This window comes from Impatiens glandulifera, chromosome 1 (genome assembly GCF_907164915.1).
Source record: "Impatiens glandulifera chromosome 1, dImpGla2.1, whole genome shotgun sequence".
Classification (NCBI taxonomy): domain Eukaryota; kingdom Viridiplantae; phylum Streptophyta; class Magnoliopsida; order Ericales; family Balsaminaceae; genus Impatiens; species Impatiens glandulifera.
Window position 1 is genome coordinate 155,790,867 of NC_061862.1, and position 72,089 is coordinate 155,862,955.

Genomic DNA, 72,089 nt, shown 5'->3' on the forward strand with positions numbered 1-72,089 from the left:
TAGAAGGAAAATTATAAATTTCTTTCTTAGTCTAATCAAAATGTTCAATTTTTTAAGTGGAATTTGAATATCGGTTAAATATTGACTCCTAAAAATTTCAAAACTAAAGGTATCATTTCGGGTAAAAAATATTATTTGTGTTAGTGGGACCAAAAATTAACCTCGCACTAATATTTTCATTGCCTTTTATATTCAAGATATAATTTAGCATATACTATAAGATTCGTTATCTTAAAATTTGAACATAACAATACCATACCACAACACATGTACATAGGATATCTTTTTATTTCAAGAGTTTTCATTTTCAACTTCTAAAATCAAACATGACAATTAATGTTGATAGATGATAGCTGATAAGCCATTATTGGTTTCATTTTAAAGATAAATCCAAATAAATAATTATTTAATTAATATTTTATTATCAATGGAAATCACTTGTAAAATTACTTTGAGTCTTCACACGAAGAAAAAAAAAAATTATAGTTTATTTTAAAATTATCTTAAATAATTCGCAATTTCGTTTTACACTCTTACTAAACAAATTATTTGATTATATATTTATACTCTTAAATTATTTTATCTAAATAACTATTTTTTTCATAATTCAAAAGTTATTTAAACAAAAAGTACTCTATATTTTTTAAATAAATATATCCCTTTAATGGTTTCTTGTATATAAATAATCTCGAATAAATCATATTTTTATAATTTAAATTGAACAAAAATATTTAAAATAATCTCAAATAATTCAAATGATTATATATATATATATACAAATATGACCTAATAAAAGAGAGAAAAGTCTGGTATAATAATTATAATAAATATAGATAAGAGAGATGGATAAGAATTCAAATTGAATTATTTGCTTATTTATGGATAGGAAGCTTCCTCAGCCCGTCTCTTCTTTCTTGACTTTTCGTCATTGCCAAATTATTAACCAACATTTGGGGCTAGTTTGGTTCATTTATAAACTTAAATAAGTTAAGATTAAATAATAAGTTGTTAGAATAGTTTTAACGAAAATATGAATAAAATCAAACAAATATGAATGTTTATCAAAAAGCTGAATAATCTAAAATAAATAAGAAAGATAAACTAAAACCATTAAGGAATCAAATACACTTAATTTAACATTTTGAATAGATTGAATATTATAATCCTATTTTAAGCTCAAATTAATACTTGATGATTGTTAATTAGTATCACACTTTAATTTTAACGAACACAATTATATAATATTTAGAATGACATATATAATCATTATCTTTGAAAAATCAAGGTATTTTTCTTTATGGTTAAGATATTCAAACTTAAAATATTTGATTTCTATATATAGTAACCCTATGTTGTAAAAAACAGTTAACTCATGAACATAAAATTTATTTTGAAGGATTTATAAAAAATAGATTAACCATATTTTTTTTAAACAGTTTCACTCAATAAACATAAAATTTATTTTAAAGGATTTTATAAAAATAGATTATTACTATAAAAAATAAATTGACTAATTGTCACGAATAATTCTATTTTTTAATTAGAAGACAATATTTTTTTACTACAATTTATAATTTTAAAATAAATTTAAACCAACAAATTTATTTTTTAAAATTTATATTCTGATGACTTATTGTACGAGATTAAAATAAATAATTAGTTTAGAACCGATACTATGGCGTATATCAAAATAATTAAACTATGGGCTATTTAAATAAAATTCAAAAGATATACATAAATAAATAGGTAAGTAAATAGATTAGATAGAATAAATGTATCTAGTATGACTGCAAATGAGTCGAACCTGAGCTGGAGCTCGACTCGGTTAAGTATTTATTATTTCGACTCGAGCTCAAACGAGTTTATAAATTTAAGCTCGAGCTCGACTCGAAAGTTTGAAAAAAAAAATCATGCTCAAACTCGAGCTCGAATTCAAAACAAAATTTATTTTTAAAATAAAATATCAAACTTTCATATATATTCAACATTCTAAACATGTTATTATAAAATAAAAATATGAAACCATCGTAACTATTCAAAATTTCAAAAATGATATATAAAAGAGTTTTTTTCCTTTTATGTCGCCGAATTTCCTTACAACAAAAAGAAATTAGAGTTATTTAAAAACAAAAATAATAGTGTCCAAGAGAATAAATACTATACTTGAATAAATTAGAGATAATAAGAAAATAAAACAATCTCTTGTGAACTAACAAAAGAAATACTGTAAGTAAGATATAATATGAAGAAATGAAGAAATTCTTATATTAATGAGTGAGAGAAATTGTGTGAATATGAGATATTATGAAAAATAAATAAACTCTTATGGATGAGTGAGAGAAATGGTAAAGAGGAAGAGTAGGGATGGCAATGGGGTGGTTCGAAATGAAGAATACATTTACCATTTACGCCCTATTTTTATTTCGGGAATTTTTTTAATATCATTCCTGCCCCATTCGATTTTAGGTAATCCCCGCGGGGCACTGTATAATATTTAAAAAAAATAAAAAATTATATAATAAAATTATATAAATGAATTTTTTTAATATAATATATATGGTAATATATTGAAATTTTAAATTTATATTATTATAAAGAAATAAACTTATAACTCTTATAAAATATAATGAATAAATAAATATATGGGTGATTTTATATATTTAATTGTATTTATAGTGTTCGGAGCATAATCGGGGTAGATGACACAAATACCATCCTCGCTTCATCCCTGCTTGGTTTCGGGGGAAAATTGTCACAAAAGGGACAATTCAATTCGGTTACCGCATGGCGGTTTCAAATTGACATCTTTAAGGAAGAATCGTGTATGATATGATAATGTTTAAGAGAATTAAGGTTTTGCTTTTTAACTTTTGGGCAATAAAATATAATAATATGGAGTATGGGCCTATATATGGATTTTGAAGAGAGTGAGTAAAAATTATTTGTTTAAAATTTTAATATTAAAAAATATATATATATATTATATATTTTATGTTCGAAAAATCTCAACAAGTTATCGAGCAAGTATTATATGAGCTCGAGCTCAACTCGAATATTAAACGAGCTGGCTCGAGCTCGATTCGAACTCGGTCAAAGTCAAATTCAAGTCGAGCTTTGACCGAATGGTTCATGAGCGGCTCACGAGCGACTTGACTCATTTACAGCTCTAATATCTAGTATTAATGTTGGTTTATTTGTTTTACAAAAATTGCAAAGAAGAAAAAAAATGTTGATTGAAAAGTGGTCGACGACATAAGTATGCGACCGCTAGACCACCGTGGACCCTTGGCCGCAGCCGGCCAAGCGAGATCCCAATTGTAGGGTCATGCCCCCGCTAAGGAAGGGTAGTCAACGTCCAAAGGAGGCCGTTAGAAGACAAGGCACGGAGCCTAGGTCCAGGCCACAAGTATCGTAGGACGTTGGCCCGCGATAAGTATTTTCTTGGGCCAAAAACGACGTTGTCTTGGGCATGCCTTCAACGCCCTAACAAAAAGGGAACAACGTCATTTCGAAGCATAGTGTGACTTTGATCTTCTACGCGGCTTCCTTCTTGCTTATAGTGGCCGATCATTTGGTTATTCAAAAAATTCAAACTTTTGATTGGAGTCACCATTTTATCCACGACCACGGGAAGATAGGGAACTCGATAGTGTCATCCCCTTGTTCGATTATGTTGAGTTATGGAATTTAGACTTATAATAAATTCTACCGAAATTAATTAGAGTTTGGGTTTGGACTTGGTCGTGACTATTTAGATTTTATTACCTGAATATTTACCTTATAAATATGTTATTATTAAGGGTTTTACTGGTGAGATATAATTTTATAGGGATAAAGTATGAGGTAAAAAACTTTGTATTCCTTCTTTTTCTTTATAGTGAAATTCATTGGTGGTTGAAAGTGGATATATCTTGTTTGAGTGAACCACTATAAATTTGTGTTTTCTTGTGTTTTTATTTTCTTGCATTTTTATTGATCGTTTCAAGTAGATCAGATTTAGAGATCCAAATTCTAACAGATTATTCACTTCACAATCCCGATTTTGACCCAAAAAGTTTGGCAACCAAAACAGGAAATCAAAATTTGACATGGTTAGCAGATTAATTGGGAAAATTTATCTCAAGGTTAGCCTATAGTGTTTAGAAGAGTTTAGAATGGGAGGTAAAAGTCGAGAAACTTGAAACAAAGTTTGAAAATGATTTTAGAAAATGTAAGCGTTTGAAGATTTTTTAGTTTTTTATTGATTGCATGGTGTCATGATTTTGTGTTTTTGATTGTTGTAACTAGTTTCTATATTGATATATTAACTATTATCTAAGTTTCATTTTGAGTATATATTTTAAAATTCGATTCTTCCATTTTTTTTGTTTTTTCTGCATTTTGCTGAAGAATGATAGATGATTGAATGTGTCTAATCTTCTCATTATAAGGGTGTGTTTGGTAACTCTAGAATTAACATTGGAATTGGAAGATCCAATTCTAATTCTTAAGTTTGGTAAACTCTTTAATATTAAGAGTCATAATTAAAATTATTATTCCAATGAAATTCAATCTAGTGTAATTTTATGGTTCTCAAATCCACTCTTTTTATGTCGGAATTATAATTCTAAATTTTATTTTATTTTATATTTTTTCAAATAAAATAACTTATTTTATCATTTAAAACAAAATTAAAATTTTTAATCGATAATATTTTTTTTGTAATTTAGGATGTTAAAATATCGAACCGTTGTCTTTTTTATTTATTTAACATTTTTGAACTAATATATTTATATATATTAATTTAAATTTAACTAATATTTTATTTTTAAATTTAGAAAGTTAAAATGTCGAACTGATATTTTTTTTAGTATATGAAGTTAACATTTTGAACCGTTTTTTTTTTTTTAATGATAATCGAAACTTAAAAAATCTTTTGAAATTTGAGTTATTCTAATTGGTTGTGTATTTTAATAAAATATATAATTTATATTAAATTTTTTTATTTTTTTTACAAACATAGAAATTAATATTAAATTGCAGTTTATAGTTTTCCTAAATATAAGAATTCAATTGTAATTCAATCTCAAATCTCAATTCTCATGCAATTTTGATTTCAATAATTTCAATGTAAATTCCAATGCAAATCCAAAGTACCCTTAACCTAATATTTGATCATTCCCGAGCATGTTTTCTGACCGAGAATATATGGTCTGGCCTGGCCTGGCCTGGCCTGGCCTGGATTTTGACTGAGAAGGCTCAGGTTCTAGCTTGGATTCTGACCAAAAGCTCTCAGCCATGCGATTGAGCTTCTCCCATTGGACTGAGCGCCTCACATTCGACCAAGGTTGGCTTCGTCTTCGAATGAGAGTGTATTTTGCGCGACTATGGCCTTCTATGTGACCGATAGACTTGTCTGGACCGAGAGTCAGCGCCCTCTTGGCCTGGCTTTCAATTGAGGTCTGTCAGCCTGCCCTACACCCATGATCCATGACCCACGACCCGACCCGACCCACTCTAAGGCATGTTTGCTTTTTATTAGTTCTCATTTTAAAAGACCAAGTTGATTTTCTAAAAAAAAAATTAAAAAAATAAGAACAATAAAACACATATAAAGTGTTTTTCTTAAGGCGGTTTGGTTCACTTACATCTTTCACTCGTTTTATTTACGCTTCATAATTTGAGTTTTAAAAATTAAAAAAATATAAAGTTAATTATTTTATACTCACAAAATAAAATTTAAGTCTATAAAATAAATTAACTTTTATTTTTTATTTTTTTAAAGGTTTTTCAAATTAATCTGCATTCCACAAGCGGTGCATTTATATTATTTTATATCTAATCTTTTCTTATTATCATATCATGGTAAATTTAAATTATGTTTATGATTTATCCTTAATTATTTTTTAATATAGGAAATAATTTAAAGGGTAAAATTTATCATGAAACTTATCCTTAGTTTCAGGATAAAGATTATGTTAAATCTTTAGACAGACTAATGTAATTGGATAATTCTAAGTAAAAGTGTAAAATTATTTATAGAGAAATGATTAGGGAAGGAAATAACTCTGAAATATCAAATAATTTCTCTATTTTCTTTCTTTCTTCAAAATTTTATTTTTTTTAAAATGAGATGATGTTACGCCTCTCTCTCATTCCCTTTTCTAAATTTTCACCATTTATCACTCATCTTACAAAGACTGTTTGTACACCCGAAATTTATTTATTTTATGAGTGATATGACTTTATACGACTAATTAATGAGAAGTTTAGACTAAAAAGGCCAATTAGTAATTAATTACACCCTTTGCCATAATTTTGAGATTCAATTTTACTATCTTTATTAATCTAAAAGGACTTGTGTCTACAAAATAAAATTGTTTATATTAACAATATTTAATCAAAGAAAGAAAGAAAAGAAAGAAATTTGTATAAACAATGTAATTTGGGTATAGTTACCCCATAAGAATCACGATATCTTTTGTAGACGAAAATGATGTTTCACTTCTGATTTTTCTAATGAAGAACATTATTGGTAAATATTCTAATGTTAAGTTCAATTTAAATTAGCAACTAAAAAATGATTAGTATGGTAAACCGGTCATCTCATGTTGAGTTTTGAGTCAAAGATAAAATTAATTGTTTTTGTAAGAACAGATGATTCCAATATTGAATTTAGTTTCAAAGTTGCTTACTATTATTCATAATAAGTTTGTCTCCCAAATGTAAAAAGTTGAAAACTTAAATTCAAAGGTCTAACTTAACATCTAGTGGTGCATACCTTGTTGTCTTGTTTAAATTCATAGATAACTAATGCATCTACTTTTATGGTAACAAGGGATTTGTCGACTTATTAATTTGTGCTAAGAGAATTACAAACGTACACAACTTTTCCAAATGGGTCAAGTAGGCATATATAGAGTTTCTTCGTTTAACAATAACGCCTGGCCGCCTTAATCAATTTTTTCGCCACTAAATTGATTTATTTTTAAATAATTTGATAAAATGCATGACTATGGATTGTGTGAGATGTGAATATGTAGAATTATTCCGAGGACTTAGGCAAAAATGGAACAACATCTTTCGTTCTCACATGTGAGTGCCTCCGAAATGGAAATGTTAACTAGTCAGCTAGTTCGCACATTTTTTAAATGAATGGAGACAAATTTAGTAGAGACCACATGGGGGTGGGATGGGAGAATGGTTGAGTAGAAGTAAGTAACAATCTCTTATCTTCCACCTAACCAAGGAAAAGTAGATTTTAATCATTTCCAATATGAAAATGGAATATTTAACCACATATACTTTACATAAAATAAAATAAAAATGAGTAAAACACATCTTTTTTGTTGGGATAGATAAAATTATTATGTATAAACAATAAAATTAAATAAAGAATGATTAAGTAAAGTTTATTAATTTTTCCTAAATAAAAATAAATACAAAACAATGAGTGAATAAGTGCAATGAGTTAAATTTGTTGATGGTCAAATCTTTATTGAATAAGGATGAGGTACTTCGAATTCCGATCTTATTTGTACAGATTGGATTATCTATTACCAATATTCCCTTGCTCCCCTGTCCCTCTCACAGAAAAGGGGCCAAAACAGTCTTTTTACAACCAAAAAAATAATTTTACCCTCTCTCACAGGAGAGTATTGGTAGTAAGTATTCAAAATGTTAATTGTAATATGAAATTATTATAAAGTACAGTTTTGAATCTGGAGATCCAAAATGGAGAATTACAAACATTTTGAAAACATTATATATATAGAAGCGTTTGAGAAAAAAAATAGATATTATGAGACTTGTGTTCTACCTAATCAAGGTCCTACTCACTAAAGGGTGGTGACACATAGTTGAGGCATTAGCGACTTTTTAAATGCTAAGAAGTTTTTGTTTAAGTATGAAATGTTCATTGTCATGTATTGAACACTTAATATAAACATTCTTTATATTATTAAAACTTAAATGGGAAAAGTAAATGCATGCTCAAATGAATCCACATGTTTTGAAACCTTATAAGATGATATACTTTTTATATATCGGTTTTATTTGTATTATTACCACTAAAACCATCCCAATTCAGGTCGGGTTCAGGTTGGTGGGTTAACGGGTTGAACAATACTAACATGAACATGTCATGTTTAATAATTTGGGTCAAAATCTATAACTTGAATCCGACCTGATTAATATGATTAAAATCGAACACAACTCGATTTAACTCAATGTAATTAATATCACATCTCTATTTCAGATTAAAATGATATGAGAAATGATATATACAGCACATTTATACAGTACCTTCATACAACACCTACCTGATTTGGTAAGAAAGAGAAAATATATATTTTAAAAATAATACAAGAAAGAGAAAAATATTTTATCTTTTTGAATCATGTAGGTGCTATATGAAAGTGTTGTATAAGGGTGTTGTATATATAATTTCTTAAAATGATATTAACACAAAATAAAAATGAAGTTAAATCACAAATCAGTTTGCACTTAAAAAAATGGTGAGTGAATAGGATAGGAAAGGACAAACACAAAACTTTAAAAAAAATTATAAGCGGTTCTATTTTGGGTCATTTAAGATCGACCCGATTTTGACCTGTTTAATAATAAGATTAAACAAGTTGATATAATTTCAACTCGAACCCAAAAATACATTACCCTAACTTGTTTTATTCATGTTCAGTTCATGTATACACAAACCTTGCGCGAATAATCATCAATGAAGGTGATAAAGTACCGACATCCACCTGGAGTTGTAGTTCTCGTCAACCCCCACAAATCTTAGTGAACATAACTGAGTGTCTTCTAAGTCACCTCAACCGGCCGCACATACTTCACCCTCGTAGCTTTACCGTATATGCAGTTCTCGCAAAACTCTAAATCATCAAGTTTCTCCTTGCCAAAATAGTCTCTCTTACTCAACTCCTTCAAACCATTCTCACTCACGTGCCCCAATCACTTATGTCATAGACTCGTGGACGATACATCTCGAGGCTCCACCATTGCTGCTATATCACCAACCAATGTGTTGCCTTGAAATACGTAAAGATTTTCTTTTGCACAGCTCTCATTACCACTAGCGACCCTTTGTGACCATCAATACGTTTTTCTCACCCTTTCATGCAAAACCAAGTTGGTCTAGTGATCCGAGAGAAATTAAATTTTTCCAAAAGTTCGGGATGTGTCGTACATCCGTCAATACCCTCTCAATTCCATCATGGATCTACAAACGCACTATTCCGACCCCCATCACCCTGTAAGACTTATTGTTACCTAACAAAACATCGTTCACAAAATTCTTCTCATAGGTCTCGAACCAACTCTTGTTAGGTGTCCTATGGAACGAACACCCGAAATCCATAATCTAATGTTTGTCGGACTGATTAGTGGAGACAACGAAAACGTCCGCACTTTTGTATTCATTCTTGACCTCTTGAACAACCGTCGCTTCTTCGCTCTTTTTCCCGTCGTTACTCAAATTTGGACAATCTCGCTTAAAGTATCCCTCCTTGTCACAATTGTAGCACTTAGTAGATTTTTCCTGGTAGACTTCGAACGCCTCTTCTTCTTGCTTTTATTGTCTCTCCTCTCGGTTCTTCCTCGAACCAAGAGTCCATCTCCACTTGCATTGCTCTCTTCATTATTCTTCTTTTGGTCCTTCAATCTCAATGCACTCATCACATCATTGAGGGTAAGCTCATCCCTCTTATGCTCGAGTATGTTTACGAACATCTCATGATTTCGGTAAAAAATTCAAAAATATTAGTGCCCTATCCTCATCATTTTATTTCTCCCCGATGTTTTCCAAATTAAAGAGAATCTTGACATAATCGTCGAGATGTGTCTACAAGTCCTTTCACTCAGTCATTCTAAATTTGAATAATCATTGTTTGATGTAGATCCGAGACGACAATGTCTTAGTCATATACGAAGACTCCAACTAAAGTCACGCCTCTGTTGTCGTCATGACACTAACAATCTCTCGCATTACCTTATCACTGAGACTAAGAATCAAGGTGTTATAGGCCCTTTCCAACACCTCCATTTTTTTATATGCGTCCATCGAGGCCGGTAATTGTGATTCCCCCTTGAGTGCTTTAACAACTCCCATGTTTTCTAAGTGATCCCTCATCCTAATCTTCCACAACCTAAAGTCCTTCGACCCATCGAACTTCTTGATGTCAACCTTAGAAGTCGACCACATCTCAAATCTTCAAAATAATTGACCGAATCAAGAAAAAAAACTCACCAAAAAAATCGAATTGCGGCTGCCTTAGCCCAATTTGGCTCTGATACTAATTTGTGATGAAAACTATCACCCTAAAATGAAAACGGAATAATAGCAATCGTAATGGAATGCAGAACAATAGCGTAAAAGTAAGAAAAAATGAAATAACGACACAATAATCTTACACAAGTTCGGACCAACAATGTCCTAAGTTCTGCTTTTGGAGAATCGATTCAATAGAGTTATAATAGGGATTACAATTTCTAACTCTCTCTTTTTGTTCAAGGTTTTAGTCTCACACTTTCTTCTCATTTACAATGTATATATATAGACTCTTATAATTCATAATTATGGTAAAGATTATGTGATATATCTTTGACATCTTACCATGATATGATCTCGTAGCGATTTAGTTGACATTTTCATAATTATATGATTTGATTGACATCTTTATAATTATATGATTTGATTGACATCTTTACCATTATGTAAGTTCATGTCTTTTTGAATCCAACAAATATTTGCACATATCTTCTTTCCCCTTTTTTTACTTAAAATTGAGGCACACCAAATTATGCCTCAAACATCCTTGGCTCAATTTTACAAATATTAAATTAAAAATAAGTAGGTAGCTTAACAAAGGATATCACATAAATTATGTGTTTGACTAAGTGTTAAACCTAAAACGCATATAATAAGGAACAAGTACATTTAAGACAAAGTTTGGAGAACTTGCTATTATGTTTTGATTTTTATTTGGAGAAAATAACAACTCCATAAACTAATATTGTAATAAAAAATTAGAAAATTTCCAAAATCATTATCTCTAGTTCAATTTAAAACATTTTTTTAAGTAAAATTAGACAATACTTTTTATCATTTCAACCATCTTAATTTTGCAAAAGAACTTTAATATAAAATAAAGGTTTTGTTACTAGTCTTCCCCTGAATCTTAAACAAGACATTTTCACTTGCAAACAAGTTGAATTATTTAAGCAATTACCAGATCCACACAACATTAAGAAACATTGTTCAAAGGTAAACAGCAGACATACAACACAACAAACAACACACTTAGACAACACAACCACACATAGATAAACGATCTAATTGCGACATTTTGACATTCTAATCTTCTTCTTCAAAGCTCGTTATTGTACCAATAAACTCCCTTCTCCTTGTTAATCTCGTCTTTTTGGACATAAAGACACTCCCTCGCTTCCCTCCACATGGCACTGAAAAACGGCTTGCTATCATACCTGTAATAGTCCCCCAATATGGGCTTAATAGCCTTAGTGGCCTCCATCGCGTTATAATGCGGCATCGTCGAGAACAAATGATGGGCCACGTGAGTGTCGGTTATATTATGGAACACCTTATTCAATATCCAGCCATAATCACGGTCAACAGTCGCCAAGGCTCCCCTCAACCAGTCCCACTCGGACATGTCGTAATGAGGCAAAGCCGGGTGAGTGTGTTGTAGGAAAGTGATCGTCACGAGAAACCCGTTAACAATCAACAATGGCACGCCGTAAATGCACGCCAACCAAACGAGTCCCTTCGCCGCGGCGACCCTGTACAGGATGAAACACGCGGAGACTATCCCCACGTCGGAGATGTATATCTGAAGCCTCTCGCGGTCGTTGTAGATCGGGGACTGAGGGTCGAAGTGGCATGCGAGGCGGTCATAGGGACGGCCCGACACGTTGAAGCACAGGTATAACGGCCATCCTAGAGTCAGGGTGATTATCAAGGTGAGGAGACGGCCAACAGGGTTGTTTAGGTATTTCGAGAACCAAGCGAGTTCAGATTTGTGTTTGGGAACGAAGACCTCGTCGCGCTCGAGGGACCCCGTGTTGGAGTGGTGGCGGCGGTGGCTATACTTCCATGAGAAGTATGGGACCAATAGGGCCGAGTGAAGGATGAGACCGACAGTGTCATCTATCCATTGGTAATCGCTAAACGCGTGATGACCGCATTCGTGAGCGATGACCCATACACCGGTTAGAACGCAGCCCTGACAAGCCCAATACATAGGCCATGCGACGAACTGTAAGTACTGTGGAAGGAGGTGTATGTAGGTGGAAGCGAGATAGTAGAAAAAGGATGCGATGGCGAGATCATAAACAACGTAAGAGAAAGACCGAATGAGGGAGCGATGAAAGCAATGGGGTGGGATGGCTTTCTTAAGATCGCTTAGAGTAAATGGAGGCTTCTCATGGGGAACTCTCTTTTGAGATGGTTGTTGGTTCGAGTTCTCGAACTTGGTTGCTGTTGTTTGGCTCGACATACGCCCACCCGCTCCCATCTTGAGTTCCCAACAAGAAGATCTGAAAACAAAACTGATAATGTCTCAATCAAATAGAACAATGATAATTTATAATCCCATCTCTGTTTTATAACCATGTACCATTAAGCAGATTGGACAAAAAAATTGATAAGAAATAGAGCATATACTCTAATAAAATGGAATCAAATTGTATTCATCCATATCTAAGCTATAAACATGATGTTGATGCAATGACAAAAAGGGGTTCATCTGAAAACACTTTTATTTCTAAATCTGAATCCATAAAGGGACATGCATTTAGTTTCACTGATCCACTCACTTAAAGAATAAACAAAGAAATCCCCTCATCTACGCGAAAAGCGAAAAGAGGTGATAATGATACTGAGAAGTTCTGAGTTCGAGCCCATCAATAAAGGATCGAAGCAAAACAAGTTCTAATGTGATTTTCCATAAGTTAAAGAACTCAAAATGACATGCATGATGAAATAGTGCAAATGCAAAGAACAAAGGGTTGAATCCAAAATCTCGAAAACTCCTCAAATCTCAATCTTAAATCCCTAGCATGTTTAGGGTTTAGGAAACTTGATTGTGAATCTCAGCATCCATGCATATCAAACAACAGGACTTGATGAATTTATATAGTCAACTAATACAGATTGAACAATACTGTAACAGATTGAAGTTGGAACAGCAAAAACATGAACAGAACTTACAAGATGATGAAAACATCAAAACAGAGGATGTTAAACAATAATAACAGCACAAAGAGAACCAGAAACTAGAAAAAAACAGCAGAAATTTCTCTCCTGGAAAACAGCAAGCAAGAAAGGAATGTGTAGCAAAGAAAGAAAGAAAGAAAGCGGATTTAACGAGGCAGATAATTAATCGGGCAAAATTGATAAAACCCTGCATATTCTTGTTGAAATCGAAGATTTGAAACAAAAGAAAGGAAAAAAAAAATGACTTTTAGATAGTGATTAGGAAATTTATCTTCAGATCCATCAACTTGAGTAATCATAGCATGACGAAATGCAGATTTGAAAGAAACAGATGATGATTTCATAAAAGGAAAATATCATACCTGAAGAGCTAAGAATCTAGCCTTCTTCCACCACCACCAGCACCAGCTGAGATCTTTAAGCTCTTTCTCTATTGAGGTGAAGTTAGGTTTACAGATGATGGAAACACCTCTTTCTCTCTATATATACAACCGCCCGCATCTTCCTTGGCCCAACACCTCTTTGGTTCTTTTGGACTTACTCTTCATGCAAGGCTGAAACGTATCTGCTCTATCTCATTGACACGTGTCACTAATTATAGGCTGGAACATTTCGATGTTACCAATATACTCACCGCACCGCTTGGATCTCACTCATAAGGTGACATCTATATAAAAAAAAAAAAAAGTGAAACATCACCCTACCCTAGTCATTTATTGATTTTTTTTCTCTTTATAGGTAGAATCAAATTAATCGTGAGAAAATGTAAAGAATAGTTTACACCCATTAAGCCGTAATCAAGGCGTTCATTTTTGGGACTCTAGGTGATCCAAGATTTGGGTCCTAAATTTGAGAGAGTAATAGAAAGAAATATAAAACCTAATTTTATTTTATAGTACTGCATAAAAAAATTTTGAGAGAGAATCCAGTAGAAATACATATAAAACATAAAAAAAATTATAATACAGCATAAAAAAAAATTTAGGCCTTCTTAATTTTTGGATCCCGGGCCGTGACCATCTTGCCCACCCTAATAGTCGGCCTAGCTGTAATCACAATACCTTTCAATTCAAAGAGAAAATCAAATATGTGACATTTTGTTCACTTGTTTAAGAATCGAACCTATAATCTAATGAAGTTTTTATTTTTCATACCTAACCACTTTAATGTGTTACTTTTTCTAAAAAAAATATTTAATAATTCTTTAATAAGAAAATTTAATTTATATTTAGCCTTTAATTTGTAAATGGATACATACTTTAAAATTACTTAAGATATTTAAGTAATTATTTTAGCTTAAAAATGTGATTCAACTTTATTTATAAGAAAATTACAAAGTAATAGAAGAAAAAGTTTATTTAGATATAATTACATCACTAATAACACTTTGATTCAAATAAAAAAATTATTTTTTATCCTAAAATTTTAAATAAAATTTATTTGGGTAGTTACACTTTTGAGGAAATAAAATTGTTAATTTTACTTAAATTTAGTTTTCACTTTCTAATTTATTAAAAAACTATAACTAGTAATTGTTTTATATTTTGTTTCACCTTTTATTTTTTTATTGATAAAAAGTTATATACTTTCGAAAAAACAAACACCATAAAATAAATAAATAAATAAATAAAAAATTAAAAAAAGCAAAATCTAACACGGAAAGTGAGTTCTAACATCCCCAATGTCATTAAAATAAAGTTCAAAACAAAACAAGTCGGTTTAGCCTTATTATAATAGAATAATAACAAGATCTTATATAGATACAAGTGTATATAAATGCCCATCTAAGAATATCACAAAATTAACTTTCAAATATTACTTAAGAAAAAGGGCAATGAATCAAATATATATTTATATCATATATGGTCTCATCAACACCAAATAACTTATAATTTTCCAACTTTATTTATTCTAAAATAAGCCTAAGTGTATATAATTTTAATTCAAAACTCAAAAATCTCACAATTTATTTACTTGTCTTTTTTTTCAAACATAAATTGTATCGAAATTTGTATTGATAAAAAAAAAAGTAATAATTATTTCTGAAAACATATGTATTTATATCCTTGACAGAAATTAAAAGTAAAACTTGATTTCTCAACCACACTTGACACTATTCCCACATGTACGGTCAATTCTGACACACTTTATGAGTTTACTATCAATCAGACATTTGTAATTAAGGAGGCTGTCATTTTACCCCCTTTTTTTATTTATTTCTTTACTAATATATATAAATAAAATATTCAAATAATATTATTGTAATCTCATAATATTGTTATAATATTATTCATATTAACAATGTGTTACTTTCTAACTTGCAGCATTTAATAATGAATTTTTTTGAAATATATGTATATTATATAAGAAGTGGATGATCTCCTTTACAAATGTATGATGTTTAAATTTTTTATTTTAATTAGTATGTGTATTGTGAAAAATTATCATTTTAACTTTTCAAAATATTAAAATAATAGTAACAAATATAATTCTTTATGTATATGTATAGAAAATATAACATTGTTTGTGTATACAATGCGCAATTTTAATATTTAACTTGGAAAAAAATATTTTAAAACCTATGTTTTTTTTCTTAATTGGTCCCAAATTTGAATGAAATTTATATGTCATGAAAAATTACAAATATTATATTTTTTAAAAAATAAAAAGATTTCTCTTTAATTTATTTATTTTTTTCTTCAAATCTCATATGTTTGTTTCAAGTCTAACCATTTTCTTTTTTGGCATTGTGTCTTGTGGTAAAAGTTTTGTTTGAGTTAATTTTTTTTAATGAGTTTTTTTTAATGTTTAATGATCATTCTATATCTATGACGAGAGGTATTAAATAAATGATATTTTGAAAAATAAAATGAGTTATGCGATAAATGAAATTGGATAAAATATTAGACTTTTTAGTAAAATCACAAAAACACCCTATATCAAAGAATTTGAAAAAACTTCCTCAATAAAATATTAGATATTACAGAAAATACTTTAATTTATTTTACTGTTTTTTTTGTATGATCTTTAGAATCATAATTCTTTTTTCTCTTATGAAAATAACTTTCTCCTAAAACAATTTCAAATAATTTTATTTGTGGAGGTCGTTTGGTATTGGGTTATGTAAAAAATCAAGTGAAAAAAAATTAATAATAGGTAATAATTTTGAAAAGGTAATAAGTTTTAAAAAGACTTAAACCAAAACCAAAGAAGCCTAAATTTTTCACAAAAAAATATTTATGACAGTCAACTTTTGTAATACCTATGACTATCATAAGTTTTTGATATGTTTAGATTGTTATGTGACAAATCAAATATGAAGCAAAAAGAAATTGCAAAAATCCTGTTGATTCATAAATTGTTAAATTTTGAAAGAGTACTAAGACTTTATCATTGCATATTTTACCTTTGCCTCTTCTTTACATGTTTCCAGACTAAGTTAGAATCCAATAAGCTAACAAACAGTGTCTTTTTTTCTTAAAAAAAGATCATCAAAACCTAACTAGACAATTGAAGGTCGTCATGACCATTGCCTGCACCTATGTTTCCTTTCTCTCGATCTTGCACGGTTACCTTGTCTCTTGGACCTGCGTCATAAAATCGGTAAGAAAAAACGGAAAATATGGCGAATTAATCAAATAACTTTTATTTACTTACCATATTCACCTTCAGATAAATCTCCAATTAGCGCAATAGCATTGATCAAGGCTTCTTCATGATCCTGTAGTTAGAAAGATTAAATTTTTACATAATTTTGTTCACAATTGAATGCATAAGAACAACTTTGGTATAGTTCATACTTTAATGGCTTTTCTTGCTTTCTCAATGTCTACTGGATTAGGTTGGGTTCCACTGAAGACCTTCTCCACCTGCAAAGAAATTCTTACTATACGAGTTGGAAAAAAAATACGAAAAAAACCTCTAAATATACTTTACCTGCTTAATAAGAGTATCTGTATGAAGCAACTCAATGTCAGTTAATGCTTTCTTCTCAAGGTTTCGCGAAGAAGGGAACTGTTTCCTTTGTATGATTTTTGTTGTCCCGGCATCCCTTTTACCCGGAATTCTGTAATCACGAGACGATGATTTCTTAGATGCATGGCCTGGCACAGTGCCACCAGATTTGCGAGAAATTCCACGACTCTCAACATCCCACGCATTGTCTTCCACCGGTATCTGATGATAAAGAAATCCATGTTAACAATTTATAACTGTAGATTGATAGAAACAGTGGGCTATGAATACAAATTCGAATATAATGATCATACTTTTCATACCAAATGCAAATAACATCAATTTCACTTTTTACTTTGGCAAGATGCATATCCAAATTGAACAGGAGGAACACGAATAGTGAAAGGATACTGTAAATTAGTAAACAATCCATGTAAACAAAAAAAGTTGATGAAAGACAATACTAGAGTAAGGGGGATATGTTCGATAAAACTGATAATAAGTTTGAATGCTTAACACTGAATTTTGAGTGCAGAATTAGTTAAATATGTGAAAATTAAATGTTGAATAACCAAGTTGACTTATAAAATGTGGAACCAAGGTCGGGAAAGTAGTTAAAGACTATTTTACCCTTATAGTTACGTAATATTATTAATTTACATGGGTTAAATTGCCTTTCGTGCAGCTCTTACTATATATGACTGAGTTAGGTCACAATTGATAGCTTACCGAATTAAACTAGCATAATCTGAGCTGAATCTAGATAATTAAGTAATTTTAGGTAACAATTCAATTCAAATACGCGAATAATTATTTAGAGTTGTGTTATCAAACAATGAGTTACTCACTGAATTCGATTTCTTTCCCCTGCCACCAGATGGTGGTATGGATTGACGGAACGTTGGTGTTGGAGCATCCTGTGGCAAACAAACTCCTGTTTGTGATGTCTTTTGTTTCTTGTGTGAACCAGAAACAGTTGGACTAGGTGCTTGGTTATGTCCAGGCTGGGTTAGTAGGCTGTTGCGAACTCCTCCACCAGTTTTCCTCCAATCCCTACAATAGTGTCAAACAATGAGCACTCCGCCACGAAAGTGAAAAACTAACTATTATCCGCATGAAAAAATATATATATATATATATTTGACCTTATCCTCCCAATGACATCATCCGCATTAACCTTGGATAAGAGACGTCTATGCTCCTCATCTGATACTCTTAATTCTTTCCTAAGTTCCGTGATTAAGCTTTCTTTCTCCTGAAAAATATCATTATATCGATTAAACATACAGCTAGATTGAATAGACAGCATCAATTGTAACTAACTTACCCAGGTAATAGCGTCAGATTGAGCTTTAAAAGCACGTAGAATTGAAATATACGCCTCTAGTTCTATAGCGTGGATCTTGTTTTCCATGTCAGCATGAGTACGTGGAAATCTACCACTTTCTTGGATTTCAGATATTGAATTGCCTGCGGCAACTCGAACTCCTCCTTGAGTAAATCTATTTCTCCGAGGTGGAGGTGGAGGTGGAGGAGGGAGGTCATCATCCGTACCTATCACATTGCCAACATGATTGTTTGAAGCAAGTACATCTTTTGTTCGAAAGGGAAAAAACTTTGTATTAATGATGAAAAGAACTTTTAATGAGATGCTGAACCGGAACGGTTCTCATTTTACATCGTAAATGTAAAGCATTGCATTTAATGATACAGATATAGATAGTATTAGTCAAGGTCCTATTTGTTTAATTGTAAGTAAACCGTTGCATTTAGAGAACATATCTCTCGCTAAGGCCTTGTTCGGTTTGGATTATTTGAATGAACAATCTTCAAATAACCCACCATCTTTTCACATATCCCCTCGTCAATCAAGGTCCTATTTGTTTAAATGTAAGTAAACCATTGCATTTAGAGAACATATATCTTGCTAAGGCCTTGTTCGGTTTGGGTTATTTGAATGAATAATCTTCAAATAACCCCTCATCTTTTCACATATCCCTCGTCAATCAAATTATCAACCAAAATATAAGCAAGCATATGTCATCTTTGATCAAAACCTAACTAATTTTCACATGAACTTTAGGATATAGTATTCATTCTTATGCTGCATTGGGGATTGAACTCTAAATTGTCAATAAGAAACATATAGTCAAATGAAAAGCATAATAGGGTTGTTGAGAATTGCAGAGAAAGAAACATCATAAGTCAAACAAATGTCTGCTATGAATGAAAGAGGGTTAAACCATTCAGATACTTACCGCTGCTATCATCATCATAATCCATGGCGTCTACTTACAAAGAGAAGATCGAGTGCTGAAAGACATAAAAACAAAGAACACATCCAGTTAAACTTCAAAGAAACGGGTAGCTTCTTGTCCAACAAGTTTTATAACATAAACACAAGCATACTTAAATCTATAACATCCGATAAGGATAAATAAAACAAATCAAGATTGCACATTTAAAACTGAATGGTAACACGCTCGGTTGAGCTCTATTAACACGATCAAATGAAGTAAAATTAGACTTGGGTTTTCATGAAAACGTCTGAATTCGTGAAAACAATGACGGAACTTACCAAATCGATTAGCAAACCCTAAGTTGGGAAAACGAAAGAGGGATGGATAGAGATTGGAGAAGATAGTTGGGGAGTCGTTCAAAACGTTATCGCGGTGGTCCTTTGCCGCCGGCGAAACGCGCGTCGGCGGAAGGAATGGAGACAAATAGAGAGTATCTCGGGACGGGAGGGAAAAGGGTTGATATGCAAAGCAGAATTTGCAGGGTTGATTCAATAATAATAATAATGTGCCTTAAACTACGTCGTTTCATCTCAAGGATACCGTACCCTAGTTTGTTCCATATTTCCTAAAATTTTCTAGTCAATTCAAAATTGGATTTCTAATTGAAAAATAAAATAACCCTATTTGAGTTATGAAAAAATTATTTTAATATAAGAAAGGGAAATATTTCCTTTTTTGGAATATTTGTTTATTTATTTTTATTTTGAATAATATATCACTTAATTTATTTATTTTTAATAAAGAAAGTTAACAAACCTCACACCCATTTAAGTTATGAATGGATTGATTTTAAATTAATAAATTCTCAAATATCAAATAATATATTATTTTTAATATATATAGTTAACAATGATAACCGTCATAATTTTCCGAAATTTTAAATGTAAATTAAACTCGTAAGTTTTAATTTCATAAGAACCGTTATACGGTTTTAGGTTTTATAATTATTCATATGCGGCACGACATATAAATCTCATCTAAATAAGAAAAATATTTAAAAAAGGTTTCAAACGATTTTTTTCCTAGTCAAATATTAGAAACTTGCTATGTATATTTAGAAATAATGATATTAGAGAAGTTAAATAATCACATGATTAACCTATTTTTAACTCTAATTAGTTAAGAATTAGTTTAGTTTAGATAATTTGTTATAGTCTCAATTAATTAAAAATTAGTTTGATTATTCTCTTTCTATATATACTCTATGAATATATGTCATAAATTAAGGTTAAGATATACAAATATAATATTTACCTTAATTAGTTAGAATTAGTTTAGTTAATCGATTACACAATCCAAGTTAATTAGAAATTAATTTAATTATTCTTTTTATGTACTCTATAAATATATGTCATAAATTACCCTATCAAGGTAGTCAAGTAATAAGAGTCGACTCAATAGACCAAAATATCACCGGTTTAATTTTATCTGGAAACGTTTTAAGTTTAAGTGGGGACCGTGATTTTGAGGTGTCATATGCTAGTTCTCTTTTAATTTAAAAAAATGTTTAAATTAGGATTAAAATATGCAAATATAATATTTAGCCGCAAAGTATCTTTTGATTAGTATTATTCTTCTTCAATACTTCATTCATATTTTCGGTTCAAATTTTGTATCAAATCAAAGGAAACTCCAACAAGAGTTAGCATAGCATAGTATTGTTGGGCACTCCAATACCTCACACTCACATGTCTCGATTTAGCATTGGCAATAAATCGAGTTTGTCAATTTATGCAAACTTCCACAACAACTCATTGGATAGATGTGAAATGAATTCTGGGATATCTACGTCATACTCCTAATTATGATCTCTTCATATGTCGCAACTCAACTTACCTTTACATCATACTATGATGCAGATTGGTTAGGTTGTCCGGTTGATCGACGATCATCAACTAGTTATTGTATTTTTTGTGACAATCTTATTTCTTGAAACTCAAATAAACATAAAGTAGTTGCTCACTCAAGTACTGGATCCAAATATCGTGCACTCGCTTATACCACTACAAAACTATGTTGGCTTCAATCACTATTTCGTGAATTGAGAGTTTTTTTTCCGACTCCTCCCACTCTTTGGTATGACAATATTAGCGCCATTTTTTATCAATAAACTTGGTGTTTCATGCTCACACAAAACACATATTAATTGATTTTTACTTTGTTCGAGAAAGAGTTGCAAACAAACTATTTTACATTAAATACATTCTTACTGAAGATTAGATTACAAACACTTTCACTAAAGGTCTTTCATTCCACAAATTCACTTTTACGAGGCAAATTCACGGTGTGTGCCTTCCCGTTTCGTTTGAATGGGAGATTAGAGAAGTTAAAATAATCACGTGATTAACCTATCTTTAACTTCAATTAATTAAGAATTAATTTAGTTAATTGGTTACCATCCCAATTAATTAGGAATTAATTTTATTATTCAATTTTTTTCCTCTATAAATATGCCATAATTAGGAATAAGATATGCAAATATATAATACCTAGTCAACAAAACTTCTTATGATCTATCTATTCTTTATAACTACTCTTCTTCAATACCTCATTAATATTTTCAGTTCATCTATACATATACATAAAGACAACTTTAGTTTCATTTGAAAATTAAATTTATTACTATTTATAATTATTTTAATATATTGAAAAATTAAAATTTATGTGAAAATGATAATTTTTCACAACATACAGATTCAAATAAATTAAATTATTTAAATATCATACATTTGTGAGATGAGATTCAATCAGTTTATTTTACTATAATCTATACAATTAAATAAATATATAAATAAGTAGACAAATTGATTTTCATACCATTAAATCACATATAAGACATACCAAAATAAAATAATCATTAATTATTTATAAAATTATAAAATCAAGAATAATAATTTTTTACATAAAAATAATATCAATCATATAGTATTATTATCTATATAAATTTAATTTAATAAACAAATAGCACTAAAGTTTTTCTTTTATTTACTTTTATGCACTTTGACATAAGTTAGTCCTATAAAATTAAAATATTAAGATCATACATTTCAAATCTAAAAAGTTTAACTAATTTATTTAATATATTCACAGTGGGAGGTGGTATATAGAAAGAAAAAAAAAGTAAAAGCATTTTTTTCCACCAAATAGAGATAGATAGGATAGCTGGAAGAAATTCTTAAGTGTTGAACAGTGGATGAAGAAGAATAACATTTTAGTTCGATATCGTCAAGAATGTTTGAGAATTGAATTGAATTAAATTGAATGGGAATGAATAGGTCAATTTTCAAAGTATTTTTTCTATTTCCTAATTTATTTTATCGAACATAATAATGTGAATCGAACTTTAATAAGTTTGAATCACGATAAGAGAAGTACATTGTTGGAACTAAGTTAGAACGTCATACTAATTTAGATTTAGGACTTCTTGCTATAGCTGAAAACGAAAGAACGGATATACCTATAAGGTTATCCGGGTTGTAACCCAAGTGACTCAAAATATTTTGTATATATAAGAGAAATGACGACGGAATTGTCATCGCTAAAAGAAAAAAGCCACATTAAACTATGTAAATTTTGTTTATTTGTTTGATATTGTTATTATTTTAGTCCAGGTAAATTTTGTGAAAAAAATTTAACCTTTATTTCAAATCAAAGATTTGTCCTTGCAAATAGAGGAATCAATCTTTATATTGATTATGACAATATTATTTTATCAATTAACAGGAAATACTCCAACACGATTAAACGAATACTTAAAATTGTGGTCATTTTATTTATATATTTTCATACATAACCAAAAAATTGAAAAGATTCTTCAAGAATCGAGACGTGCATGATTCATACCGCCAAAATCAGGACCGACCCCAAACCTAGAGTAGTTAAGTGGCGAAGCAAAACTTCATCGAGAATTTTTATGAAAGTGTTTCATTTGCTTCTATTTGATAAAAGTTTTATTTGTTGAGAGTAACATAATTTTTGGCCTAATTACTTTCTGATGATCAATTTAACTTCTGATAAAAATTGATTATATTTCATATTTTCAACAAGTTTAAGTTTAGTAACAAACATAAAGATATTGTGTTGTTTAGATGGAAAGAAAACATAATCCCAAAGACTCCTACCCAAGGACTTGGAAGGGACTGTCTTAAGAATAAAGTGTGGAATTTGAGTCAATTTTATAAGTTAAAATGGGAAATTGAAGCATTTGATAAAAATACAATTAATTAATTTCCAATTATAGAAAAAAAGTAAAACACTCAAACTCAAAGCACTATGATTTGTGGAAAGGCCAAAATAACTTTGTTTTCTATTTGTAGGCACGTCGTTTCGAGTCACGTTTGGGCCGCCTCAATTTCTATCTCTATCCCTATCCCTATCTCTATACCCATCTCCATCTCCATCTTCATCTTCCCCATCTTTCTCGTATTTGCTGTCACCTCTATCTCGCTATGGAGAGGAAACACGAAAGAAAAGGTGAAATCTTTGCCGGTGGTCGGATATCGGACCAGATGGGTGAATTTGAAGTGATTTGTGCTGATATCAGGTCAGATTTCGAAACCCACATGCCAAAATCTTCCTTTTTCTCACGCATGGATTTCGTTTGCAAGATTACACATCAATTCAATAGAAACTTATTGTAATCGGAAACAATTGCACTTGAAATGATTCCAATTTGGTATTAGGGCTGCTCTTTTTAAAAACCCATATTGTAAATTTGTAATCCCTTCTTTTGGTTCTGATTTGATAGCTTTTGATTGCAGCTCCGATGTTGAAATTGATGAAATAAGGTGCCACAACATGGTTGAGAAAGACGTGAGTGATGAAGAAATTGAAGCTGAAGACTTGGAGAGACGAATGTGGAAAGACCGTATCAAACTAAAGAGGATTAAGGAAACACAGAAACTTGCTGCTAAACAGGCTGTAGATCAACAGAAAGCTAAACCTTCTTCAGATCAAGCTCAGCGTAAGAAAATGTCAAGAGCACAAGATGGAATATTGAAATACATGTTGAAGCTGGTTGAAGTATGCAAAGCAAGAGGTTTTGTCTATGGGATAATTCCTGAGAAAGGTAAACCAGTGAGTGGTTCTTCTGATAATATTCGAGCTTGGTGGAAAGAAAAGGTGAAATTCGATAAGAATGGGCCTGCTGCGATTACCAAATACGAATCAGAATGTCAAGAAAAAGCCAAAGCTAATGGAATCCTAAATGGAAACTCACAGGCAGCAGTTCTTCAAGATTTGCAAGACGCGACTTTAGGTTCTCTTTTATCGTCGTTAATGCAACATTGCAATCCTCCTCAAAGAAAATACCCATTAGAGAAACTAACACCCCCACCATGGTGGCCAAACGGGGAAGAAGACTGGTGGCAAAAACTTGGATTACCGAAATCCCAACCCCCTCCATACAAAAAGCCACACGATTTGAAAAAGATGTGGAAAGTTGGTGTTTTAACTGCTGTTATAAAGCACATGTCACCCGATTTCGCAAAGATCACAAGGCTAATTCGACGATCCAAATGTTTACAAGATAAGATGACTGCCAAAGAGAGTTCGATTTGGTTGGCTGTTCTGAACAGAGAGGAATCCCTTATCCAAATTCAGGTCCAGCTTCAGCAGCCTAGTAGTGATAATGGTAACTCCTCAGAGCTAACTGAAACACCTCCAGGTGGCCGTGGTGAGAAAAAGAGACGACCTTCCATTAGTAGTTATAGTGATTATGATGTCCAATTGGCGGATGATGGATTCGGTTCTGTTTCTTCAAAAGACGACAGGATTGATAGGCAGCAGTTACCGCGAAAGCGAAGAGCTCGTGGGAAGTTAAGTAATAACAAACGGGCTGAAAAGGAAAAGGGTTCTGATTTACTAATAGATAACCCGGAAAGGAATTATGTTAATACCGAGTTGGTGGATAAAGATGCTGTTGATGACCATTTTACAAACCTTCCTTCTTCAGCTGGAATTAGGTTTACAGAATGTCCAACAATGTCATGTGATTTTCAGAACCAGACTCGGTTTCCTAGTTCTCAAAACCCTAGTCTTCTATTTGAACCCCAAAACATTGGTTGGAATCGTGATCATCAGCAGAATCCAGCTGTTTATGGTTCGTATAACGTTTCGTCGTCTGGTTTCACACCTGAGATGATGACAATAGCAGAACCTTGGATTGTGACGGAGAATAATAGTCATAATAATATACAGCAGCCATTGCAAAGAAATGAAAATGGTATTCTTCGCGTAGAAGAAGGCGGTGGGATGGGTAGAAGTTACATAATGAATGAGCAAGAGAAATCGATTGGTTCGCCCATGAATAGTTTATCGTTGGATTTCGGGGGATTCAACAGTCCGTTTGATCTTGGAATTGATGGTACAAGTGATATAGACTTTTTGCTGGAAGATGATTTGATTCAATGCTTTGGAGCATAGTTTGACAAATATCATTCACTTCATAATATTAGACTACTGTAAGTGTATGTATATCTTCCTAAATCTCTTGGGTTTTAACTTTGAAGAATGGATCACTTTCTTGGAAAATCATTATATATTGTTGACATATATACAAAAGATTAGTTGCATCAAATGCAGTGTTATTCAATTGATATAATAGTCCCTTAATTTAAGGGTTAACTTAGATCAGAATCTTTTTGGGAAACACTTGTTTTCTCAATTTGTATCTGCTACTGAAACCTTATGTTCAATTAATCTGTGTCAGGTTACATGTTTGTTTCTGAATGTTTTCCCACTGGATGATGAGAATATGATGGAACATTTTTTTCAAATGAATATATTTATGGGTTTCTTTTATATAGTTTGGGGATTAAGAGGCAAATTGGATGAAATTACCCTAATAATGACATCATTTTGGGAAATGATTCAGGTCCGATAAAGTTTGTAAAATGATCCTTTTGGGCGAAAATACTCATTCGCGTCATTTGACGCATCATCGTGTCACGCGAAGTGAAGTGATGACTCGATAATGTTTGTAAAAATTATCTCGCATGACGTGATAATGTTTGCAAAAATGACTTTGCGTGACGCAACGCACCCATTCACGTCATGCGATGTCATTTTGCAAACATTATCAGGTCATCTCTTCGCGTGACGTGATGATGCGGTGCGTGACGCAAATGAGTATTTTTGTCTTTATACGGACCGGAAAGGTTATTTTTGCCAACTTTATCCTGCCTGGGTCATTTCCCAAAAAACAGTGTAATTATTATAGCCATTCCGGTAAATTTTTCGATTAAGATCATCTTGCAAATATTGACACACCTTGAATCAACTTTAGATTTCTAAGCGACAAAAGTTTTTTCAGTTCGATTCTTACTAAAAATGTGGTTGAGAGATCGTGTTAGCTTCTTTACCTATTTACTCTGGTTTGAAAAAAAATATTAACCAGAACAAAAATATTGACCCACTTTGCTAATCTTAGTTAATTTTTGTGGCATTTTGGTGTCTTTTATTGCTGGGTAATTTTGGGTTTAGGCTTTATCATAATTATGCTTGTTCTCAATAATATAGTCTCCACTTCGATAAGATATTGGTGAAGTTAATTAATTTGTACATATGTTTGGATTATTAATGATGTTATTTACTTAATTTTTATGAAAATAGTATTTTGTTTGGAAAAATAGATGTTCAGTTAAGACGCTTATTTGTTACTAAATTTTGTTTTTTTAAATTAAAACTAATTATATTTGTTAAATAAATTATTTTATTTTATTCAATCATAATCTTTTCTAGAAAACAAAGTTATTTTCATTTTTGATCATTTTTAAATTAATTTTGATAAAATAATAGGTTCTAAATAAAATGCTAACTAAACTTGCATTTATTTAATAAAGTCCATATGTCATCAAATTTTATTATGAGTGATTATGAATAGGGTTAAGTATGTTTTATTGATAAATTTAATTTCAATTATACTAAGACTTTAAATTAAATTAAATTTGATATAGATATTCAATAATCTGATAATCTTGTGGATATTACTAACATAGTCATTTAATCAATTAATAAATTAATTAAACAAAATTATCTAAAAAAAACAGAAACATAGTAAAGTTTTAAAATAAATTTTAATTAAAAAAATAAAAATTAATAATTTTCACACTTTTGTACACTACTAATCTAATTTTTTTAAGCAATATCAACTCCAACCCAACCGATCTTCAAACTCAAACCTTCAAACTTCTCTCTAGATATCAAGACTTATTTGTCTTTGTCGAAAAACGAAACGCAAAGATATGATCTAAATAAATTTAGATCCTTTTTCTATTTTTAAATTTATATTTAAGTCCTTTAATTTATAAATTATATAAATATTTTATAATAATTTTAAATTTTATTATTTTTTATTTTTTTATATTTTATATTTCATTATTTATTATATAATAATTTTACAAATTGATATTTTTATAAGCATATAAATATTTTTTATAGTTTTATTTTACTTTAATATATATATATATAATTATATAATAAATATAAATATAATTATAAAAATTACAAAAACACAAAACACATTCACATCAATTTTTTTTTATAAATTTATGCCATTAAAAAATATTAAAATTATTATTAAATACTTATTACACTTTAAAATAGCATAACATACAACTAAAATAAAGTACATCATAAACTAAAATAATACACAAATACAAAAATAAAATAAAATACCCTACAAATTATGAAACAAATTATGAAATAAGCATCCAATATTTAATAACCCGGAATATTAGCGTTACTTTCTTCAATATTATTGAAATATTGACCAAATGTATTAGTTTGAAATGCATCCGAGACTTGTTAAGCTCTATTTTCTCCAAAATGCGGGTCTTTTCGGCTTCAACATATGTACGAATCTTGAGATCTTTTATAGAACTCACATTTTGAAACAAAATTCTACTTTCTTCCCTTAGTTTTTGTATTTTTAGATGAAATTGCAATTGGTCATTAGTCTTCAACTTAGCAAGAAGTTTATTGTTTTATTCTTGCATGGTGTTGATGGTTGATGATGAATCATCGATCATCTTTCTTTTCAATTTTGATTTTTTCACTCTAGTAGATCTCTCTGGTGGAGAATCACCAACAACATTATCTGAGTCGTCCAAGTTTAAAGAAAATGAAGAAATACATGGGGATGCTTATCTCACTAACTCGGGAGCTAGGTTTTCTAACTCCGATGAAGGATAGTGACCAAATAATTGTTTTTCTTGTCATTCGTATTACCATCTTTAAATTTCTCAATTTTTTTAATAATATCCCAAGCACGGTCATATCTCCATCCGGACTTGAATTTAGGATCTTGTGTAAATAATATTTTGCTCTATGCATTACAAGTTATAAGAAGATTAATCAAATTTAATATAAATAATAAAGTGAGAAACAAAAATTACATTATATAAAATGTGGACACTTACTATATCTTCATTTGAATCACCGCTTTGATGCATATTTTCAACTGCTTTTATGCATGTACGTAGCCTTTTAGATGCTTTCTCGATTGTTTGAATTCGTGCTTGCATAGATCTTTTGGTGCGAACCTCCAAATGCTCAAGGTTTTCTTCAATGAACGATTGTTTTGTACGTGGCCAAAATCGATCAAATTATTGGTACACCCCAACAATTGGGTCTTGAGAATTTCCATATAAAAAATAACATCATCGTCGTTATATGAAGCTAATCGGATTGACATTCTTACAACAAGTTAGATATGATAGAGATTTATTTTAGAGAATAAAGGATGTTGTAAATCTTATATACAACATTATATCTTGTTTTATTGTGAAAAATCTTCCACTTTTACACCTCTCACTTTTTTTAATATGATTATTCAATACAAAAATTTTCATATCTCTCAATTTTCTAAATTGAAATGACCATTTACTACAAAAATTCTTACATCTCTAAATTTTCTGAATTAAAATAACCTTTCACTACAAAAATTCTAACATTACTCATTTTTCTAAATTGAAATAACTATTCACCAAAAAATTCTCACATCTCTCAATTTTCTGAACTGAAATGACCATTCACTATAAAATTATCACATCTCTCAATTTTTTGAATTGAAGTGATCATTCACTACAAATATTCTCACATATCTCAATATTCTAAATTAAATGACCACTCACTACAAATATTCTCACATATCTCAATATTCTAAATTAAATGATCATTCACTACAAAAATTCTCACATCTCTCAATTTTCTGAATTGAAATAACCATTCACCACAAAGATTCTAACATCTCTCAATTTTCTGAATTGAAATGATCATTCAATACAAAAATTATCTCTCAATTTTCTGAATTGAAATGACTATTCACCACAATGATTCTCACATCTCTCAATTTTCTAAATTAAAATCCATTCACTGTAAAAATTTCACATCTCTCAATTTTTTGAATTGAAATAATCATTTACTACAAAGATTATCATATCTCTCAATTTTTTGAATTGAAATGACCATTCACTATAAAGTTTCTCACATCTCTCAATTTTTGAATTGAAATTATCATTCACTATAAAGATTCTCACATCTCCCAATTTTTTGAATTGAAATGGTCATTCACCACAAAGATACTCACATCTCTCAATTTTTAAATTGAAATGATCATTCACTATAAAGATTTTCACATCTCTCAATTTTTTGAATTAAAATGAACATTCACTACAAAAATTCTCACATCTCTCAATTTTCCTAAATTGAAATGATCATTCACTATAAAAATTCTCACATCTCTCAGTTTTTTTGAATTGAAATTACCATTCAATATAAAGATTCTTACCTCTCTCAATTTTTTGAATTGAAATGACCATTAACCACAAAAATACTCACATCTCTTAATTTTCTAAATTGAAATGATCATTCACTATAAAGATTTTCACATCTCTTAAAATTTTAAATTGAAATGACCATTCACTACAAAGTTTTCACATCTCTCAATATCCTAAATTGAAATGACTATTCATTGTAAATATTCTCACATCTCTTAATTTTTGAATTAAAATGACTATTCACTACAAGATTCTCACATATCTCAATTTCCTGAATTGAAATGACTATTCACTATAAATATTCTCACATCTCTCAATTTTTTGAATTGAAATGACCATTCACTAAAATATTCTCACATCTCTCAATTTTCTAAATTGAAATGATCATTCACTATAAAGATTCTCACATCTCTCAACTTTTTGAATTAAAATGATCATTCACCACAAAGATTCTCACATCTCTCAATTTTTTGAATTGAAATGACAATGTTTGTTTTTAAAGGAAACTCAAATCTATAAAATTGTGTCTTGCATTTGGGATCATTATAACTCTAGTTTCAATCATCCTGATTGCATTGGGTGGATTATTTGGATGATAAACAGGAAGGGAAACAAAGTATCTTAAATATGACAGGTTAATTTAATGATCATAATGATTTGTTTCCAAATTTAATGTTTGAACAAAATACTTTTTTTTTGTTTTTTAAAATAGACATACAAGAAGATGTGATAATAATAAGTTTAAGTTTATGCAATCTGATATTCTCATTCAGAGAGTTTCCAACCGCAACAGATAATTTCAGTTCGAAGAACATACTAGGAATATAGGGTTTGGGAAACGTGTACAAAGGAAAGTTAGTTGATGGAATGGTGACAATTAAATGGTTGAAGGACGTTATTGGGACAACCGAATCTGAGGGTTTAAATTCTAAATAAAGAAAAGGTATTTTAGTTCATGTTGGATTGACTTAGGGTATGCTTGGTTGAGGGTTTTTGTATTAGGTAATGAGAAAAGGAATAATAGGTGATGTTTTTTTTTTGGGAAAAATGACTTATTGTCATTTTATTAAAAATCCCAAAATGGGAAAAAACGGACATAGTTTCACTTAACATTCCAACAAACCTAGAAAGTTAAGCATACACAAACAAAAGGAAACAAGCATTCAATGTGACAACAAACATATGAATTACAAACCGAAATACAATAAATTATATCTCCCTTTATAGCTTCCAAAAGACGTGATTTCTTCATAAGCAACTTTCCAATCCCGACAAATGTTCCACGCCCTTTCACTCTTGGGAACCCTTCTCCATGTTCTTATATATGCACCGCAATCAAAAACAATATCATTCCAAGTTTGATCAATGATTCGTCGAATTCTGTCAAATACTCTTGCGTTTTTCTCAGTCCATACATGGTAAACAATGGCAGCAAAATCACATTTGAAGACATTGACTGGAAATCTATTACCTTTAGCCTTGATGCGGGCAGCAACAATGATCTCATCCCATGAACCCGGTAATTGAACAAATCCCAAAGCCAACGTGAACTTACTCCAAAGGGACTTAACAAACGGGCAACTCCCAAACAAGTGGTAAATAGACTTTGTATCCTCATCACAAAGCAAACAATTAGCATTCGGGATGTCCATGTAGGCAAGAATCCGATCACGGGTGTTAAGCCTACCATGTAAAGCCAACTAGAGGATGAAACGATGCCTCAGAATGACCTTTGAAGACCAAACAAGAGCAGTCCAATCGACAATTTGACCTTTTTCTCTAATAACATTCCAAACCATTCTCGACTTCAATTTACCTTCTTCCTCGGCTGCCCAAGAGTGAACATCAGCCCTATCACTTAGACGAATTCTACTCAAATAGTCTAATACTCATCTTCCTTCCGGAACCCGTATAATAATTGAAACCCAACGCCCATCATCAATATCACAAATCGTGGCAGCTGCACAATCCTTTCTTATTCTCAATCCTCGAAATTCCTCTTTAGTGATCAACGGTTGGTTTTCAAACCAAGAGTCGTGCCAAAAGAGAGTACCACACCCATCCCCAATACGAATATCAAAGATCAAACCAAGGCTGTTTTTCAGTTTCAAAATCTTCTTCAAAGACCAAGTCATGTCATCCGTGATTCTACAAGTCCATATGCTTAATTCGTGCTTCAAGAATCGAGAGTGCACCCACTTGACCCATAAAGAATCTTGTTTTGTTTGTAATGCCCAAAGATGTTTGTAGGTAACAGCCCGATTCCACTCAACACAGCTCCTCAGTCCAATATCACCTTCGTCTTTCGGTTTGCAAACATTGATCCACTTGACTTTCTTTCTCCGCGACCTTAGCTGCCCCAAATAAAGTTACGCATGATAGTATTGAGCTCTTTCATAACTTTCTTCGGTAGCACAATTTGTTGAGACCAGTATCCGATTAATCCCATGACCACGCTTCCAACCAACTCAATTCTGCCCGCGTATGAAAGCTTCTTGGCTGCCCACCCCATAACGACGTTTTTAACTTTTTAGATGAGCGGCCTACAATGAACAATTTGAATCTGTCTTGTTGTGAGCGGAATACCCAAATAACGTACCAGAAACGAACCCTCGGGGATGCCCATAATGTCTTGTATCCTAGCCTTTGTCTCATCATCAACATCTCCATAGAACGCTAAACTTTTATCAACATTAATTGCTAAACCTGTAACATCAGAAAAGAAGTTAAGCACATCTTTTATAGTATTAATGGTTTCAACATCAGCATGAGCAAATAAGAACAAGTCGTCTGCGAAACATAAATAAGTGATCTTCTCCTCTTCGCAGAATGGGTGGAAAGTGTAATGGCGATTCTTTCGGAATGTCGTTAAGACACTCTCAAAGACCTCCATGATCAATACGAAGATGTAAGAAGAGAGATGATCGCCTTGTCTCACACCATTTTCGCCATTGAAATAGCCCCCGTGAACACCATTAACACAAACTATAAAACGGGAAGTAGAGACGCATTGCATAATCCATTTAATAAAGATTCTAGGAAAACCAGCAACGACAAGAAAATCATGTATAGTTCCCCATTTAACGGAATCAAAAGACTTACGAATGTCAATTTTAAACGCAACCCAAGGTGAGATCTTCCTTTTTCCATAACCCTTTAGAAGATTCTGCATTAGAAGAATGTTATGCGATATAGACCTACCGGGTATAAAAGCAGATTGTCCTAGACTCACTATCTTGGAAATAACTCTTTGAAAGCGTTTAGCAAGAATTTTAGAAATGATTTTATATACAACATTACAGCAAGAAATGGGTCGAAAATCTTGTATTTTTTCGAGCACGAAATTTTTGAGAATGAGATTAAGCACAGTGACATTCTATTGGGTTAGCATTTTCCTATTTCTAAATAATTCAAACACCCCCTCTGTAATGTCATTACCCACAATATCCCAATTGGCTTTAAAGAACTCCGCATTGAAACCGTCAGGCCCGGGGCTCTTATTTCCATTGATGTTAGCCATAGCATTTCTAACCTCCTCTCTCGAAACAACCCTAACAAGATCACAACTATCTTCAGCTGTAATTCTCTTATCGACAATCTAATAAAGTGTATTAAGCTGACTGAGATGCTGCCCGGTTTTAGTGCCCATGAGACCACGATAGAATTGGACAACCAAGTCATGAATTTGATCATGTTCGTGCACAAAATCCCCCTTATCATTCTTGAGTCTTTGGACATTATTCCGAAGATTTCTAGATGAACATTTCCGGTAGAAGAAAGTTGTATTCTTGTCCCCAAGAGAAATCTAGTTATGTCTTGACTTTTGTCTCTCAAAACTCTCCTCCATAGAACTAAGCTCTCTAAAAGTGGCAAGGTTAGATTTTTCCTCTTCCCTCAGAATATCATCAATGTCATCACAAAGAAATCGGGATTGAATCTTCTCAAGATCAACTCTCGCAGCCATAACCCTTTTAGATATATTGCTGAATTTCCTTCGGTCAAACTTAGTAAGCTAATTTTTAAGAAGCCTCAATTTCTCCGATACACGAAACATCATGGATCCATCCACATTAGTGCTCTAAACCTCATTAAGAATGTCCTTAAACTTGTTATTTTCCATCCAAAAATTGAAGAATTTGAACGGACGTTTCACTTTCTTATCCTTTTCCCAATAAAGCTTAAGAGGACAATGATCAGAAATACTCGGGTTAGGAATATGGACATGACTTCTAGGGTACTTAGCAGCCCAAGTCGAATTAATGAGACCCCTGTCAATCCTGCTTCTTCTGATTTGCTCATCACCCTTCATAGAAGACCAAGTAAACAAGTTGCCGGAGTTGGTCGGCTCAATGCACCCAATATCACGAATGCACTCATTAAAGTCAATCATATCCTGAGTGATATCAGATTCAGGGCTTCTCTCATTCTCAAAGCTAGTAACATTGAAGTCACCTATAACAGCCCAAGGGTCCCCATCATCAATCTAAGCTTTTAAACAATTCCACAAAATCCTTCTATCCGATCCCGAGTTACAACCATAAACAATAGCCAGCCGAAATCGATTATCATCAATCTTGCCCTTGACATCAACCATGATGACTTGATCAGAAGAGAAAATCATCTTAACATCAGCCACATCAGTGTTCCAAGCAACCCAGATTCTATCGGTTCTGTTGTTAGAATTGTGTAACAAATGCCAATTGTTGTCCATACAAAGGCACTTGATGCGATCCACATTGTTTTCCTTCACCTTGGTTTCAAGAATACCAAAAACAGCAAGCTTTTGCTCCCCAATAATCCTTCGAACCTCTTTGCTTTTTATAAGATCATTGAGGCCCCGTATATTCCATGTCATTATATTCATGAATTGATATATGGGTTGGATTCTTGAATTTCATTGTCTTCATGGCTAGCAAAAATACGTAGCCATTCTATGATCTTCTTCATCACTACATTCATTTTCAAAAAATCCATAAGAGTCACTATCTTTTCTATCTTCAATAGCCACATACTGATTATCATCATAGGTAGGGCTGCCGAAGGAATTAGGTACATCCTCATTAGAATCAAACAAGTTTCTGCCCAGCAAACCAACTACAAGATGCACACAACCATCAAATTCAAAATTTGCAGCACACTGACCTACTGAATAAGGACCATTTGAACCAGCAATCACAACTTTGGACATTGCCAACTCAGAATCAACTAGAAGAGACCTTTTAGACCCAATAGTCCCCTTAATATCAGCAACTAAAACTGACCCATTAGACGACTTTGCATACTCAACCTCAGCCAACCCATAATAACCATAGGAATCTACTTTAGAAACCACCAACCCATGATCATCAAAAGTTGCCTTAGTGACTTCAAACCCAAACCAACCTTTCCAAACCTATCTGTCTTATAACCTGCATCCCCAGACCCAGCAGATTTAACCTCTACTAAACCTGAAACACCAACCAACCCAGGATCATCAAAAGCTGCCTTAGTGACTGTCAAACCCGAACCAACCTTTCCAAGCCTATATGTCTTATAACATGCAACCCCAGACCCAGCAGATTCAACCTCTACTAAACCTGAAACACCAACCATATCAGCTTTGGATATAATCAGCCCAAAAATATTCAGTTCAGACCGATCTAATTCAGTTCCAGCAAGCTCATGGCCTACTATATGGCATTCACTAGTAAGCAATTCAGTCAATTTATTGTTGCTCGGAACATGTTGAAGCCCAACCCTACTCTTATGCTTTTCACACTCAGTATTATCCATATGATCATTCACCATAACATTTCCAATCCGATTACTAACTTCAGACCAGTGGGTAACATAAGCGCGGTCAATTATTGGGTCTTCCTCAGTCCTATCAGAATTCCTTGCACATTCATTGATAGGAACCTTAGCAGTTTCTGAAGAATCCTGGCCAGTATCCTTTATCATAGGAGCTATTATGTCATTCATTGCAGATGCAAGCTTATGATCTTGAGAATTTGGATTGTTGCCAAGATCATCAACTTTTAGTCCTAAGAGTTCAGACCCCAAGCTAATATTGCATTGATCTGAAGACTTTATAGTTGAGCATGAGATCCTCTTTTCACTTAACAGATTCTGAGCCAGATTCAACACCCCATCATTATGAGTAACTATGACACTCTAAAAAAAGAACCACGGTCTTGAAACTGAAACCACGGTCAAGATTTAGAAGCTCACAGTCATGGACAGTATCCCCGCAGTCCTGGACAGAATCACCACAATCCCGATTAGGAGCACCACTTTCGTGTCTAAGAACTATTTTGAGATGTTGAGAGGTAATGTTAATTTTAGAAATGAGACCATGATCTTGAATGCTTTGTCTGTCTTGGTTAGGGGAATAAGTGATGTTTGCTAATAGTATATAATTAATGAATAGTAAAATCATTCATTTATTTCAATGATTCGTTCAATCATCTCTCATTTGGGGGTTATCCAATTTTTATTCTGTCATTCTTTTCCATTTCATCTTCTTGCCTTCTCTATTTGCCTTCTTCTCTCCTCGTCTTCTTCTTTTCATCAATCATTTTCTCAACTCCTCTAACTTGCTCTTTAGAAATAAGCTAGCATAACACAAACCCTAAACTTAACTGGTAGGTTAACATGAGCACATGTTTGAAAATTCGTGAAATTGACGGCAAGGCTGACGCTGCCGAAGAACATGGAGATCGTCATCGGGGCATAAATTCGTCCATAAACACGATCATTTCGGCGATTCCAATGTGAGTGTGGGAAGAAATGGATGTTCAAGCATTTCGAGTATTTCTCTCTCCGTCTTCGCTCTTCCTTCTTTATTATGACTCGCTACTTCCTTCTTATCCATTACTTTGTCCGCAAATAGAGGCGCATTGGAAGCTATGGAAGATTTTACTTCAGCATGGTAAACGACGTCGATGACGCTAGAACCGAGGTGTTGTAGGAATTGAAGGTATGAGAATGAGAGTTGGGCGGAGGGAGAGTCGGATCTGATCTGAATCCCAGCGGGAGTCGCCGCTTGATACGGCGTGGCTCCTGGAGGCGAAGGAGATGCATATCTAATTTCTCTCTATTTTGCACATTAACCAAACCCTAAATCACTTTACTTATATAAAAACATAGCATGTTTGTTATAATCCCAAGATAGAAGTATCAATGCTTGATTTGGAAGCGATTCAACTGCATGTGATTTTAGTAAACATATATTCACATCATCTACGATTCAACTGTATGTGATTTTAGTAAACATATATTCACATCATCTACAACAACTTGATGTTCAATAAAAGCGGCATAAAAACACATATGTTAACATCCATATTGCTCCCCTTTCTCTATTCTAATTACTAGTTTGTTTTAAAATCAGGCAATATCTGGAATTCTGGATGAAAAGTTAATCATTGACTTTAATTTTTTAGTTTTGTATCAATTTTTGAATTTTTCTAACATAGAGTATTTTACTAACTGCTCAAAATATGCAGAACACAATCAGGAAAAGATTGTGGAAACTGGTTGTCTTCGAGCTGGTACTTCTATTATGTCAATGGCAGTAGTTGTGGAATTGTGTTTTTTATTTTTTAACCAAACACTATCAATGGTAATAGTAATAATTAATTAGTTTCAACCAAATAGAACACTTCAATCAATCATATACATTCATATTCTTTACCTTTATCAATTCCATTCCTATTCTTATTCCCTTATTTGAACCAACCGCACCCTTAGTTTGTTTGTTGAAGCGGAATATGACAAGATGGATGACATCGTGGGTAAAGAGGAATGGTCCGGGTTTTATGTTATTAGTATAGAATATATTTTCATTTGTATGGAAATTTAATTTTGAAAATTTTAATGTTATTATGATAGTTGTTTGGTGAGATTTTAATATTTTTGGTACGTACTTTGTTCACAACAATACATGTTTCTTTACTGTTTTGCAAATATTTAGAACTTTACAGTTCCAGAAGAGAAGAGTTGTTGTTAGAAACTAAAGAGGATGCAAAGTCTGTACAGGCTACACTTAAGAAATGGATGCTCATTGATTCTACTTTCTCTACAAATTTTAAGTTTCATCATAATCTTAGATGTCTGCATCTATTTATAGTTAAACGGTTGAACAATGGTGGAAGTAACAATTAGATTTATGGTTAAAAGCATTTAAATGCTATGTAAATTATAGTTTATAACGGTTTGCTTCATAATGAAGTTATTGTCTCCTCAGATAAAAGCAAAATATACATCAAAAAAATCTCCAATCGAAACACAAAAAGAGACATCCAAAAACAATATGAACAAATAAAAAGAGTTAAAAAATTTCCTAAACCCCAAATCCAATCCAACCACATTGTAAAATATAAAACAAACAATGAAAATTTAAAACTTTACATTTATAACATAGACCATAATGCAGACCAGACCAACACAATAATGGCACCACAATAATTAAGTAAAATTCATCTAACATCTCCTCAAAAACAAAAAGACTAATGGTAAATACTATTGAAAAGCTTCAACATTTTCTTCTTTAAACACATTCAAGGTAATAACAACAACAACAACAAAAATACACACTAAACCCTAAATGTCAAGTTGAATTTAACCCTATATTAATTAGTATAAACAAAATCCACTAAAATACTTTGTTAAACTTTCATTTTCCAAAACAGATTATAGATACCTTTCTCCAAAGCCACAACTTAGCCCGATGAGAAGCAATAGAAACCGAGTTCTTTCCCTATCATCTTGACCAAGTTCACAACTCTCACTAATAGATCCAAATTTAATATCGGCAGGGGGATTGAAACAGTCTAACGATAAACCAGGTACATTGAACGTAACTTCATCAATAGTCCATGTTTTTTCCATTATAGTCTTTATGGCTCATCGTATTTTCGCCGAATCTAAATAGAGTTACGATTGATTGATCAACCCGAGTGAGCGACCATGATTCCTTATACCTGTTTATAATCTTCGAGAAACGAGTTCATCGTCAATTTTTTAATTGAAATGACCATTCACTACAAAGATTTTCATATCTCTCAATTTCTGAATTGAAATGACCATTCACCACAAAGATTCTCATATCTCTCAATTTTCTAAATTGAAATGACCATTCACTATAAAGATTTTCACATCTCTCAATTTTTTTAAATTGAAATGACCATTCACTATAAAGATTTTCACATCTCTCAATTTTTTTGAATTAAAATGACAATTCACAATAAAGATTCTCACGTCTCTCAATTATTTTCTAAAATAAACAACCATTCATCACAAAGATTCTCACATCTCTCAATTTTCTGAATTGAAATGACCATTCATCACGAAAATTCTTACATCTCTCAATTTTCTGAATTGAAATGATTATTCACTACACAAATTCTCACATCTATCAATTTTCTAAATTGAAATGACCATTCAATAAAAATAATTTCACATCTCTAAATTTTTTGAATTGAAATGACCATTACTATAAAGATTCTCACATCTCTCAATTTTCTGAATTGAAATTACCATTCACTATACAAATTCTCACATCTCTCAATTTTTTTTAATTAAAATGATCATTCACCACAAAAATTCTCAAATCTCTCAATTTTATGAATTGAAATGACCATTGACCACAAAGATTCTCACATCTCTCAATTTTCTAAATTGAAATGATCATTCACCACAAAGATTCTCACATCTCTCAATTTTATGAATTGAAATGACCATTCACTACAAAAACTCTCATATCTCTCAATTTCTTGAATTAAAATGATCATTCACTACATAAATTCTCACATCTCTCAATTTTATGAATTAAAATGACCATTCAAAGCAAAAATTCTTACATATCTCAATTTTCTAAATTGAAATGACCATTCACTATGAAGATTTTCATATCTCTAATTTTTTTGAATTAAAATGACCATTCGATATAAAGATTCTCACATCTCTCAATTTTCTAAATTGAAATGATCATTCAATATAAATATTTTCACATCACTCAATTTTTTTAATTGAAATAACCATTTATTATAAAGATTCTTACACCTTTCAAATACAATACTATAAATACCTTCATATGCTCAAACTATTGATACATCTCTCAATTTTTCTGATCACACATTTTAATCTCTCTAAATGAATTCCAAATTCGGCAATTTATCTTCCTTTTCTAATGATGATAATATGTTAATTATAAATACTCTTAAAAACAAGAATTGATATGTCATGTTATTGTTAATAACAACATGATCAATCAACAACGCCGCCAATAACAAAACCACCAAGCCTCGCATTGGGGTTTTGTTCTTAGTCATATATTTATCAACTGTAATCAAAAGATTGTTTATAATAGATTGTACAATGATTATTTTCAGATAATCTGTTATACAATGAAGTCATGTTTTGTAGAAGATACCGAATGTCTCGATCATTGTTCGTTTGGATTGCCGATATAATTAGAGATCATGATCACTACTTCCAACAACGAGTAGATCGTGCTGGAAGACTTGGATTATCTCAAATACAAAAATTGACTGTTGTCTTTCGTATGTTGGCATATGCTGTCCCAAAAGATTCTACGGACGAGTATATTAAAATTGGGGAGTCAACTGTTATTGAAAGCACGAAAAGGTTTTGTTGAGTTGTAATTAGGTATTTAATGAAAATAATATAACATGTGTATTATTTAGCTGATAACATTTATCTAAAATGGTCTACCATTGTGCAAACAATTCATGAGCCACGTGGTCAGAAAAAAAATCGCAGTGAAATAAGAAGCTTGTAGAAAAGATGTTGAACGTGCATTATAGCAGGACCAATGCGTTATTGGAAAAAATAAGTGATTCATGATATAATAATTACGTGCATAATTTTGCATAACATGATTGTGGCGGATGAGCGTGATCTAAGTGTACCAATTGAGATTGAGTTGGGAACACTATCACCGGAGGTTGAAATGGTAGTAGATGAAAATACTTGATTTAAAGAATTCATATCTCGATATAAAAAAATTAGAAATAAAGATGATCACATTACACTTCGAAATGCATTGATTGAACATTTATGGGAGGACTACACCAATTCCAACATTTGAATAATTATCTCATTTTTATTTGTACGAATATTTTTTTTTTATCTTACATGTATTTTTTTTAACTTGTGTATTGTAATTTTTGATTTATTAATGAATTTTAATTTATAATTTTTTTTATGTACAATTTACTATTTTATAATTAATTTATAATCAAATTTAAAATAATATTATAATGTAATTTGTAACCTTATAAAATATACTAGTAATATTAAAAAGTTAAAAAAGTTGATATAAGGAAAAATATTATAAGAATATTTTTTTGGATTTGAGAATGAGTTTTTTTATTAGAAAAAATTATTAATTGATGTGACATTTACACCAAAAATGAGTTTAAAAATGATTTTTTTGTTTGAAATTGGTATTAAGGATGTTACAAATTCCTATACTCAATTTCAAATTCTCCTTTGATAAGTTCTTTTAAATTTTTTTCTCCTTAATTATCTTAGCTTATCTTTGATGTAGTTGTTTTTGGATTTTTCCAAAACTCAATCAACATTTTAATAATCAAATTACTCATTTTATATATTTAAATATTAAAATTAACTTTTATTTAATTATATAAAATTAATTTATCTTTAAAAAATAGATGATATTTTTTGAATTTTAACTATAAAAAATTTAATCAAATATTATTTTTAGAAAAAAAAACCAGAAAAAAAAACCCAATAATCACTACATCAAACGAGATCTTAAGCAATGGTTTATTTAAATAAATTTTAATTTATTTAAAAAATATTGATGATATATGATTTCAAGAGTTGAATATTTTTGTTTGTAAGCACATTTAAAATATATTAATAAAAAATAATAAAAAATAATAAAAAATATTTGAGTTAGTAAATTTATTAATGTGATTTATTCACCTGTATATAATAATATTTGATTATAATTATTGTACATATTTTAATTGATTTGTTACTTTACATAATGATATTAAAGAGAATATTTTGTATAACAATAAAACAAATATAATAAGTTACTAGTGTGATCCCATTGGTTAACTTAATAAGCACGCGGATTGATATCCATGTCGCACCTTCAATTCATTTACATTCGTCAGATCATTCCTAAATCAACGGCCAATAACAGCGCGCAAAAATATTGCCAAATTTCAAACTTCCCTCCTTTCCCCTAAACCCTAATTCATCACTCAATAAATACCCATCCAAGAACATCAAAAATCTTCATCAAGTTCCAATCTTTCTTTTTCTCTCTCTTAATCTTGAAAAATGGCTCGTACAAAGCAGACAGCAAGAAAGTCTACCGGCGGAAAGGCGCCAAGAAAGCAACTGGCAACAAAGGCGGCGAGGAAATCTGCTCCGGCGACCGGAGGTGTGAAGAAGCCACATAGATTCAGGCCAGGAACAGTGGCTTTAAGGGAAATCCGTAAGTATCAAAAAAGTACTGAACTTTTGATCCGTAAACTTCCTTTCCAGAGACTTGTTCGTGAGATTGCTCAGGATTTCAAAACGGATCTTAGATTTCAAAGCTCTGCTGTTGCTGCTCTTCAAGAAGCGGCTGAAGCTTATCTTGTTGGGTTGTTTGAAGATACTAATCTTTGTGCTATTCATGCTAAGAGGGTTACTATTATGCCTAAGGATATTCAATTGGCTCGTAGGATTCGTGGTGAAAGGGCTTAGATCTGGTTGTTGATTAGTGTTTCTTATGGAGTTGTGTAATTAGATTGGTGTTTGTTGAATTGATGTGTTCTTGTTTGTGTTTCTGATGTTCTTTTATCGAAAACCTTTGATTGTGCTACTTTTGATTTAGTTTTACTCATGAATATGAATCCATTTCTTTGTTGAATTAGAAACTAATCCTGATTGATTTGAAGATTGAGATTTTGATTTTGGCTAGTGATAGGGTATCATAATCCTTCTTTTTGATAGAAATCCAAAAAGACTCAAATAACCAAGATAAATTATAAATTTGTATTTGTTCATGAAGATGATGGGAATATTTGTAATATCAATTGGGTGGTGGTTAGTTGGTAAAATTGTGAAATTAAATTATCTATATATATTTTGAAAGGATAAGATTTATATTCTTATGATTTAATTAATTGTGAAGATTACAACTAAATAGAATTTTTTTTTATAGAAAATAAATACAAGTTAGGACATTATTTGTTATAGGTTAATCATGGTCAACTTAAACTTCATTAAAAATTCACAAACAAATGTGATAATAATAGATTAGTAACTCAAAAAATATTTAACAACCTTTAACTAAGAATAATTTTAATTATTTCTTAAAATATTTGATAGAGATTTTTTTATACTGTTTAATTGATTCGTTCAACTTGTTTTACTTCAAAACTAATTATTTATAAACTTAGAACTCCACTGCTACTGCAAACTCATTCATATAATCCTTTTTCAACTCCAAACCTACTGAATATCCAAACTTAAAATGAGAATAATATTATTTTCTCTTTCCAAATGCATATTTGCTTTGTTGTTATTGTTCCTCAAAATCGAAATCTAACCAAATAATAAATAGACCTCCAACTTTACAGATATTTTGAATTAAATATTTAATCTTTTATATAATTTATTTCAAAGTTTTAATTTGATTCTTTTAACTTTTAATTTAATTGAATTTTATATTTAATTTTATATATATTTTTATTTTTATTTTTTTATCTTATATAATTTTATTAATATTTTATACATATCATAAATTTATAATAATAAATAATATTAATTAAAAAAACCTAAATGATAACAATAATACAATAATTACATTTATTAAAATATACTTATATTATCAATATTGTGTTTATTTAATGATGTTTAATTTATTTTTATAGATGTATAAATTATTAATTTATAATTAATTTTATCATAATTTTCTTTAATGAGTGTGAGTTTATAAAAATATTAGAGTTTTGATAAATATATAGATAGTTATTAAATTTTTTTTTTTTTTTTGTATAAATATGAATATCTTTTTAATTTGAAAATGAGTTTTTGAGTTAAGAATTAATATTTGTATTTTGAGTTTAGGAATGATTTTTTTTGATTAAAAATGGTCTGATATGAATTTGTTTTTGGAGAAATTCTCAATTCTTAACCAAATTGTATTATCATTGAATATTTTCAATTGGAGTTTAAAAAGTTTTTTTAAGTTCGTTATATAATTTGTATAAATAATAAATTATTTATTTTGATTTTATAAATGATATATTATAGTATTTGTAAATTAATTTTTTTTATATGTAACTTTCAATTTTAATTTAATAAAAAATAATTCTTTTGTCAAACATAAATAAAAATTAGTTTTTGGTGATTTATTATTTAATAGTTTGACATATTATAAGTCCCTAAAGTTATTAATTTATAATGATATAAGCTCCAAACTTAAATATTTTAACCTCAGATTTTTTTTATTTTTTTAAAGAGAACTCATTTGTTTTTTTTTTTAAATTTCAAATAATGGATAATTAGTTAATTTAAGACCTAACCTTAAAACATAAAAGTTCTCCAATAGAAATAAAAACAGGCAAATTAATTACAATTAATACAATCTCTAATCCGAAAACCTATTCTATTCCACATAAAATTAAATGCAAACATATAAAATCCACCTAACCGTGACAAACAAAATACACAGATATTTGAGTTCATCGACCTACTAGAAATGGTAAATTGATGGATACATCGATAGATTAGACAATTATCCATCGTCCATTTCTGTACATTAAAAGCGTTATATCTCACGAGGTCATCATAAATTTAAATAGACAAAATGATACAGATGTGTCTCCTAAGCCCTACCACATATTTCTTCTAAACACACAATATTCCAACAAGAAACTTCCTGAGGCTGAAAATCAACCATATATAATAATCTATTCAAATTTAATATGTAAATATTACTTTTTCAAATACCAATAATACTGATTTTCTAGAGTAATTGAAGTGAAGACTCACAATTTTCTTTTGTGATCTTGTGTTATCTGTCACTCTTATGGGGACATTTACAATTAGCTTGACCTTCTGTAAGTATCTGAAAAAGAAATGAACAATCATAGTTAGAAACTATTTTCAAATTTGTCATAGTTTTACAGTTTCGATATCACCTTTACGTCTCTTTGAAGATCCTTTATGTAATCGACAGCCAAGTCCAACATATCCGCTGTGTTCGTTTGCTGATGATCATGATCAACAAGGTGAATTAAAGATGATCATGATCAATTTACACTATTAGAATTTAATTAGTATATTACCTTATCCATGTTAGGAACAAGCTCTTGTAACTTCCTTATTCTTTCACTGATCTTGGTTCTTCTCACCTGAAAATGGATTCATTAAACGCCATTAATAACCCAAAACAATAGAGTAAAAACAAGACCATATATGTGTACCCTTTCTGCGACACTCCTCGGGTGAGTAGCACATCCTCGCTTCGCTCGTGTCTTAAATGGAATGGAATCTTGAAGTAGCTTCTCCATAGTAGTTTGAGGCAAACTCATGTGTCTTGACAACAAAGCTGGAGGGCGTTTTTCATCTTCAATAAGCTGATTAAAAGTGTAAATTTGATCATAATGCAAGAACTGAATAACATAAAACTTTAACTATGATATGATACCTGATTCTCCATGGAAATTGAGCCAGTTTCGGGTTTTATGTCATCATCTTCGAATCCTAAGTATGATCCGGAAAGATTCATGGAATCATCCCAGGATTCGATAGGAAAGTTTGGGATATAACCACCACCACAGTTTCGATCAGCTTCAGGGGTGGTGTTGTTGTTGGTTCCAATTCCTATATTACTACTATTTGGAGTTTCAGGGATTGGAGCCATTCTTGTTGAGGAAGATGGTTGATGTCTAGATGTGAAGTCCATTTGAACTCTCAATCTACTTGATGAAAATGTTGATTCAGAACTGTTACCTCCTCCCATTTCATGACAAAAGTCTGTAAAAAGTGAAGACATACACGAATTAGGGTTTGCAAAATCCTTAAAACTAGGGTTTACAATATCCTTATTGTTGTATAGTTTATTGCAACTTGTTTCAGATGAAAGAACTAATAAATAAGAAAGTACCATTTTCAGCATTAAAGTATGAAAGAAATCCAGCAGGAGAACTACTCTGTCGTACAAGGCTGATTCCACGGCTGATTTCAGGATCCATCTGATTCATATCTGAACTAGCAACCACAGTGTTCTGATGATGAGATTGATGAGAAGAAGTGAAAGAATAAGCTGCATCATCCTGTTTCGCTTGAGGATTCATTGATTGAGATCTCAAACCTTGATTCCGCAAAGAAGATTCCTCTATTGTCGTTCCATCGGAAGCATATCTCATGAAATTTTCCTGCGGTTCTTGTTTATAAGTCTGATCCTTAAGAAACTGATCGAATCTATCTTCTCCACTATTCAGAAAACTCGCGTAATACGAACTTGGAGCAGATCGATACCGCGTCAATCCAGAATTCATTTGCTGTTGCTGCTGTTGCTGATGCTGAGAATCCATTGCTAAGTAGAATTCACCGTCAGATCTTTCGCTAACATGCTAAGCTTCCATTGTAAATGCGACTATAAGAAGAATTCAAATAGAGACAAATACATATCTGTATATATATATGTAAAGAAAGTTGAGTATTAATTAACGATTGAAATAATACTGGATTAACAACCGTGTAGTGGACGCCAGCGAAATCCAATCCGATAGTTGAATCTTTATGTTCAGATTATAGCACGCGTGTACCGCAAAAGTTCTTCCAGAGATTCGGATTTTTCTTCGTGGAATTTTGGAGAGGTTTTTGATGGTGGAAAGGGCAGAACGTGAAGCGAAAGGGAAATTTGACGAAACGACCTTGCAAACCGGGTTATTTGACCTGGTGGAATTTTGATAATTTAATTGCGCTCGTGGTGATTTTATTTTTTTTGGACGATTTTGCCCTCGTCGCGAAACGCTAAGTCACTTAGCGTTTCGCGAAGTGACGATATGTGAAATGTCCAGATTGCCCTTACTATTTAATATAAGCGCCGTACTTTTTTTTCATTTCTTTTCTTCTCCTTCTCTCTCTTCCCGCTCTTCTCCTCCTTCTCTCTAAACTCCGGCGGCGGCGACGAACTCGGGGGAGATCTCGGCGGCGAAGTTCATTCGAAATCCACTATGAGCTCGACGACGTGCACGAGCACTGTTCCAATAGGTACGTCTATTTGAAGCATGTTTTATTGATGTTCGGTTTCTGAGATTGGTTAGGGTTTACTTCCCGTTTCGCTAAGTGCCTGGCGATTCGCGAAGGACTTCCCGTTTCGCTAAGTGCCTTACGATTCGCGAAGCCCTTCCCGTTTCGCTAAGTGCCTTACGATTCGCGAAGGACTTCCCGCTTCGCTAAGTGCCTTTCGATTCGCGAAGTATTAATTATACGTCTCTAAATCAAATCATGTTTTTTATATTGCAGCTGAAGTTTTCGTTTTCTATAATGGAGAGTGGAAACTTGATGCTGATGGAATACTGTATTTTGATGCATCTTCAATCAAAACATTTGATCTACCCCAAAGTACTCGTTATGCTGAATTACTTGATATACTCTACGATAGACTTAATCTCCAGTTATCAGCATACGATTTAGTGCTCCAAGTGAAGTATGATATTCCGAATATCAGAAATCCAAAACCTGTTTTTATTGATAATGATGGGGATTTGAACACATATCTATCACGCTTGATTTGGGTCGAACAGTGTCACCATTGTGTGTATCTGTAGTGGAGAAGTCAGCGTTTACTAAAGAAAAGATACCACTACTTACATACCCAACTCAAGAAAGTATACTACCACCACAACTTACTCAGAAATTTGTTCCACCTGTTGTACCCTTGGAATTCTTTGTTGAAAGTCAAAATGAAGCCGGAGAAACCTCTTTGCCTCACATCCCACTTACTCAGGACTTGCATGTTAATAGTGGTGAGAAAGCATCAATACCTATACAACCAAGTGCAAGAAGATCATCATTGGGTACACCAACTAGTGCAAAAAAGGCATCAAATAATGGTACACCAACAAGTGCAAGAAGATCATCAATGGGTACACCATCTAGTGCAAGACGATCTTCAATGGGTACACCATCGACAGACCCGACAGACACATCACCGCCAGACCCCACATTTGCGATGGCATTAACTAGTGAAACCGTATTGGAAGTCGGTTCGTTGTTTGAAAATAAAAAAGAACTTCAACTTGCTCTATATAAATATGCGATGGCCAATCATTTTGAATTCAAAGTGGAGAAGTCAAGGAAAAATCTTTGGGAACTCAAATGTTTGGATGAGACATGCAAGTGGAGCTTGCGGGCTGTGAAAGGTAAGTTTTCTGAGATGTTTGAGATCCGGACATTTGAGCATCAACACTCATGCTCCACTTTGTCGAGGCCCAAGAAAAAAATGCAAACACCAGCATGGGTTATTGGGCAGTGCGTGAAGAGCAAGTACATGGACCATCATCATAACCACTTGCCTAAGAAAATAATTGAAGACATGCAGACAACTTATGGGATATTTTTGACTTATAATAAGGCATGGAGGGCAAGGGAAAATGCTTTAATAGCGGTGCGAGGAACGGTAGAGGATTCTTATGGAATACTGCCATCATACCTTTACATGTTGGAGAAGTGTAATCCTGGTACCATAACCGACATACAGACAGACGAGCTCGGTCACTTCAAGTATATGTTCATGTCCCTAGGCCTCTCAATTAGGGGTTTCAAATCCTTTTGCCGTCCTGTATTATGTGTTGATGCTAGTTTTCTTAAGCACAAGGTGGGTGGTCAATTATTGGTGGCTATTGCATTGGATGCGAATGAGCAACTATATCCTGTCGCATTCGGCGTTGTTGATTCAGAGAATAATAACTCCTGGACTTATTTCATGCAAAAACTGAGAGACGCAATTGGATTAGTTGATGATCTCGTCTTCGTATCCGACAGACACCCAAGCATCGCTAATGCCTTGTGCGCTGTTTTCCCAGAAGCAGACCACGGCGCGTGCACATATCACATAAAGATGAATATTGTGGCCAAATTTAAAAGTGATAAGTGTCATGCGGAGTTTGATTCGGCTTCAAGGGCATACACTGTCCAAGAATTTAATCGGTGGTTTGAGAAAATCAAGGTTAAAGATCACAGGATTGCTGCCTATTTGGAAGAAATTGGGTTCCCAAGATGGAGTAGAGCATTTTTTTCCCGGTAAGCGATACAATCAACTGACAAGCAATTATGCTGAGAGTTTCAATAGTCAGAGCAGGGAAGCCAGAAAGTATCCCATTTCAGAAATGGCTGAGTATTTAAGATTCACAATACAACAATGGTTTAACGATAGAAGAGAAAGAGCGTCTAATCACGAAGAAGTTTTATCTCCAAATTATGAGAAGGTGTTACGTGAGGGATTCGAGAAGGCCAGATTCTATACAGTCCAATCGCTTAACCGATTCGAGTTTTATGTGCATGACAATCAGTCCCATTTCAAAGTCAATTTGAAAGACATGAACTGCACTTGTAGAGTATTCGAAGTTTCGGGTCTTCCTTGTACGCATGCAATGGCTGCTGCCCGTAGTCGGAATTTGGTTTCTTATGACTTCTGTTCAAGGTATTAATATCTAGCTCACGTGTTCATTCTGTTTAACCAATTAATAATTCGTTATATTTTCCCTACACACAGGTATTACACAACTGAGTGTTGGATAAATTCATATGCCGAGACATGTTATCCTCCCGGTGATGAAGAAAATTGGGATGTTCCCGAAAATATCAAGCAACGTTCATGTCTTAAACCAAATGTGAAGGTTAAGAAAGGCAGGCCACAAACAAAGCGTAGGTCATCCCAGGGTGAGGTCCGTAAGATCCCGAGACGATGCAGCTCATGTGATGGGCTTGGACATAATAGGGCAACATGCAAAGCAGTGATGCCTGCACCATCTACTGCACGAGCTTCATCATCTAAGCAGCATGACTCATCATCTAAGCAGCATGACTCATCATCTCAACAATATGAACCTTTAGCTTGATAGATACTATGTTGTAATATATGTTTTTAATTGAACTATGGTACTGGTATGTTGTTAATTAATTGAGGTTTAATGCTTGTTTAAAATATTGTCAATTGGCATTATATAATCCAATCTCAATTGAGAAATGAATTAAGGTTGCTAAAGAAACAGATGGAAAATATAATCAATCTGATGGGGGAGGGCACTTAGCGAATCGGGAGACACGTAGCGAATCGGGAGACACGTAGCGAAACGGGAGGGACTTTGCGAAACGGGAGGGACTTTGCGAAACGAAGAGTACTTTGCGAAACGGGAGGGACTTTGCGAAACGAATAGTACTTTGCGAATTTACAATACATCAATTTACACAAAATAATTTACAATACATAATCCAACTTCCAACATATTCATCAAGGTTTACAATACATCAAAATAAGTTATCCAATTTACAAATAATAATGTTTAAGGTTCCATAATCTGATGGAATAACCGGACCGCCATCTTCTGCCTAAAAAATCCCATATTTTCTGAGGTCACATTATGCACGGGTTGATTAGCGGTCAAGTGTTCCATGTACATTAGCGTGAAGACCCCACAGTCCCCGCTCTCTGTTGCCCGCGGGACTTCTCCAACCTTAGGAGCAGCGGTTTTCACTTTGGGGTGTGGAAACCGTTTGTATGTCATTGGTTGGAGGGGGCCTTCGAAGTTGAAATTAGGATACCTTACCCTCTCACCGGGAGTGATTGTTTTGGCGAATATACATGGAATCATGTCGCAGAAGGGTTTCAAATAAGGATCCAGATTCTTATAAAGATAGGCGTCACAGTCGTACACGTCAATGCGGTACTTTTGAAGACGTGCTACACATAAAATCCAGTGTTTCTGGTTAATGTTCACTGGCATGTAGACGTCGTCAATTGTAGACCACTCTGGCATATATCTATGTGGTGCGCCCATATAATAGTCTTTGAATTCGTCGACTGGAAATTTGGCAGGATCCTTAATAAAATCCCTGTGCAGTCGCCTGATTCTATCCGACAATACGCAATCCCCAATTGCCGCAAGTGTATTTTTATATGTTTTGGGATAGCAGGAAATCCTTTTCCGCAGAAGATGGCAGAATGCATCGATTTCCTGCACAATGGGAGCATACAACATACATTGAGTACATATCAAACAACATTGACTAAGTAAGTACTTTGCGAAACGAAGAGCACTTTGCGAAACGAAGATTACTTTGCGAAACGAAGATTACTTTGCGAAACGAAGAGTACTTTGCGAAACGAAGAGTAATTTGCGAAACGAAGATTAATGAATTGATTTGAACGACTTACCTCGTCTTCAATCCATGTAAGCCTTGTTACAACTCTAACCAACACTTCCTTCTTTGCTTGAACCGTATGTAAATCCGTTGTCGAATTATCGGTTTTTGGATCATCCAACCACGCCTTTACTTTATGAAGTAGCTCATCATCAAATTTTTGAAGGTGATTCACTTTCATAGGATCCTTTGTCTTGGGCATTTTTGACAAGGAAGGGTTGGTGTACGAGTCATCTTTTTTCGGCTTCCTCACTCTCCTCCCTACTGAACAGAAACCCTACTGGCGAAAAATATATACTGAACAGAAACACTTAACATTACACTAACATGCAAAAACCACCAATGAACAAAAAAGCAGAAAATGATAATGAACTAACCTTAACCACGAACGAGAAGAAAGCAGAAATGATCGAGCTTGACAAGATTCAGTGAAGAGAAAATGGGTTAGAGAGAGAGAGTCGGGCGGTTGAAATGAAATGTTCTTAATATTTTGAATATATAAGGTCTAGCGCGTGTGAGTACGCGCGTCTCTTCAACTTCCGTAGCGAGTCGGGAGGCACTTAGCGAATCGGGAGGGACTTAGCGAATCGGGACGGACTTAGCGAATCGGGACGGACTTAGCGAATCGGGACGGACTTAGCGAATCGGGAGACACGTAGCGAATCGGGAGGGACGTAGCGAATCGGGAGGGACTTAGCGAATCGGGAGGTCAACGAGCTCCAGCTAAGAGAAGATGGTTTGAATACGTTTTCGCTAATATATTTTAATAACGAAATCGAATTCAAACCATTCTCCTAGCTGGAGCTCGTAGTACTTAGCGAATCGTCAAGTACAAAATTTTTTATTGGTTTCATAGGTAATCTATCTCGTTTGACAAGGTATCAACAACAAAGTCATGGTTTTGAAAAGAACATGTGTTAGCAAAACAAACCCTATAATTTTACATGGAAACATTTAGATTCTTCAGAAAAAGTCTTTGAAGAAGCGATCATTGAACTCCAGATAAGAGAAAATTGTTTGAAATTTATTTCTTATCTGGAGGTCAATGATAGATTCTTCAAAGGCATTTTCTGAAGAATCTAAATGTTTCCAATGTAAAATTAGAAGGTTTGTTTTGTTAACACATGTTCTCTTCATAACCATGAAGTGATGTAAATACCTAGTCAAATGAAGTTCATGATTAACTATAAATAACAAAAAATCTTGATACTTAGCGAATCGCGAGGTATACTGCGAAACGGTAAGTCCGTAGCGAAACGGTAAGTCCGTAGCGAAACGGTAAGTCCGTAGCGAAACGGTAAGTCCGTAGCGAAACGGTAAGCAGATCTGAAACGGAAACACATACGCTCTTATCAGACATAGATTTTCAGCAATTATGAACAAATAACAAATAATAACCTAACGAAATGCTCAAACATGAACCAATATGAACCATATCAGCAATAAGAATCAACAAAACGGAGAAAATGATGGACATAAAGGAAATATGAAAAGGTTTATGAAATGAAGAAAGCCTAAACAAGAACATAACTGTTAGAATGAAGATCTACCTCGACGCCGTTCAAATAGTTAGAATCGGAGAAATCACATAAACCCTAGTATAAGAAACCTGCATGCAAAATAGATCTAGGGTTAGAAATCGGCAATAGATAAACATAAATGAATTAGTTAGGTTAGAAGAGCTCGGATCGGGTTTGATTTGTATGGAAACGGAGACGTCGTCGCCGCCGGCCGCCGTCGTCGCCGGCCCCCGTGAGTGAAGGAGAGAATTGGAGAAGAGAGAGAAAAAAATTTAGGGAAATGAAATTATTTGGGTATTTATACAAACGTCTAATCCACTTCGCGAAACGCTAAGTCACTTAGCGTTTCGCGACAAGGGCAAAATCGTATAAAAAAAAATAGAACACCACGAGCGCAAAAAAAATTATAAAATTCCACCAGGTCAAATAACCCGGTTTGCAAGGTCATTTCGTCAAATTTCCCGTGCAGCCAATGAGAAGTTCCAATAACCAAAAGATGCGGCTCTGATTATTTTCTATTATTTCAAGTAATAATCCATTGTTAATTACGATTCTACCCTTCTCAATGAAAGTCATAGAAACAATTTTTTTTTTATAAATATGATTATCTCAAAATTAAATTTAAATGCACTCGTTAAAAGAAATGGTAAGAGGAGGAAATTTCACCGAAAGGAAAGAACACTTAGATTCCTAATGTCGGTTTATTTTCTCTCGAAGGGAAAAATAGTAATTTTTAATTTTAAATATGATAATTTTACCTTCCTTACAACAACGGAAATATGTTCAAACACACGTAACAAGAGATTCATTTATAATTTGAAAATGGAGAATAATCTGATTGAATGAAAAATTTAAAAAAAATAATTTTTTTCTCTCTTCTTATTTTTTTATTTTTAAGTAAATGGAACGTCATTCAATCTCTAATTCCTCTTTAATTTTTCTATCCGGTGTCTCTTTAAGTTTAATTAGTGGAATAAATAAATACATTTATTTAAAAATAATATATAAAAAAATAAATGTATTGGCCGAACTAAATTAAGAAATAAACTAGATTCCATTTATGGCAACCAAATACTTTTGAAAATAAATGGGACCACATTTAAAGATTTATTAATTAGGCGAGTTAATTATTATTTGAAAATTTAAAATTGTACTATAAAAGTGAAACTGTAATTTATGGCAGTTTGTCATGTTCATTCACGGGTATTTTAGGACTTCTATTTAGGTCTTGTTTGGCTTGTCACCATATGATTATATTGTATATTTAAAAAATACTTTTTTATTGTAGAAGTCATAATATATTTTGTTTAAAGCTGGGATACAGCTAAATTTAAAAGAACAAATATTATTAAATAATAAAAATAATCAATTATTTTTTAACTTATGTGCAAATGTGATCACATGCTCATTTGTATATGTTATATCATTTAGGACCACCATTATTTTATATTATTATAATATATTTTTCACACTTTTAATTAAATTTATGCATGCTTAATTATATAATAAGAAAGTAATTGAGATGAAAATAAACAATTAGAAAGTAATTGAGATAAAAGTTTGATTTTTTATAATATAATAAGTGAGAGTTTTCATCCAATATAAATTACTATATTGAAATTGGTAGATGATTTTAGGTTGAAGATGTATTTTTAAATTTTCAATATTTCTCATTAATTGTCAAGTCAACATTAGACTAAACCCGCAAGGAACCCTATTATAGTCTAGGGACTCATTTCCTAACGATAGTTTGAACCAGTTAAATGACAAGTTCAACTCGGTCGGGTTAAATTGGTTAAATAGATTTACGAGTTATATGCTTAACTTACGGGAATTAGTCGCACTCTGAACACTTTGAAAGAAGAGTGAAACCCAGTTAAAAACAAATGCCGATAAAACATAACCGTCCAAGCAATATATATATATATATATATATATATATATATATATATATATATATATATATATATATATTTGGAAACAAACATATTCAGAAAGTTAATTTATTATTATTTTTTTATCTTAGTGAGATATTCATTAAGATAAAATATTTTATATATATATATATATATATATATATATATTAACCATGTTTAAAGTGTCTACTCAAGTCTCCAATTTATTTCAAACATTTTAACTTACGTCGTACTCTTATAAATGTCTAAATAAGTACAATACATTTATATTTAATATATTATTTTAATTATATTTAATTTTTATTATGATAATAACCCATATATAATTATTAAATATATTACATGTTCAAATGTTTAAAATAATTTTATAAAATTTAAAATTTCCACTTGTTATCTAAAATTGGTAATGTATTATGTAATAATGAGTGTTACTTTATAAATTAAAAGTCTAAGATTTAATTTAATTTTAAGTAATTATAGGTATGTTAGTCACCTATAATTATAAACCCAATTAAAAATAAAAAAAAGACTTAATGATAACTTGAAAAACCAAATATGTATAATTCTCTAGTGTGAACTCTTATGTACAATTCTTCAAATTCCAATGTATTAAAAAATCAAATAGTTTCAAGAGTTGAAAAAGACTAAAGGAGTTTTTTATTATAAAATAATTAGTTTGTATATTTAAATAATTAATCGGTTTAGTGCTACAACAACTAATCATCTGCTGTCCATGTCTAAGTGACACATCAGGTTAATTAGTTCAATTTAGGAATTAATTAGTCAATATACTAATATATATATTTTCTCAACTCAAATTCAATATTATATGAAATAAACAAGGCAAAGTCAAAAAGCATGCTATTGCCCATCCAAATATTATACATATTTGTTTTTACAAAACTTGACCGAATCGTCATTATATTATCCTTTAAGATAATGTTGTAAAAAAGTTAAAATATATATAGTCACACACCCTTTACCTAAATAAAATTCACAAATCATTTTCTTATTCAAAAAATATTAACATAGTACAAGTATATATTTAAACGTAATATTTATCACAATTATAATTATTTAAAAAAATTATTTACATTCTATATAAAAAATAAAATAAAACTAGATAAATCTTTTTAAGTAAAAATAATTATTTTATAAAACTTTAAATCATGTTACAGATGAAATCGAATTCGTAACTTTTTTATCTCTTAAGCCGACTCTTACCATTGAACTACCTTGGTGGGTTAAAAAATTGGGTTATATATCCACCGAAGTGGATAGCCTTAACCGGATATGTGGTAATAGGTAAGGCCCGAAAGCCATTCCCGTCCCGGTCGGGGAGATGTCAACCATCTCTCCTTTCTACAAACACAAATATAATTTTTTTAATTTGAATTACAAATGAATTAAAGTGAATTAAAGTTTATTGTGAGTCTGATAACACTCCTGAACTCTTTATGAAGCTTTGTGTTTGATTTAGAAATGAATTTTAAAACCTTACACAAAATTACAAAAAAATTCAAAAGCTTGAGATTTTTTAATGGCGAATTATGTGATGTTTGGATAGGAGGTTTGTGATTCTGATCATTGGCTTCATCTTGAATTTAGAGGGCTATTTATAGTCAACCAAAGTCGGTTGGATTATCAAGTGCATCAACTCTAGACAAAGGGCCATTAATGTCTTTTGTTTGTATTCGATCGTTCTCATCCAATTAGGTTATCTTTGTACTTATGATCGTAGGTGAAATGAGCATGTGAATCACCAGATTTGGTTGAGTATCGATCGATGTTCATCTAGTTCGTCGCGAGGAAGAAGACAAGTTGAGGTTGAAACGTCGTCGTTTCGAGCCCAAGCGCGAACACACGTCTATGCGCAACATTCTGTTTTCATTTGTTAGCGCTCAGACGTTCTGTTCGCGTTTGGGCAAACGACGTTGATGTGCGTGTTAGTTGATCCGGTGTTGCGCGGAAGCGCTTGACTTCCGTTGTAGAGGACAACACATTCCTCTTATATTCGTTGGATGAAGTTTAGGCACTCATCCGATGGTCATCTGGTCTGTTGCAGTTGTTTCTTATATTTTCGGTTGTATTAAATCACAAACATTTTTTAGTCTTGGAGCTTGTTTGACATTAATTTGGATTATTTTAAATTTATTTATTCAAAATAATTATTTTAATATTTATAAATTTGGTTCGTAATATTGTAGTGCTTACAATTATGTATTTATAAATTTGAAAATGACCCGAGTATTTGGATAATCATCCCAAATATTTTATAGTGAATAGAAATAGTCAAAATTAGAATAACGTATTTGTATAATTCATAATGTTAATATTACGATGTTTTTAAGATTGGTTTCGAAAAGACTATTTGAGTCATTAATTGCGTTTTTTATAATCTAAGAACTCGATAATTAGTTATGTAGTGTGTTTGTAGTATTTTATTATTTCATGTTTTTGTCATTTATTTTTTCTAATGTAATAATTAAAAAAAATAAAATTTGAAATTTGAAAATTTTAATATTGTGATAATTTAATAATTCCAAATTTAAATTATAATAAATAATATGAAGAATATCATGTTTATAATAAACTTGGTATAGATATCAAATTTATTTATGTACATCCTAGAACATGTACCAAATCCAATAGATTCATATATGTATGATCTAAAAGATTTTAAATTAATAATATTTACTAAATATTTTAAATCATGTATATTTTTACTCCATTTTTTTTCAATTCATTTTATTTGTTATTTTGTTCAAAATATAATTAATTTTTACTTTGATTTAAATTATAAATAAATAAATTTTAAAAAAATACTTAAATAATATAAAATTATTATTTTTAAAATAATATATTTTAGATAATTGAAAAATACCCAAGACATGAATTCATCATTAATTTTAATAATTCTCAAAATTCCAAGATTATATTCCAACAAAATTGGGCAAAAATTGTCTATAAATTCTTTGAAACATAAGAAACAAAGCTAAATTAAATCATTCATCATCTTCAATGATCTTGGTTCCTAATCCATTCAAACCCTCAGGTGGGATTTCTGCAACTGTCACAAGTGAATAGAGTTCTTCTTGAGCATCTTCTTCATCATTCCTCTTCCTAGCAATAGAAACTCGAATCCTTCTTGGTACATTTCTAATCAGTGGCGGACCAACAAGGGGGCCTTGGGGGGCCCGGGCCTCCCCCAAACAGGATAAAACTTTTAAGATATTATATATATGTTTATTAAATAAGGTTTTGTCCAAGTGGTTTTGGAGCTGAAATGTATAGTAGAGATCAGGTGATCAAACCCTGTCTCTAGCATTTAATTTTTATTTTATACCAACACTATTTATAATAAACTAATCCTTCCTTTTATAAAAATTAATAAAAAAAACTAATTCATAATTATAGTATTCTAATTTCAAATATAATTTTATTAAAGTAATTATTATTAATATTTTATTTTATACAAAAAAAAAATATTTTCTAAAATACAATATTTATAATAATACATAAATTTTAGTTAATATATAAATAACATTTATTTATATAAGTTAAAATATAAAGAATTATATATAAAATAATGAAAATCATATAATATTATTATTTATTTTAAAACTATATTTATATTATAGTTTATTTATATATATATATTTTATTAATTTTAATATAATTAATAATACAAATTAATTATAAATATAAGGGTAAAATAACCATTTATATAAATATAAGGGTAAAATATTATTTTATATTTCTTAATTTTAAATTATTTCAACAAATAAATGTATTTGTTAGATTTTATTTAGGGGTTGTGACACATATTTATTTTTAATCATTTATTTTATGTAGGATATAGAATAATGAAGATGTTCTATAAACGAATTTGTACTTCTACATCAATTAATGAGCCTACTAATAAGTCTAATGTTACTGATCAAATATACATGGTTAGAATATAGCATATCAAAAGATGCATCATTTTGTTTTTGGTGTTATCTTTTCAAACCTTTAAATAAAGAAAACGTAGATGATACATTTATAGGAGATGAGTACAAAAATTGGAAAAGAGCATTAGAAAGATTTAATCTTCATATGAGAACTTCAAATAGTTGTCATAATGAAGCTAGAATTCAATTTGAATCATTTTAAGATCAAAGACATAACGTGAGAAACGTTTTACGTACACATGGTCGTGATATAGAAATAAATTATCACACATGTTTAACGACAATATTTGATGTAACACGCTTTCTATTGAGGCAATGATTACCTTTTCGAGGACATGATGAGTCAAGTAGTTCATCAAATAAAAAAAAATTCTTGAATTGATTGATTGGTATAGGCAACGTAATGAAGATATTTGTCTTCTTTTGTACCGACTCAGGGACAAGAATAATTTAGTAATTGTGTTTATTAGTATTTTTATGTAATTATCGAGTAAAATTTTAATTAAAAATGCATTTATTTGATAGCCAAAAAATGCACGTTATTATGTATTTGCCCCCAGAGAAAATATTTCTGGGTCCGCCACTGATTCTAATCCCACGGCTCCAAATTACTTTATTCAATTTCACATCAACCCTAACATCACTTGTTCCCATTGCTTTTTCAGCAAACTTCCTTATCTCCTTTATAGCATTTGGTGCATTCTTCTTAAATGTGCTACATGCACTTAGTTACAAGAATCACAATCAAATAAACTTAAACAAAAACAGATTACATATCAAATAAGAAGAATGAGAAGATTAAGAATACCATCTATGGAGGCGTTTGTGAAGGTTGATTGTATATTCTCTTGAGACGACCTCTTCTTTTCTTCCTTTGCTAACCTTTTCCACCATTTTTGTTTTTTTCTCAAGTTTCTGATTTGTGGTAGGAAATTAAGACTCTATGAAGAAATCCTAATCAAATTAAGACTCTTAAAACAAAAATCTTTATTGATTGGGCCTTCTTAATTTGGATGGGCTTTTTAGATGAAGACTTAAAACATACAAAATTACAATATTTAAATATTATCAAAATTAATTATAATATATATTTTTTAATTTAAAATGTTAACATTAATCTTTCAAAAATAATAAATTAAATTTTTTTTTATCTATATTAATTTTAACTTATTAGATTTACTAATTATTTTTAAAATAATTTACCCCAATGATCCAATGATTGGTTGGTCCCTTTTAGCCCCCATGCATTTGCTAAGCTTACATTAGTGTCAATCCCAAGCAGAGCTAAAATTTAAAATATATCCGGATTAAAAAACTTTCACATCAAATTTATACGAGATAAAATATAATAATATCAAACAAAATAAACATAGTTTACTGTCACTGTTTTATTTTTACGACGAAAAACTATCGTATATTTCCATTGTTACTGTCATAAATATACACAATATATGTGAATAACCTACTACCTAGATCCGCCCTTAACCAGCCCGGTCAGACCGCACGACCATCTTTAGTGATATAAGATAAAATGATAATAATGTCAAACAAAATAAACCTAGTTAATTGTCATGACGAAAAACTATCTTATATTTTCATCGTTAGTGCCCTAAATATACACAATATTTTAAGTTACCCCGGCTACAATATGAATAACCTACTACCTAGATCCACCCTTAACCAGCCCGACTGTCTTTAGAGTTGAATTCATTAACTTTGATTTACTGTGTTTTATAATAGACTATAATTTTCTGCCTTTGCTAACCTTTTCCACCATTTTTGTTTTTCTCAAACTTCTGATTTGCGGTAGGAAATTAAGACCCTAGCAAGAAACTCTAATCAAATTAAGACTCTTAAAACAAAAATCTTTAATAATTGGGCCTTCTTAATTTGGATGGGCTTTTTAGATGAAACCTTAAAAAATACAAAATTACAATATTTAAATATTATCAAAATTAATTATAATATATAATTTTTAAGTTAGAAGGTTAACATTAATCTACCAAAAAGAATAAATTAAATAAAAATTATTTTTATCTGTATTAATTTTAACTTATTAGATTTACTAATTATTTTTAAAATAAACTACCCAATGACATGCACATACTTGCTTACACCAGTGTCAATTCCAGGCAGAGCTAAAATTTGAAATATATGCAGATTAAAAAAAATTCACACGAGATAAAATGATAATAATATGAAACAAAATAAACATAGTTTATTATCAGAAAAATTATCATATATTTTATTCGTGAGTGCCCCCAAATATACACAATATTTTAGGTTACCCTGGCTACAATACGAATAACCTACTACATACAACCGGACCCGACCGTGTTTAGAGTTGAATTCATCAGTTTTGATTTTATGTGTTCAATTAGTTTTATAATAGACTATAATTTTATAATTTTCTACCTTTGTTTACCTTTTCCACCATTTTTGTTTTTCTCAAGCTTCTGGTTTGCGGTAGAAAATTAAGACTCTAGGAAGAAACCCTAATCAAATTAAGACTTAAAACAAAAATCTTTATTGATTGAGCCTTCTTAATTTGGATGGGCTTTTTAGAAGAAGCCTTAAAACATACAAAATTATAATATTTAAATATTATCAAAATTAATTATAATATATATTTTTTAATTTAGAATGTTAACATTAATCTTCCAAAAATAATAAATTAGAAAAAAATATATTTTTATCTGTATTAATTTTAACTTATTAGATTTACTAATTATTTTTAAAATAAACTACCTCAATAATTGATTAGTCTCCTTTATCCATGCACTTGTTAGGCTTACACCGGTGTCAATCCCAAGCAAAGCTAAAATTTGAAATATATCCGGATTAAAAAAAATTCACACCAAATTTATACGGGATAAAATGATAATAATATCAAACAAAATAAATATAGTTTACTGTCACTATTTTATTTTAACGACGAAAAACTATCATATATTTCTATCGTTACTGCCCTAAATATACACAATATTTTAGGTTACCCGGACTATAGTGTGAATAACATACTACATAAATCCGCCCTTGACCAGCCCGACGTCTTTAGAGTTAAATTTATACCGGATAAAATGATAATAATATCAAACAAAATAAACATAGTTTATTGTCACGACGAAAAATTATCATACATTTTCATCGTTAGTGTCCTAAATATATACCCGAGTTACAATATGAATAACCTACTACATAGATCCGCCTTTGACCAGCCCGTCCCGTCCGTTTTTAGAGTTGTGTATATTTTAGATTACCCGGGTTACAATATGAATAACCTACTACATAGATCCGCCTTTGACCAGCCCGTCACCTCGTTTTTAGAGTTGAATTCATCAGCTTTGATTTTATGTGTTCGATTAGTTTTATAATAGACTAATTTTATAAATATAATTTTCAAATTTTTATTGATATTTTAATACTTTTATACCCATTAGTTGTGGAGAATAATTCTAAAAATGATTGTAATGCGGTGAAAATAGTGTTTATTTTATAATTATTTAAAAAAATTATTTATAGCCATATGTAGACAAAGCATTATTTTCTTCTTTTGTTATCATTTTATCACATCTTAATCAATTGGAATAATCTATTAACAACCCAAAGATAAGTCCGTCCTTCTATAGTTGTCATGAGCTTATTTAATTTGTATTATTTCATTTCGTAATATATATTTTATATTAATAATTTATATTGTTAAGTTATTACTTTTTCTTGATAGTAAAAATTTCAATATTTTTTTTTCTTACAAATCAATCTTAAAATAAATCAGTAAAGAGAAAGGTTAAATCTCTATTCCACCCTTTCATAAATATGTATTTTCATTTGTATCCCAATATCTCAAATGGTTGTTCAAATCAGACCAATCTAGGGATGTAATACATTTTAACTAACTATATTTTTTCTTTTTATAGATGTCTCCGAGCTTGAGTAAAAAAAAATAATGTTATTTTTCATAGTTTTGTATTATAATTAATGACCCAATCCAAGCTCTCTCATCATTAGGGTGCAATTTACTTACAATCAACATGTTATTTTGTTTATAATTTACAAATTATTTAGTCTTAACTTTATTACACTAATATCCTTTATATATCACATATTTCTCATTTAAGTCATATTTAAAATCCCTCTTTATTAAGAAGAGCTCAATATTTTAAATATATCATAACAAATTTTTCTATTTTAAAGAAATCGATTCACAATTTTTTGTTTTCTCCTCCAATGGTGGAAATAGTTAAGAATTCAAATAGTTATATTATCTCATATTTTTTGAAATTATTTATCACAAATCTCATAAAGTTCTTGAGCCCTTTCTTGACAATTACGTCATTTCAAAACTGCAATTTATTTCTCGAACGAATATGTACGTCTTCGTGTCTTAAACATTTTTTCGACATAATCCGTTAAAAACTATCACTTTTCATTTTCGTCCAGCGACACTTCTACGATTCAAAGTCACTCGTAGAAGTAAAAGAATTTCATCAACATTTCATCCATCGACAACATCCTCTCCGCTCTCATAGTTTCCCAAGGCTTGTCATCGATCTTATGTGACTTACATACTCACCAAAACTCTTCCCAAATCGAACTTCAAGGAACTATATAGCAAGTTGGACAATCTCAATATTTATTACCCAACTTAAAGCGAGTGTAAAGTTATCTCTATATCTTCTTTGGATTTGTTATAATTTTCTTGTACTCAATAATCAACATAAACTTTGTTTGTACTCTACACATTGCTTATTAGACTTTAATTTTGTTACCTTCAATGTGTTATATATTACACATCTCTCATATAGTAATGAAATAGAAAAGTTATAAATTTGAGTTTGGATGAGTTTAAAAAAATAATAGAAAAATTATGAACAAAAGTAATTTTGTTTTCATTTCTATGAATTAGAGAAATTTTTTTTTAATGAATTAAATTAAAATTTTAAAAAAATAAAAGTTGTGTGATATTCAATTTTTTTGTGTGGGCTAAACATAAATCATATCTATGTAATATTATTCAAGCTTCACTCTAGCTCAATATTTCTACACTAATTCATATTTTTGAAATCCGACCAGTCATTAACCTAATTAACCTAGTGAAAGGATTGAGTCACTGAGTTATTGGTTCAACTTGTAAATTTTATATAATAATTAAATAATACAAAAATACATCAAATTGTTTGTACAATAATATTCAAATTAGATATCAAAATTCAAAATATTATTTCACAGTTATAATCGGTTCATTGCCTCTATTGGAGACAACACAATTAAAATAAACACAAACTCTTAATGACAAATGGTAAACCCACTGAATTAATCCGTGCTGTCGGATTTTCGGTCCAACCGACGAGTTGTCCGAGTTTAACTAAGTTGATTACATTTCTGATTTTTATCAACTCAATCCAATTTGACAACCGATTTATCATTGGGTTTGACTGGCGAGCCAAGTTTCAAAATTATGCACTAATTAAATTAATTAGACCAAATTAGGGTTTTGATTTTTTTATATTTATAATTGATAGTTGATACAAACCAATTATAGAATATTTATAAAAAAATGGATGTCCTTGATCATGTTGATAATTTATAAGGATCTCTATTATTAAAGAAGCATCTCCACTCCATTATTATCATTGACAGCTACAAATAAATAATAGTGAATAATTTATAAGAGGATGAAATTAAAAATACTAGAATAACTAATAAAGTTCCAATCACCACCACCACCACGAATAATAAATGCAAATGACAACTGTACCCCCTATTCCTTGTCAAATTTTCACATTCATACCCCTCCACCATTCTTCATCTTTTCTTCTTCCCCAATCAAACGCAAATATTAATTAATTCCACTAAAAATAAATAATAATAATAATAATAATAATCGAAACAAATCTTCATCATCATCATCATCTTCATCTTCCTTTAGGATCAATCAGAGAATTGTTCATCATCACACCTTAAGAATCTTGGCCGCCCTAACAACAGGATTTTCACGTGCAATCATTTCCCTTCCAGCCGCCTTGTAATCGAAGCTACAATCATGTCGATCCGAGTAACGATGTTCAGGACAGAACATGTCTCCACAACGACATCGGAAACCTGTCAGTCCTACTTTTCTCCGACAACCTGCGCATCGATTAACCGATCTGAATCGATCTGAAGTGGGTTGTAGAAGAAACTGTCTCGATCTGGATTCAGATTCGTTTGTATTGTCGATTGATGGATCTGATCTGGTATCCGATTGATTAGGTTTATGAGAGGATAGGATTGTTGAAGATGAGGATCGATCTATAGGATGGTCAGAGATGGAGACGGAGGAGGAGGAGTCGTCGGTTGTGGATAGGTTAGGGATGGGAGAGGTTCGGATAAGTGGTTCGGTTATCTTGAGCTCGGTTTCTTCTTTCTCTCTCTTCTGAGCCATGGTTTGGTGATGAGAGAGAGAGAGAATGGATTGTATTTTAATGGAAATGGAAGGGAGGAAGAAGATGATGAAGGGTTATTGATAAAACTATGTGGAGAGAGAAAAGGGTATTTTTTATTTATTTATTTATTTATTTTATATGGTGGGGGAAGAATAAGGTCGGTCACCAGCCGCAAGCCAGCAAATGGATTTGAGATGGGTATAAATTTCATTGAGAAATTGAGAAAATAATTTATAAATAATAGACAAGATCTAATAATAATAATAATAATATAATTTGTTGAATAAACTAATTTGAGTTTTTAAATGAGTAGGGTTGAATTAAAGCAAACCGAATAATGTAATGAAATGGTATTGACCAAATTTTTATTTTGAACGACAGTTAAAATTATTATTAGTTGGGGTTGATAATAACATTATAAAAGGTCATGCGAAATGATAATTGAACATCTATATATAACCGAAATAGTAAAAATTTGTACAAATTATGGAGATATTTTTAAAAGGAACTCCATATTAAAGATCAAATCAAATAACTTAATATTGAAAATATGAAAAATAACTCTAAATTTGATAATTTTGTTGCTAAAAATAGACAGACACATACTTCGAGAAAGCATCACCAACATAATTGAAGGATATGAGTAGCAAACGATCCACCGAAAATTAGAAGAATTTTTCGAATTACGAAAAATTCAGGACAAAAAAATCGACCTAGAGTACATAAACTCATGTTTATTATTATGTAAATTTATTCAATTTAAAAAAATAGGGTAAAATCGAATAAAAATCGTTATTATATATATATATATATATATATATATATATATAAAGAAAAAGAGAGTAACCTTCTATTCATTTTCTTCATACTTTTTTTCTTTTGCACATCATGTGGTAAAATAAGTGGCATACCCTTACATTTATGTCATAATAATTTACGTTGTTCGGTGGAATTAAAAATGAATACGTCCTAATGAAGGCCTCTCGTTTATATCAAACCAATACATAATCTTCAAAACTACCACCAGAATGGTAAATTGCACATACTTCACGTGCACAAAAAATGCATGTTTTTTGCCAAAGTCGGCAAGTGCATCGCATTTGTCTTATGTCCATAGTGTGTTTATGCTTGCCCTCGGTTACCTCGTAATCGAAATCACCGTTAAAATCTAAATTGCACCTATGGTAACTAGCTTTTGAGACTTCTAGTCTCTTTCTTGCCACATGTGATATATCCCTAAACCATACATAGGTTAACTCTTTTCTCAACCTCGCGATTCTCCTCGTTATCATTAACCTAATATGATCCAACATGCTAATGATAGACTTGCATGTACTAGTAAATCAATGAATTAAAACATTCACATATATTGTTATCTATCATGTCACATTTAGGGTCCTCATTTAAATATATTTTTGACCATTTTTCATTATTCGAATTAGAGACTTACCAGCACCCTCCTTAACCTCTTCAAGATTAGAAATTATGTTCTAGATATGTAGATCGAGCACAATTCCATAACAAAATCTTCAGGTTCTCTCCCATGTATCCAGCTCTGACCCAGTTTCCGTACTAATGTCGACAACAAAATTTGTATTCAACATTAGGTAACAAATTTTCAACAATTTTAATCAGGCTCTACAAAGAATTAAAAATTAAGATCATAAACAAACATAAATAAAATACAATGATTCAAGAAAGATATAATGTTACTAAAATACCTTTTGCATGTAAGACATAACTGTCAAGTTGGACCCTTCCCCTAATTGAAGATCCTCAATTATGAATTTAAGAAACCACTCACAACATAATAAGTTTTATCCTTCAACAACAGCCCAAGCAACTGGGAACATGTGTTCATTGACATCTCTACCAATTGCCTTTAGTAATTCTCCTTTGCTCTTACTTTTCAAGAAAAACCTATCAAAATCGATAATGGGTCTACATTCGGTCAACCATCCATGTTTCAAACCCTCAAAACACAAGTAGAATCATTTGAATATTCACTCTAGTTGATTCATCTTTGGTGGTTTGGAGGATAAATGTACTTGTGTCATTATTTTATTTTTCAACTCAGTAATATTTACCTCCACAAATCAGCAAACTCCTTATCATTGTTGCCTAAAATTTTCCAATACGAAACCCTTGGCTCTTCTCATAAGGGACAAAGTGACATCACAATTCAATTGCTTCTTACATAATTGTTGCATTGTCCTCACAAAGATATCTAGTTATAATAAAATTCAGTCCCTGAATTTCAAGGCAACATATTGGGCAGTAACCAACCGATTATGATTGTCTAAATAACATATATGCTCTGGATAGTATATTTTTACGGTCCAATTTTTTAAGTGTTTTGTCTTTACTAGCAAAAAAATGCTACAAACAACCATTTGTCACGCACTTTACCCTCATTTGATTAGAGTCTTGTTTCAACCATTGTAAACTAACACGACAATCGCAAGCATAGTCTGTAATTGCAATTCTAATGGATTTTTTTTTTAATTTCAAAATGCATCCCAACCATAAATCTTTCAGAACCATTAACTGATGATACATTATACATTATACTCACACTAGGCCGTCAATTTGTTTGATGAGGTATTACATTTTTATCAAAATCTTCATAGTCACTATTATCATCATCCCATATGTAACTACCACGATCACTCTCATAAATATACTCTAATAACTCATCATCTTTAATCGCTTCACTATTATTTCCATTTTCTTCACAATCTTCACGAATTTCTTCTTCTTCAAATCGTTCATCTTCATCAATATTATTATGTTATTCTCATCAACACCCTCTTCTTCAGCAATAAAATGTTCCTCTACACGTGTTTCTTCTTCTTCAAGTCGAATATCTTCATCATTATTATTATGTTGTTTCTCATCAACATCCTCTTCTTTAACAATAAAATGTGCCTTTACACCAATCTCTTCAGCTACAAACTCTTTATCAATAACCCCTTCTTTGACAATAACTTCAATTTTTTTTTTCAAAATCGTGAGACATTCTATCTTCTTCCACTGTTTTAGCTTTAAAATCAGTCTCTTCTTCACCAACATCTTTAAGATGTTGAACGTATAAGACTTGTAAGGTTATTGGTTCAAAGCAGCCCTAGCTTGGTTTAGACCACCAACATGGTCAAGATGAATTATAACATCTATACAACTCTTAAATAATTGTATAACCTCTAACATATATTGATCACTATTGAAGAGACTTAAAGCACCATCACCCCCATTATACAAAAATTTAAAAAGAGATTGATTGTTATATCCCAATGATTCAGTAAACTCACCAAATCCTAAAAACAGAATTCATCAACATCTGTAATGAACATTATATTTTCTTGCCCATAATGTATTAATCTCACATACCTAGAAAATAATCAATGTGATGTTAGAGAAATTAAAAATTACACAAAGAGAAATAAAAGAGAATAAAAAATTCTAACTTCGTTTCTTACTCATTGTATGAAATTTTGGAAAAACAATTCTTGGCTTAGCGATGTGTTTGAATGACTTTGTTTTCCTCGACTAGATGTGTTCCTCAATTTTTTCATTAGGACCTAATCAAACATGAATTTTAGAATTAATAATAATAAGAAAAATGTATTAGTAATGGCCAATATGCAATGTGTAGACAATCAATGGCAGAAGTATCAAGATCAAACATGTGAAGGTGCAAATGTGATAGATTTTTTCACTAGTTGATTAGATTCTATAGATTATTATTATTATTAATTCTATACCAGAAGTAACAAAGACTAACTTACTAACACCTCTATAGATTTATGATAGAAACTTTTAATGTAAATCAACTAGTGAATACTACAAATGTGAAGGTGCAAATTTTATGATTACTACTAGTTTGGCAGGATGGTAGCATCGTGATAAAATGATACCAGAATAAGATTAGGTCCATCTGATATTATGTGAGGGAATACATAAATTCTATGACATGGCAAATAAAAGTTTAGACAGTTGAATCATGTCCTTGTTGAACTTGGTCAAATAGAAGATTTATAGCCTTGATTCATTTGTTAAGATGACAACCATGATTGACCTTAATTGGATTCAATACAATAGATTTTGTTTCTTGTACCTTTTTTTTATTTTTCTTCACTTCTAAACTTTCTTTGATCTTTGTCTAACATTTTAGTACTTTCATTTATTGGCGATGCATTTTAAATCATTTACATTTTTATTATTTGTTACAGAAAAGTATTGAAGATAATTTATCAAATTTGAAGCATGAAAAGACAAATATCAAAGAAGAAATTAATCGCATTAGACCCCTACCATGAGAATGTATCATTTTAATCATTTGCTACATTTGTATGTATGTCAATGATAACCTATAAAAATGTTCATTATGTTCTTTGTTGATGCAATCATGTTCACTAACATATCACTAAACCATATCCCTAAAAAAAAGTCCCTTTAAGAAATTACTTTAAAAAATCCTAAAATACTTGACCTAATAAATTAAAAAAATGGGACAACGAATTAAGTATGTAGCCCGCAAACACACTTAATCATTTAACCAGACGCAGAACTTGCTGTCTGACGGGTTTGAACAAAAAAAATCAGACAACTGGTAGAAAATGTTTGAAATTCTGTCTTGGGTTGGGCTACAAAAAAACTGTCTTATATAGGTAGAATCGAACTCGTTAAAACAGTCATCTTTGGAATTATTGGATACGTAGCACAACATATAGTCATCCTAAAGAAAGTAATGACCGAACTCGATAGAATCATGAGATAGTATATATGGGGAACAAAAGGCAGATGAGGCAAAAAAGTCAAATGGGAGGATATTTGCACTCCCATAGAAGAAGGCGAACTAGGAATAAAAAGTTGTGTTGAATGGAACAAAGCCCTCACCATCAGGAACTTATGGGAGTTGGAGCAAAAAGAGGAATCCATATGGGTCAAATGAGTGCATACAAGATTTATGAAAAAATAGTAGAGTATTTGGACACGAATCATCAATGAAAGAATGACATGATCATTGAAGAAGATTTTTAAAACAAGAAAAGATGTCTTTCAAATGGTGCAAACCACAATTGGAAATAGAAGAGGAGTACTATGCTAAAATGATCTTTGGCTGGATAATATTCTTATTATATTCAAAAAAGAAATGCAAAGAAGCAGAGTTAGAATAAAAATGCATCAAGTACTCATTTAAAGACGTCTATGAAGTTAAATGTGATTCACTTCTAAGGTGTACTCCAGAAGGTGATAAAATCCTAAACCTAATGAGGCAAAAACAACTCAATGAAAGAAATGATTAAATATGCTGGAAAACAGATAGCAACGAAAAGTTCATTACAGGAAAGGCATGGGAAATAGTTAGAACAAGAGAACATGATGTAGATTGGCATAATGTGGTATGGTCTCCAAAGATTATTTCTCGTCACCAATTTATTCTCTAGCTGGTATACAAGAAAATGTTGACAACAAAAGACATAATTCAAAAATATATAAACATTCCTGATATCAATTGTGTCATATGTTCGGGAGTTGAGAAAAACATAAACCATTTATTTGGTGAATGCTCTTTTGTAATACAAATCTGGAGGAGGTATGCTGCAAACATTAACATCATCAAATTTCTAAGAACATGAGAAGAAATCTAAGAGTGGATGAAGAATAAAACAAAAGGAAGATTCTTCTATGTAAGTATGCTAAAATGTTATTTTGGAGCAGTAATCTACAATATCTAGAAAGAAAGAAATTCAAGAACTCACAGTGGAAGAAGTAGATTTGTTGAAGATATTTGGGGAGATATAACTTCATATGAAAATTCACTCATTCAATCCTGAAGAGGAATCGAAAGGAATAAAGAGAATAGAAAGCTTTTCCAAATATGGATATTTCGTTTGAGAAAGTCACAAATAGAATCAAAGTAAAAACGCTATAGACGCTAATTGATTATTGTTGTTTTATGTAATTCAATTCTTGTTTCATTGTCAAATCTAAAAATTGTCTAGATCTGATCTTAAACTTTTATATTTTTTTTTCATCTTTTGTTTTTTTTAATGAAATGACACTAAGTTGTTTTCTCCTAAAAAAAAATCAATTAAAAAATCATAAAATACTTGACATAATCTAAAATTCAAATATATGAATATAAATGTACTGTAAATTTTAAGATAGATGAGAATCCTATCTATTAGAGTATATAACCACAAATCGCGAGGTAAAGAGACAACAAAGATCCTTAAAATTCGATGGAGGTAGGGCATCGCGATGGAGGTGAGGAAGAAAGAAAAGGCGACGGCAAAGATCTTTGAAGTTCGATGATGTCCGTTGGAGAGAAACCTTGTCTTTTTACAAAATCACCATGTGAAACCCCGATATGTGAGATTTTAAATATAGGCCCAAAATTGTAATTTGCACCAATAAAAAGCCCCCAGTTTGTAATTCTGGTCATTCGAGCATTCCACCTAAAAAAAGCCAAAAATAACAAATAAAATCAAGAAACTAAAATTTGTAATATAAAAAGAAATGAGATTACAAATAAAGTATTAATATATATATATATATAAATAAATGAAAAACAACTAATACCATAATACCATAATCA

General features: G+C 31.2%; 9 protein-coding genes and 1 non-coding gene across 11 annotated transcripts; 2 read left to right on the top strand and 8 right to left on the bottom strand.

The window, feature by feature from the left end:
* Window positions 1–11,236: 11,236 nt before the first annotated feature.
* Window positions 11,237–13,724, bottom strand: LOC124920309 (delta(12)-fatty-acid desaturase FAD2-like). The gene is made up of 2 exons (XM_047460775.1): window positions 13,594–13,724; window positions 11,237–12,552 (listed from the first exon to the last, which is right to left on the bottom strand). Exon 2 carries the CDS (start codon window positions 12,528–12,530, stop codon window positions 11,364–11,366), a length of 1,167 nt encoding a protein of 388 aa, XP_047316731.1. The 5' UTR covers window positions 12,531–12,552; window positions 13,594–13,724; the 3' UTR covers window positions 11,237–11,363.
* A 2,873-nt stretch (window positions 13,725–16,597) lies between these two features.
* Window positions 16,598–19,941, bottom strand: LOC124917478 (protein EMSY-LIKE 3-like). The gene is made up of 9 exons (XM_047457900.1): window positions 19,764–19,941; window positions 19,444–19,498; window positions 18,513–18,739; window positions 18,331–18,440; window positions 18,034–18,238; window positions 17,168–17,407; window positions 17,032–17,100; window positions 16,889–16,952; window positions 16,598–16,818 (listed from the first exon to the last, which is right to left on the bottom strand). Exons 2-9 carry the CDS (start codon window positions 19,466–19,468, stop codon window positions 16,730–16,732), a joined length of 1,029 nt encoding a protein of 342 aa, XP_047313856.1. The 5' UTR covers window positions 19,469–19,498; window positions 19,764–19,941; the 3' UTR covers window positions 16,598–16,729.
* Window positions 19,942–23,840: 3,899 nt separating this feature from the next.
* LOC124920310 (ETHYLENE INSENSITIVE 3-like 3 protein) lies at window positions 23,841–26,204 on the top strand. Its single transcript, XM_047460776.1, has 2 exons — window positions 23,841–24,028; window positions 24,246–26,204. Exons 1-2 carry the CDS (start codon window positions 23,934–23,936, stop codon window positions 25,906–25,908), a joined length of 1,758 nt encoding a protein of 585 aa, XP_047316732.1. The 5' UTR covers window positions 23,841–23,933; the 3' UTR covers window positions 25,909–26,204.
* Window positions 26,205–31,450: 5,246 nt separating this feature from the next.
* LOC124912318 lies at window positions 31,451–31,915 on the bottom strand. Its single transcript, XM_047452920.1, has one exon. It carries the CDS (start codon window positions 31,913–31,915, stop codon window positions 31,451–31,453), a length of 465 nt encoding a protein of 154 aa, XP_047308876.1.
* A 237-nt stretch (window positions 31,916–32,152) lies between these two features.
* LOC124912325 lies at window positions 32,153–34,227 on the bottom strand. Its single transcript, XM_047452932.1, has 4 exons — window positions 34,085–34,227; window positions 33,682–33,814; window positions 32,863–33,429; window positions 32,153–32,617 (listed from the first exon to the last, which is right to left on the bottom strand). The coding sequence occupies exons 1-4, from the start codon at window positions 34,225–34,227 to the stop codon at window positions 32,153–32,155; spliced, it is 1,308 nt and encodes a 435-aa protein (XP_047308888.1).
* An 8,303-nt stretch (window positions 34,228–42,530) lies between these two features.
* On the top strand, window positions 42,531–43,164 carry LOC124920311 (histone H3.2). Its single transcript, XM_047460777.1, has one exon. It carries the CDS (start codon window positions 42,585–42,587, stop codon window positions 42,993–42,995), a length of 411 nt encoding a protein of 136 aa, XP_047316733.1. The 5' UTR covers window positions 42,531–42,584; the 3' UTR covers window positions 42,996–43,164.
* A 1,789-nt stretch (window positions 43,165–44,953) lies between these two features.
* Window positions 44,954–47,160, bottom strand: LOC124917489 (transcription factor bHLH122-like). Its single transcript, XM_047457906.1, has 7 exons — window positions 47,001–47,160; window positions 46,408–46,899; window positions 45,949–46,277; window positions 45,725–45,877; window positions 45,587–45,652; window positions 45,440–45,508; window positions 44,954–45,366 (listed from the first exon to the last, which is right to left on the bottom strand). Exons 2-7 carry the CDS (start codon window positions 46,835–46,837, stop codon window positions 45,313–45,315), a joined length of 1,101 nt encoding a protein of 366 aa, XP_047313862.1. The 5' UTR covers window positions 46,838–46,899; window positions 47,001–47,160; the 3' UTR covers window positions 44,954–45,312.
* Window positions 47,161–56,355: 9,195 nt separating this feature from the next.
* On the bottom strand, window positions 56,356–56,482 carry LOC124923163. Its single transcript, XR_007098173.1, has one exon. It is a non-coding gene; the product is annotated as a U6atac minor spliceosomal RNA (small nuclear RNA).
* A 1,579-nt stretch (window positions 56,483–58,061) lies between these two features.
* On the bottom strand, window positions 58,062–59,961 carry LOC124917509 (60S ribosomal protein L31-like). Of its 2 annotated transcripts, XM_047457930.1 has the most exons (4): window positions 59,872–59,961; window positions 59,691–59,778; window position 58,425; window positions 58,062–58,204 (listed from the first exon to the last, which is right to left on the bottom strand). In XM_047457930.1, the coding sequence occupies exons 1-4, from the start codon at window positions 59,955–59,957 to the stop codon at window positions 58,116–58,118; spliced, it is 264 nt and encodes an 87-aa protein (XP_047313886.1). In that variant the 5' UTR covers window positions 59,958–59,961; the 3' UTR covers window positions 58,062–58,115. The 2 variants fall into 2 exon arrangements, with proteins under 2 accessions (XP_047313886.1, XP_047313878.1); XM_047457922.1 differs by lacking the exon at window position 58,425 and having other exon boundaries at window positions 58,062–58,297; window positions 59,648–59,778.
* A 4,753-nt stretch (window positions 59,962–64,714) lies between these two features.
* Window positions 64,715–65,565, bottom strand: LOC124917524 (zinc finger A20 and AN1 domain-containing stress-associated protein 5-like). Its single transcript, XM_047457937.1, has one exon. The coding sequence runs from the start codon at window positions 65,485–65,487 to the stop codon at window positions 65,017–65,019; it is 471 nt and encodes a 156-aa protein (XP_047313893.1). The 5' UTR covers window positions 65,488–65,565; the 3' UTR covers window positions 64,715–65,016.
* Between the last annotated feature and the right edge of the window lie 6,524 nt (window positions 65,566–72,089).

What these genes read in the sequence shown, in the direction of transcription:
- LOC124920309 (XM_047460775.1), bottom strand. Translation starts at nt 12,530, where the DNA reads ATGGGAGCGGGTGGGCGTATGTCGAGCCAAACAACAGCAACCAAGTTC.
- LOC124917478 (XM_047457900.1), bottom strand. Translation starts at nt 19,468, where the DNA reads ATGGATTATGATGATGATAGCAGCG. An exon ending in GGGGAAAGAAATCGAATTCA is followed by an intron (nt 17,408 to 18,033) that starts GTGAGTAACTCA and finishes CTTTATCATCAG; the next exon opens with ATACCGGTGGAAGACAATGC. An exon ending in AAGCAAGAAAAGCCATTAAA is followed by an intron (nt 16,953 to 17,031) that starts GTATGAACTATA and finishes TTCTAACTACAG; the next exon opens with GATCATGAAGAAGCCTTGAT.
- LOC124920310 (XM_047460776.1), top strand. Translation starts at nt 23,934, where the DNA reads ATGGAGAGGAAACACGAAAGAAAAGGTGAAATCTTTGCCGGTGGTCGG. An exon ending in GTGATTTGTGCTGATATCAG is followed by an intron (nt 24,029 to 24,245) that starts GTCAGATTTCGA and finishes TTTTGATTGCAG; the next exon opens with CTCCGATGTTGAAATTGATG.
- LOC124912318 (XM_047452920.1), bottom strand. Translation starts at nt 31,915, where the DNA reads ATGGACATCCCGAATGCTAATTGTTTGCTTTGTGATGAGGATACAAAG.
- LOC124912325 (XM_047452932.1), bottom strand. Translation starts at nt 34,227, where the DNA reads ATGGCTGCGAGAGTTGATCTTGAGAAGATTCAATCCCGATTTCTTTGT. An exon ending in GTAATGACATTACAGAGGGG is followed by an intron (nt 33,430 to 33,681) that starts GTGTTTGAATTA and finishes CTTCTAATGCAG; the next exon opens with AATCTTCTAAAGGGTTATGG. An exon ending in TCCCCGAGGGTTCGTTTCTG is followed by an intron (nt 32,618 to 32,862) that starts GTACGTTATTTG and finishes TATTTGGGGCAG; the next exon opens with CTAAGGTCGCGGAGAAAGAA.
- LOC124920311 (XM_047460777.1), top strand. Translation starts at nt 42,585, where the DNA reads ATGGCTCGTACAAAGCAGACAGCAAGAAAGTCTACCGGCGGAAAGGCG.
- LOC124917489 (XM_047457906.1), bottom strand. Translation starts at nt 46,837, where the DNA reads ATGGATTCTCAGCATCAGCAACAGCAGCAACAGCAAATGAATTCTGGA. An exon ending in TTGTTCCTAACATGGATAAG is followed by an intron (nt 45,509 to 45,586) that starts GTAATATACTAA and finishes CATGATCATCAG; the next exon opens with CAAACGAACACAGCGGATAT. An exon ending in ATCTTCAAAGAGACGTAAAG is followed by an intron (nt 45,367 to 45,439) that starts GTGATATCGAAA and finishes TTTCTTTTTCAG; the next exon opens with ATACTTACAGAAGGTCAAGC.
- LOC124917509 (XM_047457922.1), bottom strand. Translation starts at nt 59,957, where the DNA reads ATGGTGGAAAAGGTTAGCAAAGGAAGAAAAGAAGAGGTCGTCTCAAGA. An exon ending in CACAAACGCCTCCATAGATG is followed by an intron (nt 59,779 to 59,871) that starts GTATTCTTAATC and finishes AAGTGCATGTAG; the next exon opens with CACATTTAAGAAGAATGCAC. An exon ending in GAGCCGTGGGATTAGAATCA is followed by an intron (nt 58,298 to 59,647) that starts GTGGCGGACCCA and finishes GGGCCCCCCAAG; the next exon opens with GCCCCCTTGTTGGTCCGCCA.
- LOC124917524 (XM_047457937.1), bottom strand. Translation starts at nt 65,487, where the DNA reads ATGGCTCAGAAGAGAGAGAAAGAAGAAACCGAGCTCAAGATAACCGAA.